The 71,894-nt window shown below is 39.0% G+C and overlaps 2 protein-coding genes, 1 long non-coding RNA gene and 1 pseudogene across 9 annotated transcripts; 2 read left to right on the forward strand and 2 right to left on the reverse strand.

Annotated features, from left to right (window-relative positions):
- Positions 1 to 2,166: 2,166 nt before the first annotated feature.
- LOC111345278 (uncharacterized) lies at positions 2,167 to 18,309 on the forward strand. Of its 5 annotated transcripts, none has more exons than XR_016001290.1 (14): positions 2,167 to 2,352; positions 2,560 to 2,686; positions 4,551 to 5,336; positions 9,304 to 9,439; positions 9,604 to 9,959; positions 10,371 to 10,600; positions 11,842 to 12,113; positions 12,420 to 12,737; positions 12,889 to 13,048; positions 13,773 to 13,835; positions 14,270 to 15,497; positions 16,160 to 16,262; positions 16,931 to 17,096; positions 17,446 to 18,309. XR_016001290.1 is itself a non-coding variant. In XM_088760296.1 (12 exons), the coding sequence occupies exons 3-12, from the start codon at positions 4,643 to 4,645 to the stop codon at positions 16,192 to 16,194; spliced, it is 3,492 nt and encodes a 1,163-aa protein (XP_088616422.1). In that variant the 5' UTR covers positions 2,167 to 2,352; positions 2,560 to 2,681; positions 4,551 to 4,642; the 3' UTR covers positions 16,195 to 16,263. The 5 variants fall into 5 exon arrangements, 1 of the variants encoding a protein (XP_088616422.1); XR_016001289.1 differs by having other exon boundaries at positions 2,560 to 2,681; XR_016001291.1 differs by having other exon boundaries at positions 2,560 to 2,660.
- Positions 18,310 to 29,098: 10,789 nt separating this feature from the next.
- On the forward strand, positions 29,099 to 39,327 carry LOC148731224 (uncharacterized). Of its 2 annotated transcripts, none has more exons than XR_016001383.1 (3): positions 29,099 to 29,235; positions 30,667 to 32,413; positions 36,411 to 39,327. It is a non-coding gene; the product is annotated as an uncharacterized LOC148731224 (long non-coding RNA). The 2 variants fall into 2 exon arrangements; XR_016001384.1 differs by having other exon boundaries at positions 29,122 to 29,235; positions 32,291 to 32,413.
- An 8,160-nt stretch (positions 39,328 to 47,487) lies between these two features.
- On the reverse strand, positions 47,488 to 56,280 carry LOC148731225 (target of rapamycin complex 2 subunit MAPKAP1-like; annotated as a pseudogene). The gene is made up of 11 exons (XR_016001983.1): positions 56,145 to 56,280; positions 55,923 to 55,999; positions 55,499 to 55,560; positions 54,537 to 54,595; positions 52,835 to 52,941; positions 52,046 to 52,152; positions 51,514 to 51,621; positions 51,032 to 51,108; positions 50,341 to 50,440; positions 49,847 to 49,926; positions 47,488 to 48,194 (listed from the first exon to the last, which is right to left on the reverse strand). The product of XR_016001983.1 is annotated as a target of rapamycin complex 2 subunit MAPKAP1-like (transcript).
- A 437-nt stretch (positions 56,281 to 56,717) lies between these two features.
- LOC148731226 (uncharacterized) lies at positions 56,718 to 60,017 on the reverse strand. Its single transcript, XM_088760310.1, has 3 exons — positions 59,214 to 60,017; positions 58,898 to 59,088; positions 56,718 to 58,722 (listed from the first exon to the last, which is right to left on the reverse strand). The coding sequence occupies exons 1-3, from the start codon at positions 59,401 to 59,403 to the stop codon at positions 57,856 to 57,858; spliced, it is 1,248 nt and encodes a 415-aa protein (XP_088616436.1). The 5' UTR covers positions 59,404 to 60,017; the 3' UTR covers positions 56,718 to 57,855.
- Between the last annotated feature and the right edge of the window lie 11,877 nt (positions 60,018 to 71,894).

Here is a 71,894-nt window from a genome sequence, read left to right on the forward strand (position 1 = left end):
TGTTTACTTGTTTGTCCTCTGGATGCATACAAAGCACTTGACCTGGGGCCCATTTCTTGAAAGTCCTGCCAACTGGTAACTTAATGGGCCCAAAGCTATGTTTTAAAATTAAAATTTGAAGGATGGGAAAGCAGGTTCTAGCTGGCACCCAAACCAGTCCTTTTAGTTTCTCTAGTTGATAGTTTTATTGTATCATTTTCAAAACTTTTGAAATCCCTATCCTGAAAGAAAACAGAACAGTTTTACAGGCCCATAAAGTTACCGGGACTTTGAGAAACAGGCCTGTAGTGTATGTGGTTGATTCTTGTAAGCATGCGCACGTATGTGCATTATTCATTCCATGTACTTTTGAAATAAAAACTGGATACATGACAAGGCCTCTCAGGTCTCTTAGAAAACAGTTCATTTTGTTTTCCCTGAACTCTCTTTTTCTTCCCCTTGACTTAATTCTTCTTGGGAGACATTGAGACTTGAAGGAAAATGTAAAACACCTTTTCTAACTGACAGTTTCCCTCTGAGCAGACATGAAGCTTAATTAATAGATATTTTCAAACCTTTTCTTCGTAATCCTCTCTTCCTGACCATTTTTTCATTTACTTGTTTTATCTTTGCATTCATACTGTCTACTTTGACTCTTGAAAAGCCATGCTGGGGTTCATTCCTGAAAAAGCAAATCAGAAGTTAATCATAATAGTTTAATATTTATGTAGTAATCTTCAAAGACTGATTCAGAAGTTAAAGTTTTGTACATAGAATAAGAAAGATGGTAAGTTTTAAGCTGGTTAAAGAAATAGAGTGAGAACCTTTTCATCTCGTCACAAGCGTGTGACAAAGGGAAATTCTGAGCAAGTCCCATTCAGAAGTAGTTTTGGTTTTCAATTGACTGTAATGCTTGTAGTGTGTAGTGGGAATTAAATAACAAAAGTGAAAATTATTATAATGGAATTTTAGCAGTGGTTATTCCACAAGGTGGCTCTTCTTGTTCAATGTTTCCAAGTTGAATTGGAATTTTGTAATGTTGGTTTTTTTGGAGGGAAGAAAACTGGAGGATCTGGAGAAAAACCACTGAACCAAGAAGGAGAACCACTGACAAAATGAACCTGCATTGGAATTAAACCCAAGCCACAGTGGTGGGAGGCCAGGACTTTCCCTATTGTGCCACCTCCATCATCCCCATGAGATTCTTTGTTAATTTTCACAAAATTGTCATGAGAGCCAATCCTTGACCAGCACACACACACACACACACACACACACACACACACACACACACACACACACACACACACACACACACACACACACACACACACACCACACACACACACCACACACACACACCACACACACACACCACACATACACACACACACACATACACACATACACACACACACACACACACATACATACACATGCACACACATACATACAGACACACACACTCGAATTTAGAGTTTAAAGATAAGCTAGTATCTTCGAGTTAGAAGTATAATTCTAAAATGTAAAATTGTAATATTCTAAAGTTTAACTACAAAAAGAGTCATATAGTGTAGAATCTGCCTGGTGCTGACCACTATTGTACAATCGAGATTCCCATATACTTACTTTTGTCGTTTTGAAATAATGCCTCTGTGAATTATCAACGGTGCACTCTCTTAAAAGGCAACATTTAACTGCTTGAATATATCTTCGGTACGGGTTGTACCACAGTAAAAGGAGTCATTGCACGCTCGCAAGCCAACAACTATCGGTTTGATCTATCGGTGCAGGTTGCACCACTGAGTGTCTAAAAGAGTTTGAAAGTTTCTGAAGCCACCTGAAAGTGCCATTAGTGAAATAATTTATATTGTTGTTGCATTCTCCTTGCACAAGCTGCACTAACAACACAAGCCGGGTCTGGGTGTGTTGACTTGTGTAAGAAGAACTAACTCGTGATACGACTACCTGAAAAAAATTGCTCAACACCATGCTTACTACGAAGATGGCTGACTCGTGATCAGGGAGCTCAAGTCTCCTGGACAAAAAAATAAACAAAATTAATGCAATCGTGCCATAATGTAGCTACATAGTTTGTGTAAGCCACACGAAAATGCAGCAATAACGCCTTTACTGGATGCAGTTACGTCAACTTACGTCAAAGATAACCATGGTTACTCTAGATCTAACCTTACTGTGGCACGCTATTCAACAAATCACGCGACCACAGCGTTTTGAAAACTATCATAAACAAAATTTCACAAAAAACTGCCAGAAGAGGAGAACGTGATCTGTGATTTATGTGTGTATTCGAAATAATCTCCATACAAGCCTTCAGATTCTACGGAAACTATCGATAGCGTAGAGCCAAAGGTAACTGTTTCGAAAATGAAAACGTGAGCTTCCTGAATGCCCCTCCTTGACAATAATTGTCTGCGTCCATTGGCGACGAAATCCGCTTGTATATGTGATTTCATTTTAGGACACGACTGAAAAAATCTTTATCTCAATTGATTTTCTTTCTATTTCGATGATTGACGCTACATTGAATTCTTACTGAGCTAAATACGCATGTTTCAGGCGGCTTAGAACTGGGTGAAAACGTTACGAGTTCCTGAGGAGCACGAAGCATTGTGCAGGTGGGCATGTGAGTGAGAGCCTCACTGAATCAGTCCTTGAAGGTAACCGAAGAGGATTTTACGGTACATTAAGTTGACTTTCAGTTTAAGCGAATTACATCTTGTATGAAACACGTTTTTACGACCCTAAGGGAATCTACGCCGCACAAACAAGCATTTCAGATAAGCATGCAATCGTTAAAATCAAACATGGCAGGCGTAATTTACACTAAGCATGAAACTGCAAAAAAATGTTTCTGAGGGTGAAGAAAATCACACACAAAAGTCCAACGATCGATTGAATTTTACCGAGTTAAATTTGTCGAAAACATTCGAACAAAACCGCGTCATGTTTTGTAACTAATCGAATCGAAGTGCTCAGATCAGATTAGATGCTGGCTTTGTGCGGCGGTACACAACTCGTGTAGGCCGCACAAAAAAGAGTAGTCGAGTAGAACTTGTCAGTAATGAAAATTAAACCACTAAGTTGTGTTTGGATGTTTATTTATGTCGTCGATAGGATTTTTTTTCGTGAAAAATCGGCTTCGCTAGGTCATTATGTCTCAATATATTAAGCGAGATTTCCATATAACCCCATACATTTATTATGCATAGCGTGTTGCAAAGAAACCTTTATATTTAGTCTTTGTGAAATGGAATGCATAATTAATGTATGGGGTTATATGGAACTCTTTCCTGTATCTGGCGGGTAGGTGATAGCTAAACGTACTTTGCTATCCACTGATGGAGTTTTATCCAGTAGATAGAGTTATCCAACCTTCGAACAACCGGGACCAGAAATATCATCGAAAGTCAAATGGGCATAGGGATAACACACGAATATAGGAGAAAAACAGAAAATATGATTAAATTGAATTTATTTCTAGAGTTTTGCCACGCTCAAACAACAAAGGAATGTGATCATATAGATTGTTTTGGTGGAATTCCGAATCGGAAAAAATTATTTTCCTTTTCTACGGATGCGATAAACCCTTATCTTGTCCCTTACATAATTTCACTATTTCAATACATTGTAAAACATGCTGTTGATAGGAATTAGAAAGCTATCAGTTAAAGGACTCAGAACACTTCCCTAAACTCTCCTATTTTATATTCATGGAAAAGTAAACCGGCTAGATGGGAGAAGATTTACTCTGAACTCAAAGAAAAGGCCAATTTGATTTTCACACTTCACGCCGGAGACGTATCTTCACGATCACAGTTGTATATGTCACGGTTTTTTAATGCCTTGAGAAGTACTAACGAGCAATTTTGAATGAGAAACCACTGTTTTCTAGATAAACAATAGCGATAAAAAAGCACGACGTTTCGACCTCGAATTGAATCGCACTGTTTGTTTAGTGTTGGTTTGCCTCCATTGCATAAAGTTTTAGAATCTTAAGAAAGTGTCAGAATAAATTTAACTGTTGAAATGTTTTTTATCAAAGAACTCAAACTGGCAACACTAAACAAACAATGCGATTTGATTCGCAACAAATTATTTGTTTAGCCGGGGTAGTTCTTGTTATTATTATTCCATTTTTTTGTCTCAAACATTTTTAGCACTTTGTTACATACTTTGTCACATATTAGCGTTCGTCACATTTTTACCCATTTGAACTTTTTCTGCATTTTAATGCTAGTTTAGAAAACTTTTACCCGCTTGAAAATGACCTCGGAGAGGTCGAAACGTTGTGCTTTTTTTTATCGCTAGTTTATATTTTGAAATCGATCTCTAAGAATATACTTATTGAAATCAGTGCTCGTAAAGTATTTTAAAATAGTTGAATGTAATACCCTTGCTTACCTTAAGATGTAATAGGAAATTTTGGAAGTGTAGATAGAAAGTCGAGATGTTAAAAATCGAACGGTAAACTAACTGAATACCACTCCTGAAGTATTTTTCTCTGGGTCAATCGCTTTTAAAATCCGATATCTTATTCATTCTGCCAGTGCTCGACTAAAGACTGACTTAAAAGCAGCAACCAAATTTATTGGTTAGAAAGTCATCGACCTCTGCTCAACGAACGATTCAGTATTTCTTCATGGCCACCGCTGCAGCACCTTCGTTTCATTCGACAAAAGAGACAACCAATTACGCCCGGTTATGCAGGCTTCTGGTGGATGTGGGATCAGATGTCCTGAGACAAACATTTGAAAAGAAGCGTCCCCCAGGAAACCTGGACACAGTCCTGTCAAGCCCTCCAGTTCGTACCGTGCTCCTGTCACTGAAGAAGAGCAAAGTGTTAAATCCTCAACAGTGGGGTAAACTTTATCCTGCTGTCAGCTCTTCAGTGTCATCGAAGAATTTCGACATCACTCTTCTAATGCTTCTGTTGAAGAGAATTTGTGGTCTTGTTGCTCCATCTACCGGCTGGAATACAGTTCCTACTGCAGCAGACATGTCCCTTGAGGCAGATATCGTTCGCATCAAGTGCTACAGAAACACAGTTTATGGTCATGCCAGCGAGGCTTCAGTTGATGATGCAACATTCAATCAATACTGGCAGGACATCCAAGGTCCATTGGTGAGACTGGGAGGAGCAGAGTACCAAAGTGCTATTGATGATCTGAAAAAGGAATGCATGGATCCCGGTTTCGAGGAATACTGTAAAGAGCTTCTTAGGCAGTTGGTGAAGGATGAGGTTAGCATGAAGGAACAACTCGATGAAATGGCTGAAAGTCTGAACGAATTAAAGGAAGCAATTGTCAATCCCACAAAGAAAGCAGGAGACAAAGGTATTTTGTATGAGGATAAAATTTTCGCAGAGGCCTTGAAGGGAAAGACTTCAGGGCTTCTCGTCAAAGGGTAATAAGCAGTTTAGCAAATTTCATTTCAGTAATGTAAAATGGCTGCCTTTAAAAAACTCCTAGCTTGGAGAAATATCTTCCACTAAAAAACTCATTCCTCTCTAAACCAAAATTGGAAAAATACCAGATGTTGTCTCTTCCATGCTTTTGCGGGTAATGAGGAAGTTATTAATTATTTTCTCTTTTCTTTATTTCTCGTGCGGAGAGTGAAGAAAACTCATAGTTTAAATAGATTTCCAACAAGAGTTACTTGCAGTAATTGTTACTAACCTGGTTGGGTTCGTCGAGAGAAAGAAATAGAAAAAGGTTAAAATTCTCAATCAGAGCTGGAGACGGCGGGACGCATTCTCTTCCCTAAGTTTACTTAGTCTCTACTCACTACTGTAAAAATGAAAATAAAAAATTATTACAGTTTTTTAATCGGAGTTTGGACCCCCCCATACCAAAAGTCTCTGGATCCGCCCACGAAATGGATTGGTTAGTACGGGTAATCATATGATTTCGAATGCAATTTGGGATACATCAGAAAGAGGAGTTTTTCCTATGCCAACCGTAGGGTTCGCACAATTTTTAGTTTTTGAAAAATTTAGAAGTACTGATTTATCCCGAACTGCAGGTAATACACAGCCAAAAAATATGACTGTTTTCCCCTTCAGTTGTTGTTTCTTTTTTTCTTTTTGGTGCCATGGCTTACTGGTTCGGCCATTTCCTTTTACCGTGTTGCCAGAGCAGTCGGGTTTTTCCACCAAGGATTTCGTTCGACCTTTTTAACTATCCGTCACGAATAATCGGTCGTTTTTACTCTTCTTTGGTCCGTTATCTACCACGTCTTTCTTACGAACTCAATTTGTAAAACTCCTCGAGAAGTTTTTTCCAGGGCCTCCGACTCTTCCTTTCCAATGCCCAAGACTTCCAAAAGTTTTAGTCAGAGTTTTAGCCGGACTCAGGACTAATTTGCAATTTTTGGAGAGCCTAATTTTAGAAAAACTCAGCTAGCGTTAAAACCGATTGCGTTACAAGTCAGGCAGTTCAATGAATCTTCCTCGAGCTTTTGAAAAAGATCATACATGAAGGGTTCATGAGATAGCTGCTGGTTACGGTTTTCTTTTCAGTTGTAACGCAATACTCCAATGCGTTGAAAGAGTCAATAACAGGCCAAACCAAGTACCTCGCTCAGGTCTCACCAACCTTGCCCCAAGTGAGAACAGATCACATATTCACCAACATTCTCATGCAACGTGGAAGAAAACCAGTCCAAAATCTTGATTTGGAAAGAAAAGAACGCCTTCGCCAGTATGGTCAAATGAGTGCTTATCCGTAAGACGAGATATGGCCTGCCTCGAGGCAGGACATCGGATTTTTTGATCTTTAGGTCCTTCGGACATAGTTATGTCTGGTTGCGACAAAAGGGTCGCACTTGTCGCAAGCACGCGATGACACATTTTATGTCCAATGTAAACACCAAAAGCGTAAGTGCGACCCCTGCCTGGCAGAGGTCGCACTTACTCGTCTTATCGCACTTACTCGTCTTATCGTCTTATCGCAGGGGTCGCATATCTCGTCTTATCGCCTCAAAATAACAACTTTTGTTTTTCTTCTGTCGCAACGTCGATCAAATCTGAAATACTACCAAAAATTTGGATTTTCGCAATTCTGCAAAGACAACACGTGTACACAGCTAGCTATCGGTTCAATATTTTAGTCACAGGTTTTCTCGACACACGTTTTATGTGGTCCCCATTGCGAATTTCAACCCATACCAATTTACAAATTTGCACTATTCACCTGATTATTTTCAGTATGGGAATGGCTTGTTTTCACCCTTTGGCTCGTAGATATTTTCCCATTTTTTCGCATCCGTTGCCGTTGGTGAGTGTTGTACAATGTGTACAAATCAATAAGGTTCTGTACATTGAACAAATTAAACAGAGAATGAAGAAATGTCGCTAATAAAACTAGCACCAGCCTCATGTCTACAAAGTTTTATTTGGTGCCCTTTTCACGAGTGAAATATTAGGAGTTGACAGTCTGGTTTCAAATATCATTTATGTCGCACAAGTGCGACCGCCATCACTCCCGTGGTGTAAATGTCGCGACATATTTGTAGGACAACTTATGACGCGACGTAAAAAAAATAAGGGCAAAGTGCGACCTCTGTCTATGACACAACTTTTTTTTTCCGCTGATTTTGGTCGTTGATAATGTTAGAAAAACGACTGTAACGTTCTTAGGTCTTGAGAATATTTTGAAATCCCTTTTTTCCGTGCAAAATGCGCGCTACTTTCATGTTGAGATTGTCCCAGAGATCGCGCGGCCAAAATGTCACATGATATACGTCTGGGACGTCGCTGTGTTTGTTAAACATACTTTCTGAAGAATCTGAAGTCTCACTACTTTCCAAATCGCTAGAGATCACCAAATTAAACATGGTGGCTCGAAAATTAGCGTTAATCACTCGCACATTCGAAGTCCCGAGCAAGAGAAATTTGGAGGCGCCTGCGCGCGATATCAATGTTATCAAACACTGTGACGTAACAAGCACAATTATCATCCCCAGTTTCCCGGAATGCTTTTATATGGAAATTGGCAGTATTTTGGCCGCAAAAAATCATGCAAATTAATTTTATTTCGTATTATCGAAACATTTTTCATCTATTACATGTATCAAAAAAGGAAAATACTTAAAAAAAACTGTGTCTAAGATTCAAACCCATAATTCGGGTACTTATCACAGAAAAGACGTTCCTGATTTTATTCACAATTCAGATGAACTGTGATGACTGGCTATTGTAAATACAAACCGCCACCATTCCTCTCCCTCTCCCAGCCTCAGCACAACAGAAAAAAAAAAGGAACAAAACTATACAAAATAACAACTACATTAAATTGCGGGGCTGGATCCTTTGTTTAATTGATCATTCATTTTCTTCTGGACTCCTCAGAGTAAATGGTTTATCCTTATCAAAAGAATTCATCAATGTCTCCCGAATTAGAAAAACCAAAAGAAAAACAATCAAACAAACCAACACACACAGAAATTGTTTTCGTACAAATTTAGCAATATAAAAGTATGAAATTTATGATTATTCGCAAATTACGACCATTATTATGAGAAAACTTACAAAATTCAGATGATAGCCGACAAAAATAAATAAAAGACAATTACATTTACTGGCTGTGCTAGTTAAGCTATGCACCACCCTCTTGATATCCTTTGCCAATTGTTTTCTTTACAGAATAAATATTGGTCAGGAACATTTTGATAAACACATCTGTAACAATTACTGCAATCATGTCTCCTTAATACAAAGTCAAATGAATATGCTCAGTTTAAGAGACCTAGACACGTTAATTTTATATGATTTTCAAGAGAGCGGTTATCCACTTGATATAGAGGGTCTGGATGGGGTTAACTGACAACTGACAAATGGCAAAATTTTAACTGACAACTGTCAAATCGCTGAAAAACTAACTGACAACTGACATTTGTAGTGGGCTTTCATTGACAACTGACAAAAGCCCGGGTCGCCCTAAATATCTTAAAGACTGGATGTAAAATAAGGACATTTGATTTATTTTGTTCAATGAAAGTATATTTTACTTTATATTCCAGTAGGAGTACGCCAGAGTGTCCTATTTCGTAAATAATTACCGCATGTGCCATCCACATCAAGGTCATGTGTCACATATCAGTTATATGATCTTTGATACCCAACTCGATCATCAACTTACGCGAAGACCGTAAATGGTGGTATTATTGCTCGTAAGCTTTTACCGAATTGAGTAGGAAACGGCATTTGAACGTCACAGAAGCCGCATTCCTATCAAAGATGTTAAAACCATTAAGGCTTTTGTTAAGGCTTTTTTTTTTTTGGATGAAAACAAACATTTTTAGCCTCTGAGGGGGAGAAATTGCATGATGCCAAATCAAAAGTTGGAGAAGGGGAGGAGGAAGAAATTGAAGTGGAGATATTAGATAAAGAAGATACTATGACAAACCCTGCAGATGCCAAAAAGACTGTGATCAGGAGGTAATTTGTTTTTCTGCCATGATTTTTATGTGGGATTTTTCTTGTCTTGTCTTGTTGGGCTCTCATGAACCTTTCAAAGGAGTGAGCGCAGAAAGGTGGGGCTGGGAACAAGGAACAGTGAAGACTAAGAAGACTTATGCACTAAATGCCTACTTGCTCCACAGAGATAGAATAACAGACAAGGGAGACACATGGAATCTTCCAGAAGCAGGTGCATTTATCACTTTTTGCCCAGGAATCATGAAAGAACCCTTGTGGGTCTGTTGTTCCATATGGAATCCTAGATTTCTCTCTCCTCCCATACACAGTAATGAGCTCTTAGTGTCCAATGTGATTGAACTATCTCCTGATGGCCCACCAACTCTGGATTCTATGGAAGACGCTACAGAAAGCATAACAGTGGGTTTGTTGCACAGTTCCTCTGATTTCAAGGGATATGAAGTGGTTATTAAGAAACTGCTCGACCCAGAAAACAACGAGTGGTATGATTTGGAAACTAGAATCGTTTGGGATACAGGAGGTATTGAAATAATATGAAATTATGTTTACTCTAGGGTGAATTACTTTGAGGCAGTTTCTTAACACTAGTACTTTTTATGTTCTCGGACTGGACATTTTGGTGACCTTCACAGAATCCTAGCCAGATCTTAAACATTTTCCTCAATAATCTGATCTATTTACTAAGCTCTTGAAAGTTCAAAACTTACACAATAACTAAAAAATCTATTGGTTGAAAGTTTTGAGAGTAATAAACCACTTCAGATAACCTTAACCTTAATATTTCCTGGTCTCTCTTTCCCATAAGCATAGAGTTATAAGTGTTTGTTTTAGAATTCCCTAGGTAACCACCGGTAACTTAAAGGGGATTCCTGTAGAAATGGTTAGGTCTACTACATGTACTTATGCTCTATTAAAAATCTCCACGTTGCAGAGATGCGGCCAGCCATTTCCAAGTGGAAGTGCCCTTACGCTGAAGCTAGCTCTACAATAACCCGTTTTTCCTCTTTCGCCGTGATTTGGCGCCTTAAGTCTTTTAGGTTTCCAAAGCCAAACTCCATGACCCCCGAGTTCATCTGTTCAGTGCCAGACTATCCAAATGTCAGTATTGTAATTCCTTGGAACTCTGTTCCTTACAGTCCAGACTTCTGCTTGACTCTGAAGGTAAGTAAACCATTTTTTACCACAGTTGGCAATAATGTCGCCATCTGATGGGCCATTAGAGTACAGACATCGGAGCTCGCGTCAACGTGTCACGATTTTGGTTACGCACTGACAGAATCGTTTTATTTGACGTCGATATTGTGGTCTCACTCGGCTTTCGTTGTCGATAAGAGTACAGACCACGCTAAACCACTATCGACTGACAGAGCTGAATATCGTACACGCATGCACTAGATTTTACCGCAGAAACACGGATTTTGAGTCACTCGCATGAATGATTTCCTATTCTGTTGCTTCGTGGTGTCGTTTTCCTTGCCGCTTTTCTTTCACAAAACTACCTCCAAAGACTTGGTACATCCCCTTAAAATTTTCAAAAATGAATTTCTCCCTAAAACCTTTGGAAATATGAAAATGCCTTCGACGAAAACAGAGTTCCTTGGTTTTTAAAAGTCAGCCCTTATTACTTTCCGCTAATTTCGCTAAATTTTAGACCTAGGACAATTGAGCCCGTGTTGTTGACCGCAACCTACTGACGTAGCATTTCATTATTCAGCTCTGTCCTACTGACTTGTTAAAACTTTTGATGTGTCAGGGGCAACGCGATACCTCTTGTAGACTGCGCACCGAAACACAGTGGTCAAACGTCTGCGTATGTGCAAACATTGTCATGGCTGTGGTTGGCTACGGCTGGCTAGGCATGATGGTTAAGTGGCGTGCTTTTAGGAAGTCACAATCAATTTGTATCATAGGAGTTACAAACAACCGCACAAGTCAGCAAGTCACAGTGTATGACAAAATAAACCTCGTGTTCGTAGTCTCGAGTTTTTTCTTTTCCCTACTTTTGTTTCATTTACAAATTTCTATGGACACTCCAATTTTTTCGCCCATAAATTGCATGACCGCTCTCGTTTCTTACTTTTTGCGCCAGGAATTGGCACGCGACTGGCCAAAAGTGAACAACTTGCACATGCTTCGCGTATGCCTTCTGTGTTGTGTGCTGGGGTATGATGAACGTTAATTGCATATTTTACTATAAGGAACTGATTTTTTAAAATAACGCTTTCCAATAATACTTACCGTAGTTTATCAACGTTTCTCAACTTCTAGGTGATGAGCAACACTTTATCATCAAAAAGTGCGCGGTTCGTCTTAATTTAGTATCGAACGTGCGAAAAGTATTTGTTGAACTGTCATAAGGGTCAATGTACATAATTCTTTTTTAATTTCGCTTTTGTTGTCAGATTCAAGAACCGCCAAGCATTGACCATAAAAGTGAGGAAATGTTAGTTGGTCCGATTCTCCACATATTGTGCTCGCATGAAGTGAATCTTTTGGCGCCAGCGAAAATAAAACTACCTCTTGAATTTTTCAAGGGGAAAAGAGAATTGCTGCACTCCGGTCAGTGGAGGGTATTTCACTTTCAGCAGGAATGGGTAGACATCACAGATCAGTTGGAGATGTCCGTCTCCCTTACAGGTGGAATAGCGACTTTCAAAGTGAAAGCTTTCTGCCGGTAAGTAAAGTCTGTGTATTTTTGTTTGATAAGCATATTTAGCTCGAAAGTAGCGAAGTGTACTAACTTAGAAATTCCTTAGACATAGCATGCTTTTGAATGCTATTAATGGTATGAGGCGTTTGAATGTGACGATCAATCTAGTCGTACTGAGTGTGGACTTGTCTCTCGCAAGGTGTAATTCCGATTTTCAAATCATAAAAGATAAACTTAAAAGATAGAAATTATGCAGTATGATATCGAAGCTATGCAGATTATAACGTTTTATAAAAGAAATTATAATTAATCATTACCATTTTCGCGCAGGTTTTTGCCTTTGATAGCGGATAATCCTGCCGTTGTTAACGCTGGTGATGTCTCTGATCTGGACAGGAGATCCATGAGACAACGAGCTGGGTTTTTAGCTTGCATTTGCCTTGACGACGAGAGGTTCTTGCTGAAATTATTCTGTTTTCCTTTGAATTGGAAATCCAAAGTGCATGAGTATATTTCAAGTTACAATGTGATTTATCAAGGTGATGGAAACTCGAAGAAACCGCTATTTAACGAGGACCAAACGTTTGTGTCTCTTTCGGAAGGACTGAAGGTGCTCGGTGAAAAAATCAGTGAAGACCTCTCCTTAACGTAAGAGTTTGTTACCTTCATCATTATTACTATCACTTGATGCGGATTCGTGTGATCTAAGTTTCATTTTGCATGTCCGTCCGGCCAAACTATATGGCGCTTCTAGCAAAGTACTACGACTAGAGACTTTCCTTTGTTCATTTTACGCCAGGTTTTTTGGGGATGGAGAAGACCAAGAAAATGTGTACGTTACTATCAAAGATAAAAGGAACATGTCAGTAAACTTCTTGGAATGGCTGAACGCTGAAGAGAGGAGACACCCTGAATCTATATGCAATTTTCCTATAATTCAAACAAAATTCACTACGCAGGTATTTCCTTACTGCTCATCAACTTCTAAGTAATTCTGAAATTGTGATTAAAAAGACACAGCAATGACTGTAAACTATGCTCAGGCTGGATCCATGACTAAGCTCGCCACCTTACGTAATTAGTGGAAAAGATATTTAGAAAAGTAATTTGTAAGTTTGGTTGTTTTTCTCACGCATCCCTAACGTGCCGAGCCGTTAGCGTTACATGCCCGCCATCGTTTATCAGGTTGGCCATGTTTGATTTAAAGTTAGAGTGGACAGTTGAAGAGGAGAGTTTTTTAACCGTCCCTCATTACCTCGTGAGATTTATCTTCAGTCTCCACCCAATTTTTCCCTGCTTTAAAAATAAAGGAGGGCAGGTAAAATGTTCACCAAAAAGACACTGAGCACAGATCTTACTCAAGTTCATCGTGAAAATCGCAGACTTGAATCATTGCACAGTTCAATGTTTAATTTATTAGCTGAGAAACTGTTGACTGGCTATTTTTTTATATTTATTTACACGACGTACGTCCGCCTCCTCGATGAACAAGTGTTGAGTTTGTGTCACCTTTTGGAGCTTAGATCGGATAAACCTAGAACACATCTTTTGACAAAAAAACTGCAAAATTAATGATGGCAACTTCCACCACTAAAAGAAGGGTTTTTCGGTTGTGCTAAAAGATTGATATTAATAACTTTAATGAAGCGAAATATAATGGATATTGTTTTCATTTTGTTAAAGGACTTGTCTCTATCCTCTCAGTCCTTTCCACAGACAACTTCACCCAGGCAACCAGAAACAATTGTAAGTTGGCGTAACAGTGATTTCTCAAGTACCCACGTATTTTAAGCCTAGCTACATGAAAACTGCTCTGTTATCGACATTCGGTTTGATTGACCACAACTAGATCGTGCAGATATACTACACAAACTGAAATTGCCAAGTAGCACACTAATTAATTGAAGCTTTGAGCACGCGCCGAATCTGAAGCATGGTTGTCCTTTTTTTTGCTACGTCAGTAGTCGCTCAGTTATGGAGTCATATAAGAATTGATGACACGACACCTTCTGAGGTTGTATTCCAAAGCTAAGGCAAAGAAAGCTTTAAACGGCATCTTTTTGGAGTGTACATTTACATGTATCTATCTCTCGGTATGTCTACATCTGTCTTTCTTTCTCAGTCATTTGGAAGTTCCGTAAGATACTTTTTCATCTAAAGATATGTTGCTCTTCCTGCAGGCGTCTTCAAATATTACTGGCAGGTCACAAAGCGAAGGAGGAACTCGAGTTAATCCAAGAGGGTCCCACTCAAAATTGAAGGTTTCTCTTTTGGCAAGTGAGTGGAATTCATTAATGGGAGGATTGTCCACAATTAACAGACACCTCGCCATTCAATTGGGAAGTCACAAGCAAGTGGAAGTCACTTTCCTTGTTCCTCCATCAAGCTGCTCTGAAGAAGAGAAAAGAACCGCAAAAAGTCACAATGTTAACATCAGGGAAGTACAGAGTCGTCCAGGTTACAACTCCCTTGACTGTCTGATCTCTCCACCGAAAGACCTGGCAATTGATATAGTAGTGGGTCATGGTCAGAAGCTTGGTAAACAAGCCCAATTCATCACAGAATCGCACGGTTGCAAGTGGATTCAGGTAGTACATACTTCACCTGAGGATCTAGGAATGCACAAAGATTATCCCTTGGCCATTCAAAAGGGTGAGGAGAAGAAAACAACCGAAGCAGAGTTATGTAAATTAGCAGATGCTGTTGTTGCAATTGGACCGAATTTGGGGGAGACTTTCTCGGCTTATCTTCGCTCATGTGGAAAACAGCAAGATATAATTGAGCTGACTCCAGGCATCTTCAGTGAATTTTCGACTATAAAACATGCTGCGGTGGACAATAAAAAGTTTAGGGTGTTGACCTTTGGTCGTGGTGATCAAGAGGACCTTAAACTGAAAGGATACGATATAGCTGCTGAGGCAATAGCTAAACTGAGCGACCCTTCTTACTGCCTAATTTTTGTGGGTGCACATGACGGAAAACAGGAGGATGTTAAAGAATTTTTGCATCAGAGTGGAATTCCTGATACTCAGCTGACTGTGCGAAAGTTTGTGCAAAGCAAGGAGAAATTGGATGGTCTGTTTTGTGAGGTGGATCTTTGCATTATGCCATCAAGAGCAGAGGGTTTTGGCTTAACGGCCCTGGAGGCTCTGTCAGCTGGTCTTCCCATTCTTGTCAGTGGCTATTCTGGATTTGGAGAAGCACTGTGCACTGTGCCATCAGGCGAAAAGGTTGTTGTCAGATCTAAGGATCCCGAGGTATGGGCAAGGGCAATTTCCGGTGTCCGCCAGAAGGAAAGATCACAGCGACTTGAAGAGGTTCAGCATTTACGGTCTGCTTATGAAGAGAAATATAGCTGGGGAAAGCAGTGTGAAAATCTCGTGGAGAAGATGTGGGACATAAGTTATGGTAAGAATATACTAAACTTTGTGAAAATACTAAGTTCTTTTGTACCGGTCGAGTCGATATCAAACGTGTTCCACTACTTCATTAATAATATCAAATCATACTGAACATACGAAAGATGGGAACGTTTGAGCTGTTCGTTGGAAGAGGGAAACTGGTAACTACCTTATCATGAGCATGGTACAAAGATAAATTACTAAATCTCAACGAGGAATGGATCCTTAAACCTTCGGGATCCTTGCTCTGATTCTCCACTAACCACTGAGCTTGAAAGAGCTTTTCGTTGAGCTCGGCTATTGTTAAGTTAGTAGGTGACAGCTTTTCCCATTCCACTTCCAAACTTAAAATATGTCATCTTTCTGATCCCGGTAACCAGTTAGTATCAATGTGGTTGTGGAATACATTTATTACCTCCTCAAATGCTGCCGATCCTAGCAGTACGCAGAGCGCCTGTCAAGTGGAAACAGAGTAACGGCTTAGCTCACAAGATTCCGCCGTTTCCATACAAGTTGCTTAGTAGTAGAGCATCGCAGCATGGAATCTCAAAGTCTGGGGCTCGATTCCTGGTCAGGGAATCATATTTCTTTTCTTTTTTCCACGTTCAGGCTTGTGTAAAGACGAATGACCCCTTTTCTAATAGGTACCTTTTTATTTGCCATCGCTAGGGGCAGCCGCAGAAGTCTCGGAACGTAAGAACTGATCGTGAATGCCGTCGAGGAAACACGGTTGGTCGTACGAAACATCATCCTTCACTCAGATATCTACTTGGTAGGAAAAATGGGTTGCATGGTTGTATACTGCAGAGAAAGTAGCTTGAGTTGTACCTCATATTTTTTTGTCACCAGCTTATCCATGATCTAGTCAATCAAACGGTTTTATTCTAGAGAAAGTTGAGTTTCTAACTTACGTGTACACATCTTTTGGCAACATTCACTGAGGTCACGACTTTCCTAGGAGATGTCCGCTTTTGTTCGATTGGCATAACAAGTGAGACATTCGTACCATGGGCTGTGGCGTGGGGCGCTTTTCAACTTAGCCCATTAATGACGGGGGGGCCAGTTTTGTTCCTCTTAACCTTGCTGGAGGGGGGGAGATAGGGAGTTCTGAGGAAATGGTGATAACTAACAACGAATCTGGTGCCAGCGTTGCTAGTAGAATCACTTGTCTCCTTGTTACAGTGGTTGTTTTTGGCGATGACTGTGAAGTGAATTTTGACGACAAGGTAATTGAGAATTCGATTCACAATTCTTCTTTGGCTTGGGAGTCAAAGCGTTTACCTAACAAAGTATTTTGTTTGAACGAAAAGGTGGCGACTTGAAGTGTTGGCTAGCTTCCAGCTCTGTGCTCAATGCAATTTTTCTCACAGTCCTCGACAGAAATCCGCTTCAAATGATGGTCAATTGACTAACAGGAATTCTATCTTGTCCTAATTGCAGGAAAATAAGTCAAGTACTTAAAAATAGAGAAAACATTGACGAGAAATGGCCACAACTCGCTCAAAAAAACCACTGGAATTCGACGTGGACGTTGTCTCAGTCGGAGTATTTAGCTAAGGACATAATCACATGCATCACCGTTTACCTTAGAGCAGTTCTTTCATAGGTGAGTTTTAGCGTGGGGCTCTCGCTCGTTCTCTTTCTCTCATTTTATTGTTGTCTATTACGTGAGTATCATATCTGGAATCTAGTAATTATTAAACCACGGCTATGTTATTCATCAGCATTTCCGATTTCACGACATACATCAGTCAAAAAGGAAATAAAAATGTCAAGGACGCACTGTAAACATACCTTTTTGGATTTGGTCCGGTCATCTAATTTGCCTGACCTATTGCAGGTTCTTTAGCGCTACTGTCATTGCCTGATAGCGAGAAGTAGGATAGACTTAATGTGTCAACCTAGGTTGTTCGAACTGCAGTTAATACCATTTCGTTGTCTTATTTTCGCTACAGAACCTTACCATGGCAGCAGAGCCGACCTTTAGCCTAACAATAAACAATTCAGGTCAAATTGATATGTTAACAACGTCTTTGGCACAAGATTCGCCGAGGCTTTACGGTGCTGTTTATTGCTTTGGCTGACATTCCTCGACCTCTGTATGGAAACTTCTGGAATAGCGAAGAGAGAGCTTAGAAAATTCCTTAAACTGTTTAACTCTTCATCCATAGTTTTTTCTATCTGTATGGATTTCTCGGAGCTCTTTTCAGTCATAGCCCATCTTTTTTTTGGCCTTGATTTAGCTTCAAATTAGGTTAGATGCCACTTTTTGAAATAAGAAATATCAAGAACATGAAATCGTGTTTTTGTGTCTTGCATGTTTCATTCATTTTGTTTCCACAGTATGCTTTCTCGTGCCCATTTCCGAATTACCTTTAGCCTCTTTTTTGAAGCAATTCCTGGTGCTCATCCTTTTATATCATAATACGCTTTCATTAATGTGCAAACTAAACTTTTTTTTTTCACAAGAATGGTTTATTACCAGGCTTGATTTTGAAAAAGAAGCCAACTGTAATTCGGAAATGGCCAATTTTTTGCCGGCTGCTTGTTTCGTGCCGTTCACATGTAACTTTATTAGTCGCCATCTCGAGGGTCGATCCCACCATCACTTGTGCTCGATCTATTCGATTCTGCGTCCAACCTCACTGAGCCTACGACCATCATCACTTGCGGTAAGCAGCTCATAGCCTCATCTTAACTGTAATGAATTTTTCACCCTTTACTCTAATCTTGACTACGCATATAAGCCTGATCGCATTCTTACATATACGGTGGTGATTAGTGGTCACTCAGCCTGACTTTTTCGCCCTCGTCTGCCTGATCGTACACTTTAATCGTCAAAATACCCCTCCCCTCCCCACTCCCCCCCTCCTCCCTCCAAAAACATCTGAAACTGAAGCGATTGAGGTAATCTTTAGGGATGGTTTGGACAATCGAAAATAATTCGTTCTTTAGGGAGAAAAGCGTCCAATCGAAGTGATCCGTTGTGACTGATCATCCAGACAGTCTCTCCACACAATCGTCTGAATTTTCTCGAAATTTGTTATGTTTATTCGCTAAGAGTACAACATATAAGCCAAAGAGCATTACAATAATACAAAACAGATTTTGAAAATTAAGGTGTTCATGCAGTCAGCATAGCACGACCCTTCTTAAAAGCGTGTTTGAAAACTTAACGTTATCTAAGGCCAAACCAGACCAAAGACTTTTTTTCCTGCCTCCCGGTTAGCTCAGATCCGGCTGCTGACGATGACAGCCCAATTAATTGACACTTCTGAAGATGTATGTCCAAATATGTGAAACGCCAAGTCAAGTCTACTAATCTTGTTTTCAAAGATGCGTTTTACTGTCACATTTTTAACTGCAGTTTTTGTGCTATTTCTTATCAATGACTATGTAGTTCAAGAGGGAAATAGAAATAGAAATAAATGAATAAATGGGTGAATGAATGAAGGGCTGAAAGAACAAAACGGACGGACCCTTCGAGACTAAAAAAATTGTAGTTACCTCCGGGTATGCGTGATGAGATGGCGTGACTTTTCGTACACGCGTGGGCCCGGTTACATGCAGAGCGGTCGGCAGTATCCAAAGTGAAATGTAATAAGAAAATTGCGGCAGTTGGCATCGAAACAGCGCCAGGTTTACAACAACTTTTCAAAAGCATCCCTCCTAAATTTAGCCCCGTTGAATCAGAAAGTGTGGTAAACGTTTTGAAGAAAAACTATAGAGGGAAATTTAATTTGTTGGCGCTGAAAAAGCAGCTTACTTCGTTCCTTAGTCTAAAGGAGCTGTCTAGTAAGTAGTAAGTATGGCCTCGGAGATTTTGATGTGAAGCTTTATAACGCTCTTGCCGCTCCAAAATCAGGTGGAAAGAGCGATAATTTTGCGTTAACTACGGCCGACCAATGGAATTTGGAGCTTCCTTTTTTGGCTGGAATAGGAAGCGAATTAAACAGTATGTATTGGAGTGGTTTCGTATTTGGTGTTGGTATAAATATATCAGTTAATAGCCTACTCTTTATTCAAAATGCCCATTAGATGCCTACTTAGAGGCGCCGTCAGAATTTTCTCATTCTTGAATTCGTGTAGACTATGTTTTATGTAGATTATAATGACATAGCTTAAGTGACCGTGAAAAAGTTAAATCTTAGAGTCGCAGTGATGCGACTGAATGGTTCTATTTTATAATGATTGTCTGCTGGGCATATTCTTGTTTCGTGTGATTTTAGAGAGGTTCTTAGCTGGCTCAAATTACATTGTGCAGCATTTGCTACGCACCTCATGGGTTCACAGTAATAATCGAAGAGATATACCATTTTGTTCTTATCGCCTCCTTGATATCTCAAGTAATGAATTCGGAAACTCGAAGCTTGTCCAGGTTCGCCCTTCTTTAGCAAACGTGCCAACTTCAATCTTTGCTGCAAGTGAAAACATTCTGTTGTGTGCAGACGATGCCCAGAGAGGAATTATACAAGTGACATTACACTACGATGGAGTTGGCATTGATGATACCGGAGTCAGACTCGTGACCTACCCGACTGGCATTTTGAATATCATGTCTATGGAAGTTCTCAAACAAAGAGCTTACTTTGTAGCAGTAGGTCCAGACGGTGGCCTTTACGTTTGCGACCGGCCTTTCAAGCTTTGAAGCTGACCAACTTCTAAAGAACAACTCGGAGTCTTGTAGAGAAATCAAAAGACAGTGAATTTGAAGACGGGATAGCGTTCACTGACTCGGGGGATCGAAATGTAAAGTTCTTCAGTTCTTTTGAGAAAAACGTTAAAACCTTGATGGGCTCTGGTCAGGAAGGAGCAAGTGAAGGAACTGATGAAACGTGTTTTTTTACGCAAGTTCATGGCATCTGTTCTATGGAGAAGACTCTATTTATATCAGATGTGGCTACAGGTTGCAGGGACTCAGTGGTACTGTACTGTGTCGTACTGTGTCGTGCTCAGTCGTGCTGTGTCGTTCTTAGAAGTCTGAGAACTGGAACTGCGTCGTTCTTGGAGGTCTCTAGGACAGTTTTGGTATCGGAGCCTAAAGCATTGAGAAAGCACAATTCTCTCTTCAAGATGCCGTAGAAAAAGTATCACAGGTAAATGACAACATGACAAAACCGTTTCTGAGTTGAAACAATGGCACATGTGAAGTATAAAGGGAACCACAGCAACCAACTGCGCCGAAGGAACTGTGTCTCATAAAACTCAAGTCTCACTTAAATTTCTCGAAGAAGAGAATGCGCCGCCTGCACAACAGCATAGCTTCAATTAACAACGATTATCTTCAAGATTTTGAATTGAGCACATTGCTCCCAACAGTTGTGGAGAATCTACATGCAGTTTCACATTTTAAGCACGAGACCTTCACGGCATTACAGTATTCCCAAGACGTTGGATTTATTACCAAGGAGTCTTTGAAGAGAGTAACGCCTGGGCAGCCAAGTATTTTACTCATCAAAAATTCTACTATCCTGTCTCTCAGACCAGCACGGAGTTTGCAAATGTAAACTTTATGCGACCTCTACCTTCAGTAGAGATCGACCCCGAGATTGAAAGTGCTATGAAAGAATATAGGCCATCTACACGAAGCAACATGATTCCACCGAAGTGGACTTGTTGGCGGGACTAGGTAACCATTTTAACTCGGGAGATCAGTCAGTAAGGTTCAGCAGCGACAAAGGAGCTTTTCATGCCACTTAGGAAGGTGGGAATGTGACAGATATCACATTTGTTGACAACTGTATCGCTGAAGTGGCAGTTGCTGTGGTGGGAACACATGCAGAAGAATATGACACGGACTCGGAAAACGACTTTTCTGACCAAGAGGATGAAGATACTGCCCCAATTACGGTTTCTAGATCTGGACGGCCGGTTCGCGCCTATTTTCTCCTGGATTTCTAAGGCACGCTTTCTCTAATAACCTAGTTGAAAAGTAAACAAGAGATCGTTCCTTGCCCGGCAATCATTTCATTGGAGCCAACCGCGATCGAGGCTTTTTAAAACAAAACATGAATCAAATATGTTGTGCTAGAAGACTTTTCGCAAGTTTGTTTTCTTTCTGGTGATCTTCTTTCTAACACTTTGACCCGTTAAGTTGTTGCAAAGGAATGTTGCACACGGGAAAACAGAAGTTTGTGTTCAGAAGAGTCGTAACTGAATGAAACAATGACTGAAAGTCATTTGAAAGATCTTGTTTCATTCCAGACGGAACTGAGAAAAAGCTGTTCTTTTTGTATCAGTTTTCGACTTGAATTTCAAGTTTACGTTACAAGTGCGCTACATATGCGCCGTATATGTTTGTGTTCAGAAGAGTCGTATCTGACTTAAAAATGACTGAAAGTCATTTGAGAGATCTTATTTCATCGCAGAATTAAGGAAAAGCAGTTCTTATTGTATCAGTTTTCGACTAAATTTCGAGTATAGGCTATATGTGCTTTTCAGCCAAAATTATAGGGTCGGAAAGTAATATCTAACTTGCCAAGTTAATCATCAACAGAAATTTAACTGACAACTGATAAATGGCCGAAATTTTAACAGAAAACTGACATTCCTACCCCCGCCATCCCCCATCCAGACCCTCGATATACATTTAAAGCAAGGTGTTTCTCCTCTTATTTCCTAATAAAGATATGCTTAGGTTCTTATTAACTTTGTGGCACTGCAGTGTGTGCCTGCAATACCTAGCGATATCAACTCCACCAAATTGAATCACATCATTGAAAAATTCTTGTATTCTGATTGGTTAATAAAGTAAGGTACTTAGCGTGGAATTGCGAGTTGAAGACGAGGCTAAGTGATATTGTTTCGCATCTATGTATACACAACAACTATAAGTAATGCTGTTTCCTTTTTTTGTCTCATTTTTATTCAATTATGCGATTCAAGGAAAATTTATTACTTGACTTGTGAATTCCGCGTTAAATTGTACTTGACAACCAATATCGCACTCATTGCTTCGCGGTTCATGCGATATTGGTTTTTGCGTGTAATTAAACGCGGAATTCCCTCATCGAGTAACGAATTTTCCTATAGAATAATGTAATTACATTTCATGCGTGGTCTAATTCATTTCCTAAATGTAATCCATGATGTTTCTTTCGAACAATTTGTTATTAAATTTAACAATAAGACCTTATTAATAGTTTTATCATTGGTCACATCACTTTTACACTACAAAAAGTACTGATAGTGAACCACTCCTAGGACCGAGAAAGACTACAAAAAAAGATGTCATCAACATTGTTGCTGAAAATGTTAACTCTATTTTTCAGTAATCTACCAAAGGGTAGAGCTTAGATTGATCCCTAACAGGGTTCCTATCGCAAAGTACAGAGCTCTCTTTATATAAGGGTTGGAGCTTTGCAAATCAAAATGATTCTTAAAACACCCTCCCTAAATCAGAAACAGCTCCTAACAGACAATTTCATCAAGAGAGGACACCCGATAAATCAAATTAAATCAAGCTTCAAACATGAATTCGATTTTCTAGCAAGTGTGGAAACCAGCGCAACATCAAAAGACATTCCTCCACGAAAAAAATCAAAATAAGATAAGTTGGTCGTTGAATTTTTTACTGTTGGGTTTTGTTCCTTCTGGTGGGGATACTTCGATCAAATCGTTACGAAACAAACTGTTACGGACAAGACATCAGTCATCAGCATCTTTGGCAGAAAATACCAGTAATTGAAGCTAGACATAATTCAAGAGTTAAAGAACAAAGCCCTGTGGTATAACATAAATTTTCCTTTCTTTGAGAAACTGCAAACTTAAAGAGAAGTTTCAACTTTTCTTGCTCTTGAGGGAGGCTCATCTCACTTGCCGGCAGATTTTTTCAGAGAGAAATACACCGGCTGCCAGCTTATTTTGACACCGTTGTGTCAACATGGTTAGATTACCTCTAGTTTGCAGGCAGTTGACGCTATATTTCTTGTAGGGTGTGGCATCTATGATCTATTCAATTACTCTCAAACAACCAACCAATCAATCAATTTATTATGTGGTCATACATAAAAGGAAACGTTCTCACTGTCGAGGACGCTCCCTACATAAAATATAAAATATACATACTACAGTGTGAAATTTAAGACTCAGTCAGAAATGGGTAAAAAAAAATTACAAAATGTTACAATACTTTTTAAGCTTACCACGAAAAATTTTGAAATGCTGTTCGTGCACTATCTCTTTAGGAGGAGCATTCCACTGATTTATAATTCTAACAAAGAATGAGTGTAAAAAACAATTTACTCTTACTAGCTAATGGCTTTCTTGTCCTCTAATATCAATCCCTGCATTATCCAGCAAACAGGTAATGAGAATACCCAAACCTATCAGGTAGAAGTTTTTATCTTCATCTAACACCAAATTCTCTTAACTAATTTACAAGGAAATGTCTGGCTGCTAGAGGGGAGAGTTAGCAATCAGATCTTGCGAGCCAAAGGGTTAACAGGCTAGGCTCTGCCACAAAATTTGCTAAGCATCTAAATCTGCTATTTGTGAGCAGGCAGCAAATATTAGCATTTTCTTTTGAGTCAAACTGCATTCTTTGAACATCCAATTTTGGAATTATTTTTTTCATATATGTTACCACTATTTGGGATGCACTCCCTGATAAAATCAAACAAAATGCAACTCTCATGATCAGTAAATTCATAAGTCGGCTAAAGGGCTCATCTTCGCCTAAGGATTGTTTTTAAACCCGGAAGCTCCATAACCCCAGGTGGGATCCCGCCTAGAATCCCACCAGGACAAACCTGGGATACTACACGGGATTGACAGAGTCCCATCTGGGATTCCACCTAGGAGGTTCCATAATCTCGGGCGGGATCCCACATGGGACTAACAGAATCCCATCCAGGATCCTACCTGGGATCCCACCCGAGACGTTCCATAATCCGGGGCGGGATCCCGGTTAGAATCCCACTGGAACAAACCAGTGATCCCACATGGGATTAAAAGAATCCCACTCGGGATTCCACCCGGGATCCCACCCGGGATCTCGTCTAGGATCCCGCCCGGGATTATTAGGCGGTATCCTGGCCGGTAGAAACCCGAGATCCTACCTCATGTTTTTTTCCTGGGAAGACAATAAAAGATCTTATAAAGTAATTGGTCCTAAATGCTAAATGGTTGGTCTCAACTTTGCACCCATGTTGATATCAGTTTTCTTGTTTGTTCGTTTGTTTTTTTGCTTTGCATCATGATTGTAATACACATTTTCATTTATTTTCAACTGTATATTTTGTAACGTGATCTTGGTATTGGGAATAGTCACAGTGGGTCGAGGCCTTGACCTTGTGAGGAACTTTGTGTCCTGTTGTATTATTTCCTCGTATTTTAATTGTGATAGTCTATTTTTTATTACTTTTATTGAACTACTATACGATTAGGCGCCCTGGACGCCTATTTAATTTTTGGACTCTCAGAGTGGGCGCTTGTTCTTGGTGGGCGCTTATTCGAGGCTGGGCGCTTATTAAATGTTCATCATTTTCAGTAAGTAAAAATAAAACAATAAAAACAGAGATTGTGAGCCATTCAAGAAATACCGTACCGTAATAATCAATACCCGTATTCCTCTTGTGTACTTAATTATTATTATTATTATTTTTAAAGGGGGGCGTGGGAGCTTATTCGAGGTTGGACGCTTAAAAAGTACCTTTTGGGGTTAGGGTGTTGGGGGTGGGCGCTTATTCGAGGCTGGGGGTTTATTAACTTTCTCTACCTTCAAGGTGGGCGCTTATTCGAGGTGGGCGTTTATTCGAGGTTGGGCGCTTAATCGAATAAATACGGTAATGACGTAACAAATTTTACGTTTAGATGTAAATTAATATCAGTGAGTTTTTAATTCTTTAAACAAATTTGGTGTCAAGAAATAATTGTCACCAGCATGGAACAAAGAAAAAACCCGGCTGCAAGATTAAACCGAAGACTTCTGGATTCCGCGCTTAGGTCCTCTGGCTGAGCTTTGAAGGCTCACCGATGGTGGGCTAATAGATAGCAATGCCTTAGTCAGTCTGCTATTTGCACAATTTCAATTCCGGGAAAGCACTGCTTAACGAAAGCGATAAGCTCTTCTGTTAGAGACAGGCCTCCCTCATTCCTCCTCAACAGACCTTGCAGGTTTTCCAGATTACCTTTCCGAAGAGCGTACGAGCTCCAAATATACTCGAAGATTAACCAAAGATTATCTGAAGGTTTTCGAAGTTACCCGAAGATCCCAGAATTTTTCAAGGCCTGTTTTTAATTTAAAAACAACTCCGAAGATTTTCCGAGTGGTGTACGAGCTGTGCATATAGTCCGAAGTTACTTGAGGATCCGGCCTGAGGAACAATCGAACCTCCATGAACATGGTCGAACATATGAGGAATTAAGAAAACGCTGAGGAATCTATTTTTATGTTAGTTACACGGAATTTTTAATGGTGAATTTTGTCTTAGCCAAGTGAAAAGTGCGTGGATATTGGGTAAATTCAAATCAGTTTGTTTCCGGTTGGACAATTAACCACCCCGATATCCTACTCCTTTTTCCTTGTCCGAAGAACAAAGAAAGATCAAAAACGCAGGCCTTGTGAAGACTTGACATGCAGTAAAATACGTTAGTGACGCCATTGTCTAAAAATTGACCGCAAAATTATTTTTTTGAGTTAAACTCTAATTGATAACTTAAATTTTGAATAAGAATATCAGATCTACAGCCACAGCATCACACTTTTGCCCTGACCAGCAAGGTGTCTCAAGTGGCCACAGCAATGGGAGGGCTGGCCAAAATCATCCTTTTGGATATCCAGGGCCGTTACATCAGTCATTTACGACATCTGTGTTTAGCCAAAGTCTGTCGCCGGCGATGTCTTCTACGCAGCAGCATTCGTTTAGCGGTATGCGTCTACTCCAACCATCCGTGCCCCAAGGTTTTTCTTTACCGCCGAAACCCATCATTCCTGAATCTTCTAATCCTTTCTTTTAAATGAAGCTAAAAGGAAACATCTCAAAATATATCGGATGTGAAGGAAGCTTTCAAAAAGACTCTCAACCTGTTGATAGCATGGCAGTCATTGACGTTTAGAGGTGGACTGGTATCCAAATCTGCACTTAGATGGCACAAAAGGTTGGAAGTTAGGAAGAGCACAAAGAGGATACTACCATATTAACACAGCATGTCTGTGCACACGTCGTCCCTGTTTCCATACAGGCCACTTTCAAGGTCTGTTTAGGAGAACTGAGGGAGGCCTGTCTCTAACAGAAGAGCTTATCGCTTTCGTTAAGCAGTGCTTTCCCGGAATTGAAATTGAATAAATAGCAGACTGACTAAGACATTGCTATATTTTCTTTGTTCCCTTTTAATAAATAATCGAGATCGATTTAAGGACGCTGACCATGTTAACCTATAATTTGACGAATGATTTGCTGTTTATTATTTAGTTTCACGGCCGTTAAAAAATAGATAAGTTGATAATTAAAAAAAAAAAAATAAAAAAAATAAAAAAAGTCGATAAAAAACAAATGAAGCCGGGGGTTCGGATGTTCCTCGAGGATCTCCGGGTACCCTCGGATAGTTTTCAAGTAATCATCGGAGTATATTCGGAGCTCGTACACTGCTCGGAAAATCATCGGAGTTGTTTTGAATTAAAAAAACAGACGTTGAAATATTCCGGCGGAATTCCGGATTCCGGCTTCTCCAGACTACCCAAAAAAGTCAGGAGGTTTTTCCGCTCTCACTCTTGTGAGTTTGCTCGAAAGCAAGTTCAAGTAACAGAGAGCATTTCCAGTGCACGTAAAGTTTTTCCCCGATTGAAATTTATGATGTTCGGCGATGAATTCCACAACTGAGTTTTCTTCTGTCAGAGAAGCTCAGATGTATTTTCCAACGCTACAAAAAAAAGTGCTGCCAATTTTTATTTACGTAAGATAAATCCATGATGATGGCGTACGAATCGGGCGGGTTTGGAATGAGTAATAACCACAGTGTCAGTCAGCAGAAGTGCAGAAGGCAACTTACATTGTATCATTTACGAGGCGAAAGAAACTAATTGCTTTCCTTTACGTTCTTCATGGTTGTTGGTTCATTGGAAGGGAAACAATTGCCAAGAGTGAGCTCTGCATAGTCCTGTCCGACATTTTAGCGTATAGCTTAAATGAAAACAAAGAATCACCGGCTCACAGATAAGACTTTGGAAGGTTGAATCATTAATGCTCTACGACATTTGAAGTTATCGGCCTTAAGAATTTTTTCGGTGTTTGTCTTTAAGAATTAAGTGGCGTGACAGAAAAAACAAACAATAATTTTGCTTAGTTCCCAACTTTTGTGATGTCTGAAGGATGAACTTCCATATCATCAAGTTCATTATCAGAAAGATTTTTTCTTCCGAAAGCTTACCTCGATCAGGAGATTTCGGTCAAGAACCTTTGCTTGTTTTAATCGGTGAGTTTATTCAGAGCTGATTTACTCAGTTTTATTTTCCTTAAAAATGCGTGAAATGCGTGACACCGTAACGAACGTCTTTTGAGAACGTTACAACTGTAACCTCCATGTGAAGAATTTTTTCATTTTTCACTACGGATCTGAGATCGGATTACTGATCTAGAATCACGAAGATTATTTGAGAAAAGAATGAAACCAGACCGAAAAAAAGAAAAAAAAAATCTGAGGGCGATGATAAGCAGTTACAAAGGAAAGGAGAGTCCATACCAAAGGAGCAGCATATCTCGATCATTTTCTGGTTGTTATTACAGTAACGACATCTGTGATGACAACTGAAAAAAATACACTCATAAATGAAAAGGAAATTGCTCACAACAAGATCTTTTGAAACATATTTAATTCGAGTAAAACGAAGGGCTGAATAAAATAAGTTATTTTCTATCACTGGAAGGAAGGCAAGAGACGATGTTAAAAAATTTAGCCAAATCTTTGGCTGCTCCGCATCTCACCAGATATTTCAGTTTTGAACGTCAAACTTTAGTTATTGATGATGGATCATCAATTAAAACCGAAACATTTCCTATCTTGTTTTACAGCAGTCGCTAGGCCTCAATATTTATTGCCTTCAGTTTGAACAGTTGGATTTTGATCTAAAGATCTTTACGAAGTTGTAATATTTTATACCTCCTTTTTATCATCTGTATTTTTAAATATTCCGTAATTCAGCCTATGGCTGCAAGGTGTTTATAATAAAGTATCTATCTAAGTATCTATCTATCTATCTAAGATAGTTGTGGGTAAAACCGAGGATTCTTTCTACGAAAGGTAAGCTTTTTGTGTGTAATGACTGACGCTTCACGAAACACTGTGAAATTTTCAGTTTCCAGTGTGTGTTTTCTGCATAGTATCAATCACATACAAATTAAGATCAAGGAATACCTTTGAACATAAACAACTTGTGGATTAAATAATCTAGACGGTAATATATTTGTGACTTGCAATTAGTAGTCTTGTAGCAAAACTTGCGTCGTAAAGATTAAAGTGAATGTAAGAACTTCAAAGAAGTCTCGAGGTTTTTCGGAAAGAAATTATTTTTACCACTGGAGGGAAGGTAAGAAAATATTTTAAGGTATTTACCCACATTCTTTCTGTATTTCGGTTTTGTGTGTCTAACTTTAGTTGTTGATGATAGATGTGAGCGTGAAAAACTGAAACCTTTTTTTAATCTTGTTTTACAGCGGACGTTAGGCCTCAATACTCATTGCCTTTCAACTGTTGGATTTTCATCTAAACACCGATCACTATAAAACTGAGACTTTTGTCTTTCCAAGGTAAGCTATCCGTGTGTAACAGCTGACGTTTTCTAAACTTTCCATTTTCCAGTGGATGTAATTTGCTTACTGTGATATTGATTGCGGACAAAATAAGAAAAACAAGATGCGGTTAAAACGCATCATGCTCTGATATAATGACATCTAAAGCCATTTGTTACATTAACATAAAGATTCTTTTTCTCCCATTGGTGGGGAAACTGACATCGATCAGAGATTTCAGTGAAGATCTTTTGTTTACCTTAATCGGTGAGTTTATTTAGAGCTGATATACTCAGTTTCATTTCCCTTGCATTAGTTACGTGACAGCGTTACGAGCCCCTTAGTGGACAAACAGTAACGTACATGCATGTCACGGAGAGTTTTTCAATTTTTATTTTTCTCGCTAAGGATCTAAAATTTAATTACTGATCTAGGATGATGAAGATAGCTTACGAAAAGACAGACAACCAGTCCAAAAAATTTACCTGAGGGCGATCAGGAGCGAATATGAAGGAAAGGAGAGTCCATACCAAACGAGCAGCATATTTTAATCATGCTATAGTCGTAATTACAGTTATGACATCTGTGATAAAAACTGAAAAAAATACATTCACAAATGAAAGAAAATCTCAAACAGCGCGGCCTAGTCAAACATTTTTAATTCCACTCAGAATCAGAAATACATTCCACCCGTTAAACTGCATACTATCAGCTCCCGTCAAAATGAATTCTTTCCTGCTACATGCTAATCCGACCTCTTCAAAGTCAGTCATTTCATGTTGCGCTTTAGAGCCAACCCCTGAATGAAAAAAATTCAGTTTCGGAAAAACTGAATTCATGTGAAACGGAGAAATAAATACAATTTTTTCATCCGTCACTTGAAGGAAGTTTAGAAAACAACGATGTAAAGGGATTTAGCCAAATTTTTCGTTGCTCCATATCGGCAGATGTATTTCGGTATTGACTGATTGTGATCAGAAAAGCTCAGAAGTATTTTCGAACGCCAGAGAAGTGCTGCCAGTTTTTATTTACATCGGCAGAAGTGCAAAAGGCAACTTACATTGTATCATTTAGGAGGCGAAAGAAGGGAATAATTATTTGTTTTCCTTTACGTTCTCTATGGTTGTCTTCCTTGGAAGGTAACAAATAGATATTGTATCAAGGGTGAGCTGTGCAAAGTTCTGTATTACATCTTAGCGCAAAAATTGGCGGGATACTTGACAGCAGAAAACCACTGGCTTAGAGATCAGATAAGATCTGGGAAGATTAATTCATCAATGTTCTACAACATTTGAAGCTATCGGCCTTAAGAAGTTTTCTGTTTTTTACTTTAAGAGTTTAAATAGCGTGACAAAAATTGATGAAATCCTAACCTTTGCGTTATTTGAAAGGTGAATATCCTTATCATCAAGTACATTATCATAAAGCTTCTTTTTCTCCTATTGCCAGGGAAAGCTGACCTCGATCTGAGGAGATTTGAGTCAAGAACCTTTGTTTACTTTAGTCCGTGGGTGTATTCAGAGCTGATATACTCAGTTTCATTTTCCTTGTGCGTGCTGCGTGACAGCGTTACTGTATGTCACGAAGAGTTTATTATTTTAGTTTATATCGCTAAGGATCTAGGATTGGATTACTGATCTAGGATCACGATGATTCCTTACGAAAAGATAGACAGCCAGATCAAAAATTCATCTTAGGGTGATCAGAAGTGGATCTAAAGGAAAAGAAGAGTCCATACTAAACGAGCACCATATTTCAATCATTTTCTGGTCGTAATTACAGCAACGGCATTTGTGATAAGAACTGGAAAATACCTTATATATGAAAAGAAAATCAGACAGCGTGGTCTTGTCAAACATTTTCAATTCAATTCAGAATCAGAAATTTTTTGGACCCGTTAAATTGCATACTATCAGCTCCCGTCAAAATGTGTTCTTTTCAGTATCATTCTAATCCAACCTCTTCAAAGTGAATCATTGCATACTGTGCTGTAGAGGCAACCCCTAAATGTGTCTTGAATTCTATATTTGGTGTCGCAAAAGAGGAATTCAAGTGAAACAAGGGAATGGATGTTTTTTAATTTTTATATTTCTGGAAGGAAGGTAAGCAAAGGTGTAAAGATATTTAGCCACATTCTTGGTTGGTCCATCTCAGTAGATGTATTTCGGTTTTGTACGTCTAAATTTGGTTGTTCATGACGGATCTGAGCGTGAAAACTGAAACCTATTTTTACCTTGTCACAACGCCATCTTACCAAACAAGCTTGGTCAAGAAAGGATTTATTATATAGCAAAAAGATTTCGCTTTAATGAGATTCAAGAATGACTTGTTGATTTAGAGAGCCGAAAAAGAAAGTCAACTGTGTTTGTAGCACAATAAACTTAAGAGCGTCGTTTATGTTTTCTTTATTTTGACTGTCTTATGGCGGTTTTTGCGAATTTATTGCCAACATTGTCCAAAGTTACGAATTTTGTGAGTCAGCTCGTCTTATTGCCCGAGCGGGCAATATGGGCCCATCTTTCCCGCTTGAGTAGCCAGTCAGAATACAGGATTCCCTTTATATATTTTCCATGGGCGCTGCCAGCCATGTTGTATAACATCTATAAAAAGAGCTGGAAAAGAAGATATATTTGTAAATGAAAATAAAACTGCATGCAACCAGGTCATTTTAAACATTTTTAATTTCGTTCATAATAAGAAATGAATTCAACCTGTTAAATTGCACACTATGAACTCCCGTTAAAATGAATTCTTTTCAGCTACCTTCTGTGCTCCGACCTTAACTCCTCAAAGTCAGCCATCACATGTTTTACTTTCGAGTCAACCCCTGAATGAGTCCTGAATTTGGTGTCGGAAAAATGAAACTCAAATAAAATGAAGGAATGAAGATATATATTTTTCTCTATCACCGGAAGGAAGGTTGGCAAAGATATGGATGTTTCAAAAATCTAGCTAATATTTTCTTGGCTCAATCTCAGTAGATGTATTTCGGTTTTGCATGTCTAACTTTAGTTATTGATGATGGATTTGAACGTGAAAAACTGAAACCTTTTTTTTATCTTGTTTTATACAGCAGACGCTAGACCTTACTACTCATTGTCTTTGAACAGTTGAACAGATTTTCTTCCTCCCATTGCCAGGGAAAACTGAGTTCGATCACGAGATTTGAGTCAAGAGCCTTTGCTTGTTTTAATCGGTGAGTTTATTTAGAGCTGTTATACTCAGTTTCATTTTGCTTGCAATGCGTGAAATGCGTGACACCGTAACAAACCCCCTCAGAAGACATTGCAGCTGTATCCTCCGTGTGAAGAACAGCATCATGCTCTAACATGACGACATTACAAGCCACTGGTTACTCATGTACCCTTTCACTACCAAAATCCTGTTAGCAATTCTTCCTACTGTTTGCCATACAATTCGTATGATGTCAGTTGGGAGAATTTTGCATTGGATCAACTAGTAATCTCCCAATGATATTTTTCTTTATCCTCATCACTTGTCTGCATTAAAGTGTGATGATGCTGTAAGGAGACATTTTTTTCTTGCTCACTCAAAGGAGTTAAAGGATTATGGTGTAAACAAATTATGGTCTGTTAGCTACGTGTCACTAGATATTTCACAGCTTATATGCTGTGTTAATTTACCATCAAGGACGTTGGCAGCATATTTCAAATAGACAGAGGGGAGAGTGTTACTACAGCCGTATCTTGTTAGAATTTATGAGCATACCAAGATGATTTCAAATCCTGAATAGCGGTGGAGCGAGAGACCCCCCTTAGATACAGTCCCCCCACCCCTCCCCCGGGCACCATATGAGAAACTGTTATTGCCAATTTGTGAATGACTTAAAGGGAAATGAAGACTGTCATCAAACGTATTTGGTAAAAACATCAAAAATCGGAACTGACTATAAATCATAATATGGGATCAAGAAGAAAAATACTAGAATATTTTATTTTCAACCTAAACAGGTGTTATGAACAGGACGTTTACCAATTCTTCAAAATCTAGAATGAATTGGAAAAATATGTCTGTCATGATTATAAAAAAAAGTGGAAGGCTTGAACTCCTTTGTTTAACGAGACATCAAAAAATTAAAAATTCAAAGCTAATTACATTTGTTCCAATATTCCCCTTCTTGTTTTAGTATTCTGGATTCTGCTAACAACTCAATTGATTTAAAACTCAAAGAAGCTTTTTATATAAATAAGATCAAATCTGAACTTAACAAACAATTACAACATTACCACACTTTTCTAGCGTTCTAGTTTACACCTTTGATGTTTTGGTGTCACGTTGTAATTAGTACCCGCTTTTGTATTACATCATATTGTAAATAATTTATTCATCTACTTGTATACTATATAATTGTTCACACTCAGTTACTCATTGACTGAAGATGGCATATGCATGCGGGAACATGTCTTTGAAACAAGTTGTATATTTCTTACAAAATCTATCATACTTGCTATTATTGCGATCTCACGGAAAAACTAGAATTATGCTACCGGAAACAGTTTTTTCCCTAAACCATCGAATACATCACTGATTTACGAGGCGAAAGAAGAGGGAAACTGTTTGCTTTTCCTTATAGCCATCATACTTCCTTGTAGCGTCCCCACACTGAGTAGGCCTTTATAGATTTTGCTGGTAAAAGTAGTATATTATGCTAGTAGCATTGCTATGCTAGTAAAAGTAGCATATTATGCTAGTAGCATTGGTTTTTTTTTTTGGCGATCTTATGCTTAAAATAATGCTCTTTTTCCAAATTATACCCCTTTTTTTAAGATTATGCTCTTTGGAAAAATTGCAAATAACTCCAAACAATACATTTTTTTAATTAGAAGCCGTTGGTCTACAAGAAAGAAACGCAAGAAATCCACGATGAAATTAAAATAAACATGTGGCTCATGTTAACATGAACACCAGTACTAGACTATACATGGCCAACAACGTGACCTCCGGTTTCGGTGCACCCCAGACCCGGGCTCAGACCGTTTTAGACGCCGCTCAGTGATTCACAGTGAACTACAAATGCTACTACTTAACTAAAACTTAAAACATCGAATAACGTAACCAAGTGCTTGGGAGTAGAGATGAAAAATGATCAAATTGTAGCATCAAAAATGATCTGATAATCATCAAAATATGCGAATTATGCTAGCATTGCTACTTGGCAGAAATTATGCCAGTTTGCTCAAATTATGCTAAAAATTATGCTAGCATAATCTATAAAGGTCTAACACTGAGCCCTGTAACGTCCTGTCCGACATTTTAGCGTATAACTTGACAGCAGAGAATCACTGGCTTAGAGATTACACTCGGGAAGGTTAAGCAATCAATGTTTAACAACATTTGAAGTTATCGGCCTCATTCATTCATTGGTTGTTTTGCTTTTGGAATTGGGATGACGTGGCAGAAAAATAAACCATAATTTTGATAAATTCCCGACTTCTTAGGGTGAAGTTTCCAATCATTAAGAACATTTAGAAATATTCTTACTCAATGTTTTTTTTCACTGAGGATCTGAAATCGGGTTTCGGAGCAAGGATCACGAGGATTCTTAACGAAAAGAGAGAAAACCACGATTTATCTTTGAGTGGTCAAGAGTGGAATAAGGGAAAAAAAATTACAAAAAGGTTGTGGGACCCCCTCTCTTTTATGCATTTTGTCTGGGTATATTTTTAATAAGATGCATTTTTCAGTAGTATTATATATACTTGCGCACTATCACGGTTTCACTTCATTACAGTTATATCATTTCATTTTTTCTTCGGGAGCATTTGCCGTTTCGAGACTTGTGGTTCGTTAAGCTGTTTCACGGCTGTAAAACGAGCTTGCAAGTTAACTAGCCAGACATTTATGACATCTCGAACACGATTGAAGAGCTCGTTGACTAGTGCACTCCTTCAGCAGCAATATACATGTATTTGAAAGGAAAATTTTGTTGTCAGCGAGTCAAACTTTATAGTGAACCATAGAAGTTCCCTTCGTAAACGTTCTAAAATTATCAACGGTGAAGTCTTTTATTTGAATTAAAGTGCGCTATACCGGAGTTATATCCTTCTTCAATTAAATTGAAACATCGCAGGTGAAGCTGCACATCCAGCGTCTCGAAAGGATTACTTTGGCTAGCTTCCTTTCCACAGTTTCTAATCAAATTAGCTTATGGAAGGCTTTACGGACATTTTGATAAGGAACTCTTTTGTTTTTATATCGACAGCGTAAATTAATTTCAAGAGATATAGCGTGACAAACTAAAAGGATATTGGAAAAAAACGAGACGAAAAAATTTAGGCATGGTTCGGCCGGAATTGGAAGATGTTGAATAGTACAGTTTAAAGAAACTCTTTTGCGATTAAGAAGGAACTAAACAAGTTATATTTTCAATCACTTAGCAATCGGTAATTCGTGGGAAAATAAAAATTCAATCCATTTCAAAATGATTATTTCAGTCAACGAATATGCTCTATTTAATACAGAAATTCGGAAACTCACTCTCTAGTACTGTGAAAATGAAGAATTAAATAATCGATTGATAATTAACACCGAGTCTCTGACAATGGCGAAGCAAACTAAACGTGAAGAATTTCGTAGACGTGAACATGACAGAAAACAAATTTGGCCGTCTCGGATAAAGTTTCGAGCCCATGACCTTCTTCATACCTCTGAGAGCCCCCCGATAGCTATTGATTAGCATGTAATCAGGCCCTCGTCATTAGCGATGCAGCACCAACGTTTTATTTGTACCCATTGACTGAATAATTACAAAAAAATTACAAAACAAAACATAAAAAGAATGGAGGAGGGTATTATGGGTCCATCATATAGCGAGCTAATCAGGTGCCCTGTATGTTAAATTACATTTTCTTTTTCAGATAGTAAACAAAAGCCATACTAATATAACGACGTTTCTTCGCCTGCGAGAGGATTGCAAGGCCTTGAATTGAGCAAATAGGGCAAGCGAGAGGTCTTCAAGAGATCTGACTGACCAACAACTGACCTCTCGCCAATTAAACTCGCTCAAGCCCTCAAACGTTTTAACGGGTATAAAACCGCGCGTACTAAGCGAGCTGAACCATGTATGTTAGAATGACAAATTTAATAACCTTCCCGATCTAGCAACTATCGATCAAAAATGGTTTGAATTACTCGCCTGAGTTGTCATTTCTTTGTTTTTTTCATTTTTGCAGCAGTAACGAAGAGGACCAAGATGGTAGTGGACCCGTTCAGTTACACAGTAGCTAACTTCCTTCTTAACACTTATGTTATGAAGGGAGTTATGCAAAGAATGTTTGATAGTACTACACAGTCAGGCGCAGACTATGGATCGTTCATTGGCCAACAACAGTTAGCTTCTTATCTACATCACAATTACAACCGCGTACAAAGTCATAAACAACTACGCAAGTGAGGCAAAATACCTCAGGGAACTCCTACACCTTTATAGAGACTCTAATGAGACTGTCGAAAAGGGAAGCCTCCATTTTAGACTTGCGAAAATACTTCACATTCAAAATAAGTTAGAGGAGGCCAAAGCATTTTATGGGCTAGCAGTCAACATCATGGAAACGAATGGCGACAAACAAGGAGAGGCTCTGTGTTACGAAAACTTGGGGGCACTATATCATTCTATTGGAGAATATGACAAGTGTAGAAAACATCTTAAGAAAGCACTTGCGCTCAGTATAAAGAATGGCTACAGACAGCTAGAAGCAACAAGCTACGGAAACCTAGGAGCGTTGTTCCAATCACTTGGTAAATATGACAAGGCCCGAGAGCGTCAGGAGAAAGCACTCACTATCACAAAAGAAATCGGCCATAAAGAAGGAGAAGCTGCAAGCTACGGAAAGCTAGGAACATTGTTCCAATCACTTGGTAAATGTGACAAGGCCTGAGAATGTCAGGAGAAAGCACTCACTATCAGAAAAGAAATAGGCGATAAAAAAGGAGAAGCTGCAAGCTACGGAAACCTAGGAACATTGTTCCGATCCCTCGGTAAATATGACAAAGCCCGAGAGTATCAGGAGAAAGCACTCACTATCACAAAAGAAATCGGCGATAAAGAAGGAGAAGCTGCAAGCTACAGAAACCTAGGCACATTGTTCCAATCACTTGGTAAATATGACAAGGCCCGAGAATATCAGGAGAAAGCACTCACTATCACAAAGAAACAGGCGATAAAAAAGGAGAAGCTGGAAGCTACGGAAACCTAGGAACATTGTTCCAATCACTTGGTAGATTTGAATAGGCCCGAGAGTATCAGGAGAAAGCACTAACTATCAGAAAAGAAATCGGCCATAAAGAGGGAGAAGCAGCAAGATACAGACACCTAGGAGCGACATTAACAGACCTTGTTGAATTTGGTGAGGCTGAAAGGTATTTTGAAGATGCACTTAAGAGGAAGTGAGCCTGGACAAAAACGTGTTTAACGGATTAGTACCTGACTTGGATGAGTTTTTCCGAAAAAGTTTCTCCGACCCTTCCAAAGACATCACTCAGACGAAACTTCTCTTGTGCTACAAGATTATCATTGCTCTCGTGGTCCATCTACTGAAGGAGCCCGAGATCATAATCGTCCCTGATCCTTGTATGTACCGCATCGTTCCCTCTTTGACAACTCTCAAGGTTATCCAAGACAGTCCTCCAGACTACCACAGCCAGACTGGGGCGCTGATATTGGGTGACCCTAAGGTTGGCGTTGTATTGAACAAAGATAAACGCAAGGAACCAAGTCTATTGGCATGCGCAGAAAGGGAAGCAGAGATGATTGGAGAACTCCTTGGCGTGACACCTTTGGTTGGAGAGCACGCAACAAAGCAGGCTGTTCTTCAAGCAATAAACTCTGTGAGCTTAATCATTTTGCTGCACATGGCTCTGACGAGCGAGGAGAGATTTTTCTTTCACCCGAGAGTGCAAACAGCTGTTTTCTTCCTCGAGAAGAAAGCTACCTTTTGACAATGAGGGAAATTTCACAAATTCAGCTGCGAGCAAAAATGGTGGTTCTTAACTGTTGTCACAGCGCTCGTGGAGAGATTAAAACCGAAGGAGTTATTGCAATCGCTCGAGCGTTTCTTGGATCCGGTGCTCGCTCAGTGCTAGCAGCACGGTGGGATCTTGAGGACGAAGCCACAGAGCAGTTCATGATCCGCTTCTACGAATATTTGTACCGCGGGAAAAGTGTCAGTAAATCGCTCCACAGGACCCGGAAGTGAATGAGAGGAACGGCTTTGTCAAAGTCACTCAATGGTCTCCGTTTCTACTGATTGGCGACAACGTGACATTTGACTTTAGAAATTGGCCTGTGTCGTCTACACAGCCTAAGAGCCAAGTGTAAAGTGGTACACTTCATCCGAATGCGTTGGATTTACAATGCCGGTAAATGCCAGTTGGTTTTATGTAGTAGGAGGACGCCGTCTGTAAACGATAAGACTGATACCCACAGAAAAACATTTCTAAGAAAAGGAATCATCGACATTTATGTCTAATGATCTAGAAAAGGACAGTTCATAATGAACTTTTAAAGAACCTTCAGTGACCTACTTTTTCGGCGAAAATTGTTAGTTAAGTAATTAAGCGAAGTAGATTTTCGATTTTTTTCGAAAGCGATTGGTCACTGAAGCCAAATTAATTTCAAGTAATTTTTATAATGAAGTTAAAGCAAGAAAATTTCAAATATTTTCCAGTTTTTCAAGCAACTCTCCATTTTTTCTTTTTTGTATATTCCGGAAGGTCTCTTTAGGCTAAGATTACGCGAGCTTCCTAGTAAAAGGACCACTTAGAACCTTAGTACTTAGCGAACTTCAGTGACCTTTTCCGGCGAAAGTTGTTTGGTTAAGTAGTCAAGCGAAGTAGATTTTGTTGAATTTTTTTACGAAAGTGATTGGCTACGGAAGCCAAATCAATTTCAAGTGATTTTGATAATGAAGTCAAACCAAGAAAATTTCAAATATTTTTCCACGTTTTTCAAGCAACTCTAATGTGTGTATATTTCGAAAGGTGTCTTCAGAATAAGATTACTCGAGCTTTCAAGCAAATAATATATAATCACTTGTGTGATGAAAATACATTTACTAGCCATGGGGTGTAGCTATAAAGGTTTTTATTGTGCTCTTTTTTTTATCTTTTTTCTGTAAGGAAATGATTAATAATCTTACAGAAGGTTTCAAAGTGCGCTAAGCACTTCCCATGTTAGGGGATGTTACTAAACTATGGATCAACAGATCGGAATCAGCGAGACTTGTGGAACCAGCGGAACCAAGGGAACCTGCGAAACCATTAATTTTTTCAAGGTAAAAATAATGAGATAAAGCTGAAAATACCTTAACGCTGTTCAAAATTTCGTTTTCGGGTATAAAAAAGATTACGCGCCAAAAGACAACTCAATTGGCAAAACAACCCCGCCTAAAACGATCCGACCAGCCATTTACCACTTCCTTCCCTCGATTTCCCTTGGTAACGAGATAAATTCGGCCTATCCACGAGGGCTAATTTATTACGCGTGAACCTTTTTAAAGTTTCAAAAGTTTTTTTTTTCAGGCTATTCACTTTCCATTAAAGAACTTTGACAAATACACTCAGTTCATGACAGTTTCGATTCTTTCACCGGATCATGCAGGTATAAAGTGGTAAATCATGTTATAGTTGTTATTTGAACAGATGGATGGGCCAAGTTGCCCACTCTGGACTACCCGCTTTGATTCCGCGCAAGGAAAAAAGTGCATTGAGGGGACTCACAAAGTTCGTAACTTTTGAGCAATGTCAGCGATTAAGTCACAAAAAGCAGCAGTCAGAGCAAAGAAAATATAAACGACCCTCGTGGGTTTATTGTGCTACAAACACAGTTGCCCTTCTTTCCCGGCTCTCGAAATGAAGAAGTTATTCTCGATTCTTATAAAGGCGAAAATTTTTCGCTATATAAGAAATCATTTAATTGAAAAAGCTTGTTCGCTCAAAATGCCTTGATACTCCTCTCGTCCTTTCTTTTATTGCGTTTTGATGGACCTCGACTTCGTCTTGGTCCATAAAAACGCAAGGAAAGAACTCGGGCATTATCTGGCCATCTTAACCTCACACTTGGTCAGTAATGCCCATATATTTGGCTCGCTCTCGCTGACTGATTTTCTAATATTTGTTCCGGGGTTACGCTTAGTTTTTTTGTTGTTTTTTTTTTATTGAAATTCACTTCTGGGATAACTGTTTTAAAGCAGTGGGCGCTAAGAGCTTCTCACTAACCGAGGACAAGGGGCGTATTGGAGAATATTGACCTGAGGTCGTAAAGGTAATCAAACTTGTTTCCAGGGTCCCTTTTCTCTCCCTCATGCTGAGCCAAGAGAGGGCCTGGGTGAAGAAGAGAAAAGGAAAAAAGAGAAGAGGAAAACTCTTGAAACGAATCGAATTGGTACTTCATTAGCATATAGAGCAACACTGGAAGCTTTGAAGGGAACGATCATGGTCTCAGTTTGGATTGAGTAGGATAAGGGTGTTTCCACTGAGTGAACCAGCGATAGAATTATGTATTCTTAATATTATTATTTATTTTACTGTCCTGGTAACACGCTAAATTGGACATTATGACAATGATTAATGTCTCTATGAGCTCTTGAAAGTTGGTTTAAATCAATTGATTCTCTACAGTGATTAACATTTTATGGATGATTTGCGGTACCTTACAAAGAAAAATTTGTTTTTGCTAAAGGAAACTTTGCCCATCCGTCAGTGCTCCTAGGCTATTTTTCTTTCATTTGTCTGTTTTGTTTTGATTTTTTGTCTCATATTCCTTTACATCTGAATTCTTTTTCGAACCCATCGCTAATCAATTTATTCTCTGACCACTTTAAATTTGAATTTCACTACTAATTTGGAATGTCGATTTTTTTAGGGGGGGTGGAGAGGAACGAAAATTTATCTAACCGCTGTTTTTCAATCAGTTTACCATAACTTAACCTTATTAACATAACCGCCCCCCGGTTAGCTCAATTGGTGAGAGCGCCGGATTGTGTTGAGCAGGAGGTCGAGGGTTCGAGCCTTGCACGAGATTACTGTGTGGTGGATGTCCTCCCCTCGGGTGGAATGGGTGGGTGTGACAGGGCTCCATTCAAACCAGCCTTAGCTGAACTGGGCTACCCTGTATAAATATTCACAAATACATACATACAATACAAATACATACAATACAATACATACAATTCATAACTCAGTTGGGTCGAAAAACCCTGGAGTGCAAGCTCAATTATCCATCAACGAAAATGCTGTTCACCGAGTGTTTTTGCCTTTTAAAGATCAAAAGTCAGCTGACGCAGTGAAAAGACAATTATCAGATCTAACCAACAAAATCGGTCACACCCTTCATCCCGTGTTCAAGAGTCGCAAAATCTGTGAAGATCTCAGAGTATGTGAGCCTAAACCACCTATAGTTAGCCAACAATGCGTTGTATATAATTATAAATGTGATCTGTGTGATGCAGAGGACGTCGGGTACACCAGCCGGCATATACATCAACGTATTAATGAGCACCGTAATTCGGCCATCGGCAAACATCTAAAGAACGACCATGGCCTACAAACCATCGGCGACCTGACCAAGCATTTCAACGTACTTAAAAAGTGCACCGGGAAACTGGACTGTTTAGTTCATGAAATGCTTTTCATAAAGAAGATGAAGCCCTCTTTGAACAAGCAATCGGATTCCATACGCGCGAAACTATTTATTTAATAGTTTGCATTTATGAACTCAACACGCGCAATTATTTATTTAATTTTTTAAAAAAAAGGTTTTTAACTTTTTACGTTTGTCCCCTTCGTACGGTATAAATTAACTATTCATTTTTATTCTCTTCTCACTTGAGAATGATGACATGGAGTCATCGAAACGTTGTCTGTTTTTCTCGCTAATATTTATTCTTAAATGTCTAACAAATACATACAAAAAAAAAAAAAACTTTCAAGGAAGCGAAATTCGTAACTTCTTGTTTTTTCCTAGAACCGGATGTAGATTTTAAAAGCGTTAAACATGCAATTCAGTTTTCCTAGCAAAGAACATCTAAAACAGAGATGCATGTAGTTAATGTGCATCGGAACAACCTTGTTCCCTCAGAATTCCCGAGGTCGCGTTGTCTTGACTCTCTTCCAAGTTTCGTCCGCCATCTTCCTACGTCAGACAATTGGATACGAATTCGGTTAATTCCAGCAGCGCTTGTCTTCGAGAGAGAGTCTACTGTACTTTAATTTGTCTTATCCCTTTGATGAACACAAAATGACCACCTGGATTGAAGCAAATTGCTTTTACTTTAGTCTTCTCGACTCCCCAGCGAGCAACTTCAATTTTCTGGAACAGTTGTGTCATGGCGATGAGGATTGTTACATTGCAATGGTAAATAAAATCTTTTGAATTTTGCTTAATATCTGGAGTCAGGAGGCGAGCAGCGCATATCAAATCTAATTTCAAGGTGATTCGCGTTAGAACCGTCTCTAACAACTTTTTTCGCAGTTTTTCAAGAAAAGGTAAGTTATTTCTCTTTGGAGCTGAATTAAGAATTGGAACAAAGGAACGGAGCAATTTACACAAATAAGGAATAAACAAACAACATAATTAAATGCACGAGGACCACGTATTTTTTAAACGCAAAAGGGTTGGTCGTTTAAACGAAATCTCCTGACAGTGGAAGAAAGGAGAGATTATAATGCAGCTTTTAGAGCGAATGAAAGGGGGCAATCTCAGAACTTTTTTGTGCAGTCGATACTCATAAGAAAAAATCCTCTGTTATATACAATATATACAGTAACTCATAGAGGTTAGTGATACAGTCACTCATTCAAGCGTTAAAAGTTCACTCCGGTCCTAGTCTTCTCTCGGTCAAAGAAGGGGGTGAAGAATTCAAGTCTAGAACTGATTAACGTTTTCATTTTTCGCTTCTTTGATTGTGACGAGTACACGCGTTACAAAAAGGGTTTGATAAGAAACTGACTGTCGTTGGGCAGTTAATGGTATAAGCACTTTATTTGGAAAAAAAAAGGAGTGAAAGAAAAAGGAATAAAGATAATGCAAAAGAAAATAGTCAAGATGTTCGTAGAAAGTTAGCTTTTTCAAACTCGCTGTGTAAAACCTGTTCTCTGTTTACGCGAGATAGCAGAACACATGACTGTGATGCACAAATTGAAGTGAATTCTTAAATCAGAGATGACATGCGTAGTTTGAAAACATTAGCAAATGTGAACCTTGCGTTCATAAAATGGGGAAAAAGTTTCATGCAAATAATACTTATTATTATATCGCTAGCAGTGAAGGTAGGAAGTGAGACGAGAAACCTGCGTTCCGGTTAGCTCTACGAGCGGGCAAGTTGGGCCCATCTTGCCCGCTTGGGACTGCTCGCTTTGATCCGCGGAAGAGAATAAATTGCTTGAAGTGGACTTACAACGCTATTATTTCTTAGATAATATCGGCGATGGAGACGCAAAAAGCGGCAGAATATATATAGTCAAAACATAGAAAACATAAACGACTCTTGTGGGTTTATTGTCCTACAAACACTGTCGGGTTTCTTTCCTAGCCCTCGAAATAAACAAGTTATTCCTGATTCCTTATGAAACGAGATATTTTTGCATAAATGAACAGTTAATCATTTGTCTCACGATATAAGAGTCTGGCTGAACCAATCGTGGGTTGACCACGACGTTTCGAATGCTATACAGCTAGTCTTCGTTAGGCGTGGAGGTAGAAAGTTTATGTGTCCCTATTTTATTGCCACTTGGTACGGCACTTTTCCGCGAGCCTCGGATTGGAGAAAATTTGAAAGGCTACAGGAAAGAGCTTTGAGGGCGGTATTTAATATCACATCGGATACACATGAAACATTACTTCAAAAAGCCAAAGTGACACCATTATCTAATAGAAGGCTACAAGGTGTACATGACATCATGGATACAGTTAAAGGTGGACTTACACCAGCGTACTTAACAGATATATTCCAATTAAACTGTGAACAAGTAAGAAAAATATATTTTAAGAAACTGTGACTTCAGGCGGGTACGTTATCGCACTGTCACTAATGGAAAGCATTCGATCAGCTATTTAGGGCCATCACTACGGGCAAAGCTAACCAAAAAGGAAAGGATAATCAGAGCGATGATACGAAAGAAAGATTTATCAGCTGAAGTCAATGGATGTGGAACGATTTATTATCTCTGCACAACTTAGAGTATAAATGTCTTAGAATAATGTCATATAGTTTTGATTGTAAAAAGTGTTGTAGCAAGCTTAAGAGATTTGTCAAGATCGAAATAGTAGTTATGAGTGCATCTTTTTTTAGGGATCATACTGGAATGAATTATTATTAATTAATTAATACTTTATCCAATATTTTAATCAGTATTAATTGCTAATCATTTTATCAATATTTTATTATTTAATCTATATTTTTACCAAATTTGCAACATACTGTATGTGTTAGTGTCCCCTATCAGTGCCTTGGCGTTGGAACCAGTAGACACAGAAATAAAGGCTATGTGTGTATGTATGTATTAACCTGGTTAAGTGTATTGAACTTGTATTTTTTTCTATGTTTTACAGAAGCGAAGGCGACTGAGATACATGACGAATACAAAGATTTTTATTTTCTGTGCACTGTTGGCTTTGGGAGCCAGCGCGGCATTTGGGAGACCAGTCGTGACTTCGGACGAAAGAGAGATTATCGTACATTTCTTAACATTGAGGGCGTGTCCATCTATCTCAGGAGAAGAATAAAAGAATTAGCAAGGAGGGGATTCAGAATTGGCTGAATTTGTCCAAAACTGTTTTACTTTGTTTTGCTTTGTTAAAAAAAAAAACTAAACAAACCTCGAAGTGGATGTATTTCAAGGCGCTGTGGAACTTTTGAAAATGCTGATGTCTTTGCTCTTTGCATCGTTGGCCGGGAAATAAGATACCAATAATGCACATGCTCAGTGAATGCACTATTTCTATTGGCGACCCGTGTCCACTTGTTTTCACTTTTATGATCAGTTACCAGAAGAAACGGGGACTCTAGGATCTAGGATCTGGAAGGGAAACTAAAATTCCCTCAGGGTATTGATAAAGAAGGATGGGGGTCTGAAAGGTTGTGTAACAGCTATTTTTACGTCTACTGAGTTAGCATCTATCAGCCGCCAGAAGGAGTTTCTAAAGCTGACCTTTGGAGCGTTTGCCCTTCGCCACTAGAGAATCAGAGCCAAGAGCCAAAGCTCAGAACCTCAGCTTTGAAAAGTCTTTACGGAAGCTGATTTACATGGGCAACTCACTTGGTAATTATAAACTATCGACCGAAGTAGGGGTGGGTACCAGTGGATATTTACAGATCTACAAATGTTTAGGCATCAATTAAACAGTAAGATAATACGACACTTAAAGATGATTATAACTCACTCATTCCTGCAACGAATGTAACATTTTTGGGCGCATATTCTGCGTGAGTTGCTGGAAGATAAGTAGCAAAGGATATTCAAATTAAGTTTGAGTAGCCAGTCAGAGCACATCCTCAATGCCATGCACTGTTTCAGAATATACCAAAACCAGCCTCCCACACCCCCTCCCCGACACAGTACCACATTTTTTTAGAAACTATACAAACTTTTAAATCTCTTCAGGATGGTACATTTGAAACTATTGACACAGTTGGAGATGGTGGTATTTCACCAGTTGAGTTGGCGGAAGGACTTGATATCTCTATACTGATTGCTAACCGATATGTGGTAGCTTTTGACGCGAATCGAGACGAAGAGCTTGATTCTAAGGGTACGACAGAAACTAAAATTCATATACGCTATAAGCAGTCCCTTTTCTCAGTGCGCATTCTTTCTTAAGCACTGCAGGTCCGTAAATATCAAAGAAAATGATGTCTCTGTTTTCTCGTTCTCAGAGCAACTCGGTTGCTCTGGTTTGGCGACCAAAAATAAAAAGGACTGGTAACGAGAATGAGGTCTCGGGTCTGCAATGGATGAAATTTAAGGAGCGCGCGAGTTTTCAGGTGCGCGAGATTATTTCCATGCATCTTATGTCCTTGCACCCACAAAACCATTTGTTTTTGTTCTTACTTTTACGATGCCATTCTCTATTATATCACACAACGGAATGCGCCAGTTAAAATTGTTTCATGGCCTTAAATTCTCCACAAATTGATTTGGCTCAGTAAAATTTCACAGCTTATCAGACCATGGAACTTATTTTGCAGAGTTTTCAAACTTACCACTACATGAACAGTAATGCCATAGTTAAACCTCAATAAATGGGTGCAGTTCACAAGAAAGTGCCAGGAAGCGCCCACAAAAGGATTTACATATTTTTGATTGCATGGTGTAAAACAACAAACTATATTTGGTTGTAATAAATGCAGCTATTTGGGAGATATTGTCTGAGCTTTGATGTTAATGTTTCTAACCCACAGACCCGTTAAACAACAATTAAAATATGGGGCGAGCGTGCTTCCTAATAAAGCTGCGTTCACACCTGCTGTCCGAGCATTAGTGATTGCGAACTTCCCGTTTAACTGGTCGCGAGTTTTGAGATTTTCCAGGGGTTTAATATTCCGCTCCGTCCCGATTGAGATAGACTTCAAGGTGCTTTAAATGAAGATTAGATCTACGAAAGGATACTTGATTTGGAAAGCGATGGTCTTAAACACCTTAAAGCGACGGAAGGAGATCTGGTGAACAGTGTGGTGAATGATACTGCGATTTGCACACGTGATCTGACTTAAGTGGAGCTTTTGCCAATTTTGGACCATTCTTTGGCGTGGTAAATATTTTTAAGTGGTAAAGGGTTAAGTCGCCCGAGAGTCATTTCGACTGATTTTTTTTTATTTTTTTTTCGGGTAACATGACTCAAATTTCGGGCGACATGACTCAGGCCTTGAACAAGCAGCCATTGTTATCATGACAGCAAGAGTGCTGCAACCTTAGAAATGGGCATTTTTGATGTTTGATTCTTGCAGAGACTTGTTGTTAACTACTGTTATTTAAACTTGAGGAGAATTTCTAAAATTAGGTACATACTTCCTCGAAAAATGTTGGGTAAAAGAGGGGGCATTTATTGTAGGAAGGGTGCTTAATCAAGGGGGGCACTTGTTATTCTCCTGTAATGACTCTGCTGCAGGTTTAAAATGATCCTAAGTGGCTATAATGGAAACAGGTTTCTCTTGTATCCCTACGATTTAAGTGAGTGAGGACAAGGGAGATTGCTTTATGAACTCTGTGGCTTAGGGGGGGGGGGGGTTCATTGGAGTGTGGCCATTTATTTGAGGAAATACAGTATAATTTTATTGATCGGTCATTTAATAGTGTGAGAAAGCTTTAGTAGTTCTTGTTACAATGGCTATGATCTTAAAGATCTTCTTTGTCAGATTTTCTTTCTTTTGAAGACAAGTATTCTGATCTTTTCCCACTCATGTTGGACTTGATAATGTGATTGACCTGTTCCACGATTTCTCCTGGCAAAACAAACGAACAAAGAAACATAAACAACAACAACAAAATTAATGTTGAAAAAACATTTTTTGGTACACCAGGGAAAATTGTTCCCCAATCATTGAAGCCTTTGATGCCTTAGGCTGACTAAAATCTATTTTCTCCTTACAATATCAACCCTGAATCAAACAGTAGGGTATTGAGAATAAAGGAAATGATCACCAATAATACAGAGGCTTTTGATTGTTAATATGGAGAATATAAATACTGATGTTGACAAAAATAAACTGGTAGGCCAGAGAATAATAATCAACTTACTTCCAAAAATAGAGTATCTCAAATGCTCTTTGCTGTGATAAATTACTGTATACAAAGAGAAAGACAGAAAATTTCTCACCTGCATCATTAGCATCAGTTTCAAAGTCGTAGTGTTTAAACTCCTTGGCATTTTGACTGAAGTAAACTACTCTGAACACAGATTTTCCATTGTTCTTCACTTCATTTAGGTCACAAGCAACCACATTTTCCGTATCTATTGAAGTCTTTAAAAAAAAGTGATTTTACAAGTTAGTATTAAAAGGAAGAGGTAAGAGGACAAATCACATAAAAAAAAGTTAACATTGTGCTGAGGGGGACATTGGGATTTGCAGTGTTGGGGCGCTGACTCTTCTTTTTTTTTAATGAAGCAATGTGGTGTAGAACAACTTGCATTCTGGTGTTGCAGTGAGCTCAAACTTTACGGTATATGATGTTTGTAATTTCAAATGAACAGTTTTTGGTGAAATAAACCATTCCCAGTGTTGCAGTTTATTCTTTAATAGATTTTGAAAACCTGGCCGCAAATAGTTTTTTAACAAAATTTGCGATACATTTGAGTTAAACTTTAATTAACATTAGCCAAGTAGCCCTAGGCCACGTTTGTTAATATTTCACTTGACTTATGGACCTCTACAACATGCACTATCAGCCAGCCAAAGACCGGCACATGGTAAAGATGAGTGAAACCAGACCAGACACATCCTGAGGTTTAAACTATATCATGGTGTTGGTGTGTGTTGATAATATTTCTTGCAGTGATGGGGTCTTTATTCTATTTTGCTTGCAATGTTGTGGTATTCAGAACACTCCATGTATAAGTATCCATTCACACTCTCTTCTCATCACTTGTCTGGGTTGGTCACTTATGGGTCAGGCAGAAAGTGTAGCTAAGGACCTGTCTACCTGTGGGGTGGTGCAGAAAGGGTAGCTAACGACCTGTCTACCTGTGGGGTGGGGCAGAAAGGGTACCTAAGGACCTGTCTAACTGGGGGGTGAGGCAGAAAGGGTAGCTAAGGACCTGTCAAACTGTGGGGTGAGGCAGAAAGGGTAGCTAAGGACCTGTCTACCCGTGGGGTGAGGCAGAAAGGGTAGCTAAGGACCTGTCAAATTGTGGGGTGAGGCAGAAAGGGTAGCTAAGGACCTGCCTACCTGTGGGGTGAGGCAGAAAGGGTAGCTAAGGACCTGCCTACCTGTGGGGTGAGGCAGAAAGGGTAGCTAAGGACCTGTCTACCTGTGGGGTGAGGCAGAAAGGGTAGCTAAGGACCTGTCTACCTGTGGGGTGAGGCAGAAAGGGTAGCTAAGGACCTGTCTACCTGTGGGGTGAGGCAGAAAGGGTAGCTAAGGACCTGTCTAACTGTGGGGTGAGGCAGAAAGGGTAGCTAAGGACCTGTCTACCTGTGGGGTGAGGCAGAAAGGGTAGCTAAGGACCTGTCTAAAGGTGGGTGAAAAAGAAAGGGTAGCTAAGGACCTGTCTAACTGTGGGGTGGGGCAGAAAGGGTACCTAAGGACCTGTCTAACTGGGGGGTGAGGCAGAAAGAGTAGCTAAGGACCTGTCTACCTGTGGGGTGGGGCAGAAAGGGTACCTAAGGACCTGTCTAACTGGGGGGTGAGGCAGAAAGGGTAGCTAAGGACCTGTCTACCTGTGGGGTGGGGCAGAAAGGGTACCTAAGGACCTGTCTAACTGGGGGGTGAGGCAGAAAGGGTAGCTAAGGACCTGTCTACCCGTGGGGTGAGGCAGAAAGGGTAGCTAAGGACCTGTCTAACTGGCAAAATGCATTCAAGTGGAAACCTGCATATTAAATTTTTTTGTTTTGCAGCCATGATCAAAATATTCTCTCCAAATTTGAACAGATGTACTGTCAGTGATAATACTTACAAATTTTTGTTTTCCCAAAAACTTTTTTGCTGACTTGAGTTGAAGTACTGGGTCAATTTCTATCTTCTCAAGAGAAACTCCTGAAGGGCAACAGAGAAAGTGATCAATAAAGAAGTTAAATGAAATACAAAAGGAAAAAAAAATTAAATAAAACAGGAAAAAATGAGATAAGGTGGTACCGGTGGGTAGAGCATTCCTCCCACCCTGTAGAGAGGGGAGAGGGAGTGCAACATTCAATACTTGTTTAAATATGTTTGAGTTTATATAAGGTTTAGAACTCTACACTGAGGAGGGGCTTGGAAATTAAGCAGACTTTGAACTTGACATGATCATTATGCAATAGTTGCTGCTGAGATTGCATTTATTTTGTCAACTTCACATGCTATTGAATATTGATTGAGTTCTCTTGACCAATCAGATTTTTTGTAGTAAGATGTATTGGCTGAAAGTCAGTGATGAAAAGGCAACAAAATAAATATCTGTGAATGACTTACCAAGCTGTATCTCTGTCACAGTCCTCAGCTTTTGCAGCATACTGACACTGCATGACTGAGGATTAAATAATATTTTTTTTTCTCTAAACAAGAGTGTATGTTAAGCAACAAACCAAGACAACATCTGCAATAATAAAAACTTTGGGCAGTCAGAAGAGCAATGCAAAGGAAAAGATTAAAAAAAATTTATACTTTTATTCAGAATTTTTCCCTTATGCCTGTATGTGGGTGTTGTCTGTAATGGTGTCACATATTAACTTCAGCATAATCTAATTTATGTGAGCAGCATTGAGTCCCAAATGAAAACTTAAAGAATTTGCCCTCAAGGTTATTCATGCACACTGAGACCAAGAAAAACAACGTTTTTAGATGTAATTGCAGGGCCATTGTCCTGCCCATAAGATTATTTTGTTTTGCCATTGTTCTCACTGCCATAACTGTTGTGGTTTGCTTAAACCTTTGACCCTAACTGTGACCAGCATCGAATTTCTCCTTACAATATCACCCCAGAATCACACAGTGAGGTCAGGAGAATAAAGCAAAATAATGATCACCAACTAAATAAACTCTGATTGTTTGACAAATTCTCTTTGTAAGCACTTTAGGAAATGTAGAGAGAACAGTATGGAGAATATGCATACTGATGTTAGGGTGTAAAGAGTTAAGGTCCCTAATTTTGTGTTACACTTACCCTGTATGTATGATAAGTGTAAGCTTGGAAATGAATATTAGGCTCTTCCCTTTCTTCCTCATGATTCCGTTTTCCTACTATTATATCAACCAAAAAGGCCAAATTCCTTCAATCTCCAATCAACATTATTGTATTTTTTATTTCAGACCGAATCATTTGACCCAACCTGGCTATATTTATTATTTAGTATTATTTTAACAATTTAATGTCAAAATAGGAACACTGTCTGTTCTATTTAATATTCATCTTTTTGGTCCAATCTCCCAGTTTGTTCAAAAGTGTTGGTATTAAATGAAAAAAACAATGTGACTCAGAAGCCTAAAAAAAGAGCAATTTGCAAACTGATTACAATCAGTCTGCTGTGAGCCAAGCAGACTGCAAGAACCAACAGTGATGCCAAAATGGATGTACAAAAAAAAGTTACTGCGAAAAGACAGCACTTATAAACTTAAGTTAATGTGGGCTAATTAAAATCTACTTACAGCCATATCTGACCAGACAAAATTCCATTGTTGCCATGCTTTCTAGGGTTGCATCAAAACTAATGGGAACCCCTGGCTCTGACTGTTTTTCCAAGACATATTCCTTGGCTATGAGTTAAAAAAGAAAGGATGTTAAATCAAACAACACTTATTGTAAAGAATCTGCCAAAGAGAGCCGTGAATCTTCTTGAAGATTGTTTCTCTATACAAGGTATTTCATGCTTCACTCTGTCTCTAAATTTAAACTTTGACTTCTTTTTCTCGAAAGGTTTAAAAAATTGCTTTTTCCACTCTGCCACAAAATTAAAGCTAGACTAGTTACAGGCATACATTTAGCTGATAAGATTCAAGGACTCATGCTTCCGACTCACTGACTTCCTCAGAAAAAATTAAAAATTTTGAAAAATCATCGTTGTACACCTGCAAATTTTCCTTACTCTAAAGACAATTGAGAAAACATAACATCTTCTTGAACGGACAGTTTCCCTTCGAGCAGACACAAAGCTTATAATATACATGTATATTTTCAAACCTGTTCTTCGTAATCCTCTCTTCTTAACCATTTTTTCATATACTTGTTTCATCTTTGCCCTCATACTGTCCACTTTGACTCTTGAAAAGCCATGCTGGGGCTCATTCCTGAAAAAGCAAATCAGAAATTAATTATTATAATAGTTTAATTAATATGTAATTTTCAAAGACTGACAGAAGCAATTTTGTAAATAGAATAAGAAAGATGGTAAGTTTTGAATAAAGGCTGATGGTTTCGAAAGAAACTGTTCGGGGCTGCGTGGGTGGGAGTAACGAAATAATTTGGATATATCAACAAAGTTGAAGTGGTAAATTGGCCACCGTAACGATTACAAAAGCTGACGTTTCGAGCGTTAGCCCTTCGTTGGAGCGAATGGTAAGTTTTGAGTTGGGTAAAGGAATAGAGTAAGAAGTTTTTCCTCTTTTCACAAGTGAGGAACAAAGGAAAAATTCTGATTTCCCATGAGGAATCGAACCTCAGACCTTAACCGGATTCCGTGCTCCAATGCTCTATCACTAAGCCACAGAAACTCCATACTGAGCAAGGCCCATTATGAAGTAGTTTTGGTTTTCAATTAGTTTTAATACTTGTAGTGCATGGTGGGAATTAAATAACAAAATAAAGCAACTATAATTATAACAATGGCATTTTAGCAGTGGTTATTCAATGTGGTGGCTCTTCTTCTCCACTGTTTCCTGGTCGAATTGGAATTTGTAATGTTGGTTTTTGTGGAAGGTAGGAAAACTGGGGACCTGGAGAAAAACCACTGAACCAAGGATGAGAACCAACAACAAACTGAACCCACAGGTGATGCCAGCTCCTGGAATTAAACCCAGGCCACAGCAGTGGGAGGCCAGGACTCTGCCTACTGTGCAATCCCCAGCATTCTCATGAGACTTTCAGCATCAAATTGACTTGGGCAACCTTAAGCACTACATATTTCTGAAATAATTGATTATTGAGAAAATGGTTTTTGATTCTTTGCTAAGTGAATAATTAACAACTATTCACCAAAGTGGAGGTGGTTAGTGGTGGATATTTACAGAGCCACGAGGCGGCTCGGTAAATATCCACCGCTAACCACCGACACTGAGGTGAATAGTTGTTTTAGTATATGCTAAAACACTGAGGTAATATAAACCACCATCGCTAATTTGAGTGATTTCTTTGCTTGTCACGGATGCAAACCGGGACGCCATTTTTTTCCGAGTTGCTCAGAGGTAAATAGCAAAGGATATTCAGAGTTTGACTAGCCAGTCAGAGCGTGCCTTAAACGCTATCCACTGTTTTAGTATAATGGATATCTGGAGTTTGAGTTGCCAATCAGAGTGCACCTTAAACACTATCCACTGTTTTAGTGTATTAAATAATAATAATAATACACACCATTGAGCAGAAACATGTATTGCAGAGATTACCCTCCTATCCATCAGTTTAGTTCTTGAAAAGGGGGCTGGGGGGACAAGTGGACTAACCATACCAATCTTGGAGGGGGGGAGAGATGATAAGGGGGAGGAGATACAGGGGGAAAATGGAGGGCCAGGGGGGGGGACTGACAGTCCCAAGAGAAGAGGGAGAAGGGGAAGGGGGGATGGGAAAGAGGATAGAGGGGGAAGGCCAGAACAAAACCCTTAGAGGGGTGGGGAGAGGAGAGAAAGGGGAAGACAATCCTAAACCTCTGCGTTTTGGCAAGGTACAGTGTATATATGCTAAGCTGGGAACAATCATGTGGCCATGGCGTTTTTCAACATCTAATCAGCAAAACCAGGAACAAAGGGGAAAGTTTATGGTTCGTGATAAAAGGAAAGGGACAATTGGAGGAAAGCTATCAAAATTTAGAACATAGCTAGCAGAGTCGCTCAATTAAATTCATTACACGTGAGCGTGCTCAAAATCCCGATAGTGCACGCTGATAGCGTCAGCAAATCCGACTTCGCCAGAACTTTTTTTTTTCGCGCAAGCGGCCATTGTTAGCGCGGGGAAAAATAATATATTTGGCGACAATAATGGATACAAACAGAAACTCGGCCTACTAGTCCGAAAACGAAGACAATGTTTCGACCTTTTCCCTTGGGCTAGAGCTCTTAAATGAGGCAGAATGAGAGAAAAACAAAGGAAAAGGAGACTCGGAAACAGCGCCGTCACGATTCGCTTCAACTGATATTGTTGTCCGTTTTTCGCGTTGGATTCGATGCACAATTCCACCAGCTATGTTCTAAAACAATTGGTTCATGCTTTCAGCTGTACACTATCGAGTTATGGAGCACGTGGGAAGTTTGGAGAGCACTCAAGAAGCTAGAGTTTCTCTCGGCTATCGCCTCGGGCAACTCTTACGCTTCTTTCATGCTCTCCAAACTTCCCGCGTGCTCCATAACTCGATAGTGCACGCTAAAGCATGAACCAATTGTTAAATAACACTTGTTTAGTAGAAGTAAAAAAAAAACAATTGGCTCAATTCTTCTAAAGAAAATGTCAATTTTTCCTGAGTTACCTGAACCAAAGCCAGACAATTGAAAAAAATTTTTGTAATTGGCTCCTTGTTCTCAAGCGCTACAATGCAAAAAAAATTGGAGAGAAATAATGATACACAAACACCTAAGAATAATTAAAAATAATAAAGGCTGAGAAACTTGATGCTTTATCAAAGAAGCAAATTAAAATGACTGGTGCAGATTCATGACTATATATCATACTGTACATAAATCTTATTCTTATTCTAGACATGTAAACCTTATTCCATGGTTTCACATACAATACTTACGGATATTTTTCAAGTTGTGTAGTGTTGTTCAGAGTCCCCAAGTGGCAAGGAAAAACACAAACAATAAGCAAAATGTCTACTTGTATCATTTGTGAAATTTGATTGAGTGAGGTACCAGTGTCTCTTACTCCACTGCTACATTAAAATTTTGAGTTTTTTGGCTTCTTAAGTGTTCAGATACATTCTATTATAATAGCCTTTCTGAGCATGGTATCAATCAAATGTGGCCTGTGTGAGAGATGAAAAACACGAGAAAAGCCATTGCTGGAAGTGCTTTTTATCTGATTTTAAATCTGGAGCACTTAAAAGTTTGTCGCATTACATGTCAAGCCTAAAAATCATGAATAAAACCTAAGTTTGGGCATTCAGCATCGTATGGCCATATTATTACTCTACTTTCTGTCCAAACGAATTTTTTGCCCTGTCCTAGAATCATGGTATAAATGACGTTAATGTAGCCCTGCAACTCCAAGATCTGTTGTTAATTCTCCCCTCTGGCTGCTACACATTTCCTTTTGAGTTAGCTACACGGAAGAATTTGGTCTTTGATCAAAACAACTACTTCTACCTCATAAGTTGGAGTATTCTTATTACTTGCTTGTTCGATGTTCCAAGGTTATTCTAGCGAGAAGTTACACTTTAATCACTTCTGAGAGTTAAGAAGTGGAATTAAATGTACTGTATGCGTATACCTGGAAATTTCCACTTCTCTATCATCCTCAGCCATATGCAAACAAAAAGATTTGACGTCATTCTGAAAACAATATAAGAAAGAAATCTTGAATTTCCTTTGGACAAAAACCAATAACTTGTCCTTTGCACTGACTGATATTTTAAGAAAAATTGATAAGGTTTAAAAGTTAACATACTTTAGTATATACTAAACCAGTGGATAGCATTGAAGGTGTGCTCTGATTGGCTAGTCAAACTCCGAATATCCTTTGCTATTTACCTCCGAGCAACTCGGGAAGAAATGGCGTCCCGATTTGCATCCGTGACAAGTGAAGAAATCATTCCAATTAATTTTTGGCGGTGTATATCATCTCACTGTTTTAGTATATACTAAAACAACTACACCAAAAGTCCCTCAAAATTAAGCTAATAACAATTTTGTACCTTGAGTGGAGGTTGTAATCCCTGGTTTGAATACTTGTACGAGATAAGTCCTATTAAATCCTGCACACAGGCTCTTCCTGTTTAAGTTGAGCAGGAAAAAAATATCAGCTCTATCATAATACATTTTGTGCAATATCACATATTATTAAAAACTAGATCATTGGATAATGCAATTCAAGACTTTTTATTGGCTTAGCCATCATGGTATATCAGCCAATATACCATAATCTACAGTGCAGGTCAGAATAAAGCGAACAACGCAGACGCAAACTTGACGCACGTCTAACGCGTCTACGCGTCTACTCTGACGCGTCAGATACGCGTCAGTGCTGCGTGCGTCTATTCTTTTGTTATTCATGGCCCTAAGTTTGCTTTGTGCGGCAGTGTTTTGCAAAATAAAGAAATATCCTTATTTGAAAATGCGGCCGCCAACAAGAAAAAAATTTGCATAGTATGAAAACGTCAGTGAAAGCTGTCATATTTCCAATCTTGCTCGCTTTGCAAATACCTCGTCACTAGTTTATATAGAAAAGAAAAAGGAATTGTTCGTTCTGAGAAAAGAAACCCACATTCAATACTAGATCAAATAGCGTTTAGAACGTCAAAGTATTCTTTAAATATTAGTTTGTATTTTATGAATCTCGCTTGCTCGTTCGCTTTTCAGTTATCGCCGATGTAAGCTATCATATTTCCAATCTTGCTCGCTTCACAAATGACTCGTCGCTTGTTTATAAGGAAAAAGGAATTGTCTGTTCTGGATAAAGAAACCCAGACTTAATACTGAACCAAACAGGGTTTCAAACGTCCAAGTATTCTTTAATATTACTTAGAATTTATGAATCTCGCTCGCTCTTTCGCTTAAGGCGCTCGTTTCTCAGTTACCTCCGATGTAAACAATGTGTGACTTCTCACGTGAAAACCTTCCGAACGGTTAGCCGTTTTTAAACGGATAGCCGTTCATAAGCCGTTCAAGTGGATTGACACGCCTCAAGCCTATCCGTTCTAAAATATTCATAATCCGTTCGAACGGCTCGAGCTATCCGTTCAAGAAAATTCATCATCCGTTCGAACGGCTAGTGCTTGCCGTTAATAAAAAAAATTCATCATCCGTTCGAACGCCTCGAGCTATCCGTCCTAAAAAATTCATCATCCGTTCGAGAAAATTAATCAGCCGTTCGAACGACTCGAGCTATATGCTCAAGAAAGAAACACTAACACCAGTTATTTTGACTGCCGTTCCAACAAGACAAGCCTTCCTAATAATTCGCCACGCTTCGTTAAATGAAGCATGCCGTCATGTTTACATTAAGTCGTCACGTTTTTGTTCTTCGTTTCCTTCGAAAGGTTCTCCGTTTGAACGACTCGACCTATCCGTTCAGAAAAGAAACAATCAGTTATTTTGGTGGCTGTTCCAAGGCAAGACAAGACTTCAAAACTTCATAAAATGAAGCATGCCGTAATGTTTACATTAGATAAACAGTCATCAGCAGTGGTCACGTTTTTGTTCTTCGTCAAAAGTGGGCGGGATTTTGCTAGAACGCTCATGACTTTAGAATGGTTTGTGGTTTGTAACAGAGTTCTTTCCCTCTTTATAATTATCGCGGCGCGCGCAAAAGATCGAGAATATAGACAAATTTAGTACCACAAAATCTATTTCGAAATCAATTTTTGCCGAAAAACCAAAGTGATTTGAGAGCGAGAGAGAAGAAAGAATTAATATTATTTATCGCCAAAAGTCTATATAGTCTCAGTAAATCTCACAAAATCGAATTAGATTAAAAAAAAAATAAATTAGCTTGAGTTTTTAAATTTGTCAACACAATAAATATAAATACACTTTTTTGATCCACTAAAAGTTTACATGCATTTTTTTTCGATTTATAAAAAAAACCAAACAATTCTTTACAAATTGAATTTTAAAACTTCTAAATATTTAAATACGCGTGTCTGATTTTCTGTTTCTTAAGTAACTGTCAATGGCCTTTCTGCAGTCCCGCCACAAAATTTCTTGCTGCGATACTGCAGTCGGATAATATTTGAACACAAGATCTCTTATTTCATTGATTTTTTCGGGATTTAGTGGAAGTTTCCCTGCGACTCCTCTGACATTCCTCCCGTCTAGCTCTGAAGGGTCGAAATACTTTCGGAGCAGCTTGACAGCAAAGTTTCCTATCGAAGATGCCTTCGAGCGTAGCTGAAATATCACTGTGTCATCTTCGGTCAAACTTGTTGCTTGCCCTGGGACGACAGGTGGAGTGAACGCCGGCGTTACCGGTTCAATTGGTATCTCTGCGATAGGGGTCGGAATGCTTTCTGCGGGGCCGCTGAGAACTGATATCAGAGCGTCGAGCCGATCTAATGTCAGTTTGTGGTATTCGATGCACTGTTTCTGCTGCTGTGAAATCGTTTCTAAATACCTCAAAACTTCTGGTTGGGTCTCCGACTGCCCGCCAGATGCAAACAGGCAACGGGGCACATTTCTTCTGATCGGTGACAGCACGGAAGCGAGCTGCAATATTCTCGGAGTACGTGTTTGTGGAATCGGAGGAGGCGGTCGTGGCTGTACTGGGGTTGGCGCTCGTGGCTGTACTGGGGTTAGCGCTCGTGGCTGTACTGGGGTTAGCGCTCGTGGCTGTACTGGGGTTGGCGCTCGTGGCTGTACTGGGGTTAGCGCTCGTGGCTGTTCTGGGGTTGACGGTTGTGGCTGTACTGGGGTTGGCGGTCGCGGCTGTACTGGGGTTGGTGCTTGTTGCTCTGGTGGAGTAGGTGTCGGTGGATGGTAAAGTGAAACAACTGTAGCCTAGAAGGAGAAAGAAATCATTGATGTCGAATGTTGACCCCCTTTCTAACAAAGATCCCGGTAAAACGAACAATATTTTTAAACCTACAATGTAGAGCACCGACATAATGAATCCCCTTTTTGTGCAATTGTTAACAACTGCAATCAGATTTGAATATGTAGAAGGTGTGCATACCAGCTCTGGCTCCTTCTTCTTTCGTTTGTACTGTGTCGTTGCCTCATTCTTGCTTTTTTTGGATGCTTTCTTGTTTGTTGGTAGTTTTCGTTTGCTTTGTACAGGCTCTGGTTCTGGCTCCCCAAACAGGTGTGCATTTGCGGGATCGTTAAGGAATTCCACTTCGAGTGTGCGCAATTTTGAAGAGTCATCTACAATAATAAAATAATAATCTAGGTTGACATCAGAAACGTTTTACGAACTGGTTCATCAATTTCCTACCATCTTTGAGTAAACAAGTCTGTAAACTTATTAAGAGGAAAGTAAACATACTTACCATTTACTCCGATGATTTCCGCCTCCAGTTGAAGACTGCCGTAGTTCAGCATAACCTGGCTTCCTCTGCTGACGTTATCTCCACTAATCACTTTAGCAATTTTTTTAAGCGGGACAACACTGATCGTGCAATCGGACTTAAAATAAAACAATCCATATCTTGGGACTTTAAGGGATGCGCGTAAAGACATAGTGACTTCTGTTAGTGTAGCTTTGATGAGTTTGCACTGGTACAAAATGTTTATCGCTTTGCACTAACACATTTTTATACTCGTCTTCGGATCCAACCGTTAAATTAACAGCCAATGAGAGCAGTTTTTTTTACAAACCATTGTTACAGTCAGCGCCAATGAAGACAGATTAAAGTAACTGAAGTCGACTTCATAAAACTAATTTGCATTATAATGAACAAAAGACGCTGTTCCAAAATCAAAGTCATTCTTGCATCTGCAACCATGGTAAAAACACCGCTTTACGTTAAGCTTAGAATTACATCACTTTCGTCAAAATCTAAAAGTATCAATGCTATCGTTCATCAACTTCAGAATGAAGGCATCAAAATAAGGCGCCAAACCGTAGCCCGAATTTTAAAACAGTTTAAGGGGAATGGAACCCTTGCCGATAAAACAGCAACGGGCCGGAGACCAACGCTAACAACAGAGCATATGAACTTTATCGATGCGAAGATGGAAGAAAATGATGAACTAACTGCCATTGGTAAGAACTCATTACTAGCAGTTACTGAAATAAAAGTGCTGTTTTATTCTGTTTTAGTCAAGCATGGTTTATAATAATTTCGATTTACAATTCTAGGTCTCCAGAAACTTATGTACAGCGAGATGGGACTACACTTGTCCACAAAGACCATCAAGCGAGCGAGGCGGAAACTGGGTTGGACGAAATGTGGGCCCCGCTATTGTCAAATGGTTCGGGAAACGAATCGAGTCGCCCGTCTCGCGTTTTCCTAAGAGTGTCTCGATAACAACGAAGATTTTGAAAACGTCATCTTCACAGATGAGAGCACGATCTGGTTAGAGCGGCATGGAAAAATCTGTTTCAGAAAAGAAGGCAGGCCAAGGAAGCTGAAACCCCGTAGTAAACACCCGTTTAAAGTTAACATTTGGGCGGGCATCTCCAAGCGAAGTGCTACGCCCATATTAATCTTTACTGGCATAATGAGAAAAGAATTTTACGTTGGCGAGATCTTGGAAAAAGTGCTGCTTCCATTTACGCAAACTAATTTTTCAGATGGCGACTATCGTTTTCAACAGGACAACGATCCTAAGCATAAAAGTAAGTCTACGTTAATTTAGTCGCCGCTAAGAGGCTTGAATCTCTACAGTGGATAAATTGGCCTCGTAGTTTCTTTAGAAACTAACCCCTTTATCCATAAGTTCACTTTGGAATCGTTCTCTAATAGTATTTGTTATTGTTTTATTAATTGTAGGTAAACTAGCAATGCAGTTCGTTCGAGATAATGGCATTAAGTACTGGCCGACCCCTGCAGAGAGCCCAGACATGAACCCGATAGAGAATCTATGGCATGAGCTAAAGCATTTCCTGCGGGTGATAGTGAAACCTATGAACAAAGAAGAACTAGTCGTAGGCATCCACAGGTTCTGGGACACCGTGACACCCGAAAAATGTCAGCGTTATATTGGACACCTACGTAAAGTGCTCCCAGCAGTGGTTGAGCGAGAGGGAAAAGCTTCAGGCTACTGAGGTCTACCCCGAACCAAACGGCTCCTTTAGGAGCCACAAAATGCAGTAAAAGTTATGACCAATACATATCCAACAAAGCCTAACCATTTCTACAGCCTTTGAGATAAGACATATATTTCATTCAAATCTCTAGCTTCATGGGGCGTAAAGAGGTGATTTAAATAGCAAACTACCATGTTTTGAATCGAAGTTTTAACGCTGCGTAAAAAAATTACTTTTCTTAGCAAGCGAATGTTCAGTATTGTAAAGGTAAACAATAGATTGATAAAATCACACCTCTTTTGACCTCTTTTGAATTTCCCGAACGGAATTCGGCAAATGGTTACTCCAAATCTAAGCCAGCCAAGGCACATTAGTTTGAGTAATTCAACGAGACTTTAAGCAGAAGTGGGTGAAGGAATAAGTCTGCTCACTTTTTGTGGCATGCTACCGCAGATACAATTTAACTTACAATTTAGAGTTACTTATTCCTCAAGTACTTGCTTTTTTCTTTTCGCAATCGCACATTCCCTAACAGAAAATTTAACTGAACCAAATAATACGACAGCCGCTAATGAACACTGATTACAGATGATCAGATATCTCCTGTAAGGTCAATAATTTTTACTAGTGCAGTTAGGTATAATTTCCGTCCGCCATCTCGTTCATATAATATTGGTAGGTTTACTTACAGGTCTTTTAATTTGGACAGGCCTTGGAACTGATCCGGTGACAGGGTTACGAGGCTGTTTTTCTCCATGTATCTACGCGATAAATGAAATGCATTAGACGCTCTGTATCACTATTTAACTGTAAAGATAGTTTTAAATAATTGCTTGGGGTAAGAAACGTTCATCGTCGGATCTGGCTAAGATCATTCGTATCATTTATTCAATTCATATAAACGTTCTCCTTTTAAATTATTCGTGCCTTGTTCTTCAGCAAACTGTCTTACTGTTCATCAAAGTTGTCCGAGACTTCATTAAGAGCATCGCTAGACTGCTTTCACCGAGACGAAAACATTTTGATCACACCGCACTGATTGTACTGACAGCCGGTTAAATAATGGCTTAACAACGGTATATACCCGGGCTGCAAATCGTCGTTAAGCCGATGTCAACTAGCTCTGATTAGTTAATTCTGCGATCGAGCAAAAGCTCGGATTTACATTTCTTATTGAAATACGGATTTCGAAGCTTTTGAACACCCCTTGTTCCTTGAAAAAACCTGAAAATTATAGACTTTGTGTCCTGATTAACATTCCACGTTAAGTTCAGATTTTGAGATGAATCCCTACTATCTGGTAGACGTTTTTTCGAAGAAAAAAACTTTAAATTACTTCAAAACGATCCAGAGACAAGCACTATCTTTTCGCAGCCTCCGCTCATTTCATTCAAACGCGCCAAAAACTTAGGCAATTTTTTGGTCAGAAGTTCTTTTCAGACTAATGAGCAACCAGGCACTTTTAAATGCGCTCGTGCACGATGCAAAACGTGTCCTCTCATTCACAACACTGATAAAATATCGGGACCTAAACGATCCATTAAGATCACTGATCACTTCACGTGCACCTCCGCTAATGTAATCTATTGCATAACTTGCACTTATTGCAAAAAGATATACATCGGCTAAACAGGCAGAAGACTAGGTGACCGATTCCGAGGACACCTTCGAGACGTGGAAAGGAATGACAAGGACACATCGAAACCAGTCGCTAGACATTTTAATTTACCTAATCATTCTAAGCAACATAAGGCAATCTGCGGTCTTTCCTTACACTTAGGTGGCACGGAAAGCCGTAAAAATCTTGAACAAAAGCTCATCTTTCAAACCGGCAGTCTAAATCCCACAGGGATCAATGAACGCTTTTCATTCCACTAATTTATTCATGTTTTTCTCGTTGCCATGCACCCACCAATAACGTAGCTCCATTTTCTGCCTTTAAAAGCACACGCAACCCACAATTCCTCTATTCGCTCCGACGAAGGGCTAACGCTCGAAACGTCAGCTTTTGTAATCATTACGGTGGCCAATTTACCATTTCAACTTTGTTGATATATCCAAATTATTTCGTTACTCCCATCGACGCAGCCCCAAACAGTTTCTTTCGAAACTATCAGCCTTTATTCATTTGTTTTTTCGAAGAGATTTTGAAAGCAATAAACTCAAATGTTTTGTGATAACTATTAACCCACTTGATTAACCGCGCTGTTTTTGCTTTGGTACGATTTTCAGCATCATTATCATTATCATATATCGCTTATAGCCTCATGGGGAGGCGTCAATAAAAAAGTGTGTGGTGTTATATTTTGGTGTAAAAACACTACTGAAATACCTTGCGAGCTTTCGCGCACAGTGAAAGTAACATGAAGGTATCTTTCCAAGAAAAAATATCGCCGTTGCTAAAGTTCCATAATAAATTGCACCTTTTTGCAGCCAAAGCGAAATGGTTAGGATTTTTTTTGGTGATTATATGATGAATAGCATATTACATGGCCGCTTAGAAATACGAAATTTATTGTCTCGTGCCGAAAAGTAGTTTCCAAAACTCCAAGGGAAATTTCGTATCTTCGCGCGGCCATGTAATATCCTCCTTATGATGCGTTATTTTAATTCAGAAAGATGATAGTTAATGATTCTTACTTTCTGCATCTATTTTAAAAAGTAATTTTTGCCATTAAAATCCTTAAACCGGCTGTTAATTAGGTCATGAGAATATCAAAGAAACAATGGATAGGCACACTGATCCTCTGTTTCTTGCCAAAAGCTCCCTTTTTAGTAATGCTCATTAGATAAGACACATACTGAAACAGTTTTCATTACGAACACGAATCACTTACAATGTTTCTATCTCGGAGAGGTTTTTGAACTTTGGCAAACGCTGAAGTTTGTTATTGGAGAGAAAGCTTAAAAAGAAAAAACAAATTGGAATAAAAAATTGAAAAGCAAGCTAACTGCGTTGGTATTTGATACTCTCGGAGAGTTTTTTTTTTTTTATCACAAAAGGGACCTCGTGAACTGACAATAAAACTTACCTGTTTATTTTCAAAGTAATACATCTTAGCTGAGTCGCTTAACCTTCTATTCCTGGACTTGAGAATGTGAAAAAAATAGTGCCATTTGTATTTCCGCTGTTTAAAGGGTCGTTTGCATATCATGACATGAATTCGCTTCTCTGTATTGGTACATTGAAACCATGAATTCGAAGAGTTGCTCATATCGCAAATCAGTTTTGTGGTAGTTAGGCTGTAATATATTAAACCTTGCCTGATCGCTTTGCAAAAAAAAATTAAGTCACAAGAGACAGTCAATCTCACTTTGTTAATCTATATTTCTTTTCACTGCTGATGGTGACCAAACTCACTAAAGTTAGCACTGTATACCAGAACGCGGAGAGGTTTCGACCTCTCTTCACTCTGTTATATACTGGAGCTAATTAAGCGCATGCAGCAGTTTACTTTGATATGTTTATTGTAATAGCATTTTATTTGGAATGGCCACAAAGCAAAGGTTTACTAAAATCTCTAAAATAAAATGTATGATTTCACTCGCTGTAAAGGTGTAAAAAATGCCACTTACAGCCTTTTTAACTGAGGAAGGTTGCCAAAAACATCTTCGGGAAGACGCTGAGTTTTGTTGTTTGACAAATCCCTTTGAGGCAAATAGTAAGCTAACATTTAAGAACCTAAATTCTACTTGGAAGATGGGAAATTCCCGCTACTTAACGTTTCTGTAATGCGAGCCAAATCAGCTAGCTAATAATGCAATAGTAGTAATTTTTTACCAAATCAGGAAATGAAAAGCTTTTTTGTGTGTTTCTAAATATATCAAATATGATCAAGAATCTCCAATATGCAGCAACTGTACCCAAAGAACATATTTATTCCACGCTTAAGGCTAAGAGACCTTCTGTTAAGACAATAATGGCAGGGAGACACTTCATTGTATTATGCCATCTATCTCTAAATAACACTCAATAATTTCCAAACGAACAAACTTAGTTCGAGAAAGGTAGAAATGAGCGATATTCTCAACTAGTTTGGACCACCATCTAAGAATGCTCACACTGACCTACATAAGTTTTTTTCTTTTTTTTCGTACAAAAAAAATCCTACTTACATTACTTTTAGTTTGGTATTACTGCTAAGTATTCCTCGAGGCAAACTCTGCAACTGAATTTAGGACAAGTCCCTAAAAAAAAGTGTTTGGAGAACGAGATGATTGCCAGTTAGGAAAAAAAAGTAAACAAACAAACGAAAATTCATTTAACTAACTATATTTCCAAGGGCGATGTGGATCTCTGTTGGATTAATTTTTTTTTGTGCCGAAGTTTTTATCTGATAGAACTTAGGTAGATGCAGTTCGTTAATCAGTTCCAGTAATCGTTGTATTGACAACAAAAATCACGGTCATTTATTAAAAAAAACTTAATTTAAGTGAGAGATATTGGGTTGAACTTGAAGAAAGGTTTTCACATCAGTTTCAAAATCTTACTACCAACTCATGATTTTATACTTGAAGCGTCCCTCCCTAGAAAAAGCTAAAATTTTTCCGTTCAATTTTGTTTTGGTTTTTGTTACGTTCAATAAATAAATGAACCTTATCCGATGGTTTAACAGCTCTATTAACTATGGTTTAACAGACTTGTAAGGTGGACGGGTGAATTGTGAGTTGCGTAGTAATTTTTTTTTTTTATATTAGCGAGGAAAGATGGAAGCATTAAACAAAATGTTTGCTGGTCAATAAGGGAGAAGATGGATTCAGTTGGCCATAACTCGAGGTTATCTTTTTGTTATTGGACTAGCTTTGGGCAATTGTTTAAGGAGTGAGCACAATCCCCTTGGTGAAGTCATCTGGACACGCCCAATATCATATGACCCATAACAAAGAAAAAACTGTTCTGTTAAAATTTGCGATTTGAATTTTTCAAGTCTCCTTTCAATATGCAAAAAAACAAAGTGCAAGTTTTTGTTTTCGAGACCGGTACGTTATTCGTCTCCAACGAAAGTAGAACTTCATCGTGCAGTCCTATGATTTTGGAACCTACGGTTTATTAACTACTCACACAAAACTGATCAAACTCCGTAACCGGCTGGTTAACTACTGGACTACTGCCGATCGATAAATCAGGAACGAGAGGTTTTTAAGCCATATTTAGAACGACTTGAGCGCGATCGATCACATAAAAATGCATTGCAGAGGAAGGGAATGTTTAACTTTGACGAAGAATTTTTAAAAAGAAATCACAAACGTATACTCTCACTTCCTCCAAGGCGTACATTTCTTGAAAAATGTTTCGAGGCAGCTTTTCTAGCCGATTACCACTCAACCGCCGACATATAGAAAACGATAAGAAAAGATCTAATTGGATGAAAGATGCTTCAAACTTAGCGGAGAGATTTTCCGGTTATCTTATTGTACTTAGAATATCCAATTCATAAACACTATCCCCATTTTCGGCGTGGTTTTTTAGTTTGAGTCTGTATTAGAGAGCAAAATGTCCATTACATCATTCGCTTTTAGTTCCGGGATATCGTTGCAGGAAAGAGCCCTGATTCCTTTGTTTATGTTCTGCGGGTCACTGTCAGCCTCGCTTTGGTGTCTATTTTCCAACACGTCACCTGGGATTTTAATACGGGTTTTTCAAAAGTTACCATTCGATTCTTACTTTTTAACTCGAGTCATCAAATATATTACAACTGATTTTCATCAAACAACACAGCGTTTCCAAAAACCTCTTGGTCCATCTGAAGTAATCTTGAGCATGCTTAGAAAGTAACGTGGTACAGCACACTAATCCCTCTAAATTAGCATGGATAGATAGATAGATATATAGATAGATGCTTTATTATAAACACCTTGCAGTCATAGGCTGAGTTAGGGAATATTTACAAATACAGATGATGAGAAAGGAGGTATAAAATATTACAACCTCGTCGTTTAGAAGGAAAATTATCTTCATCTTATAAATATGGGTAAAAATAAAACTGTTCTTCAAGCGCTCGGTTTTGCATATGGGGAGAGTGAAATCACTTTTGCGCCTCAGTGCATATCTACAACTCTTCCTTTGGGGAGGGAGGCTGAGGAGTCTATGGGTGGGGTTACGGAATATCTCGTCAAACAGATTGGTTGAAATATTTTCCCTCCTCTCGTGAGGTTTCGGTAGGCCAGCTGTTTCTAGTGCTACACTATATGACAGGTCAGGATAGATGATTCTGAGTGCTCTTCTTTGGATCCGTTCCAAATCTTCGCTGATGTAGTTTGGTAGAGAACGGTGGAATACAGCACTTGCGTATTCCAAGACGGGCCTAATACATGTCAGATAGAATTGCACAAGTTCGCTTGGTGCAACTCCGGATCTCCTCAGTTGTCTCAAAAAGTAGAGACGAGAGGAACATTTTCTACTTAGTTCAGAGGTGTGCATGTTCCACTTTAAATCGTGGTTAATTGTCACGCCTAGCACTTTGGCACTGGTGACTAACTCAAGGGGTTTGCCATTTAGGACCAGGGGTTCAAAATCGTAGTTACTGTTAGAGAATCCAATTCGTAGTTCTTTGCACTTGGCCTCATTCAGTTGGATTCCATCGATACTAGCTTGTCTTGAAAGGTCATCCACAGCTTCTTGGAGTTTGCTCTCACTGCCCTTAGTAACTATTTCGGAACAAGATGTGTCGCCCACGTATTTTCACAAGTCAGCTGGGGTGTCCAAATCGTTAATCATGATGAGAAATAACCAGGGACCTAATTTCGTTCCTTAGGGGACGCCGGATGGTACAGAGCACCATTCAGAGTGACAATCTTGAGCAAGTTTAACTCTTTGTTTCCGATTCATCAAAAAGTCAACAATCCAGCGTTTGGTTTGACTCGGAATATCATATGTTGCTAGTTTTTCGACGAGAACACTATGGTCGATAAGGTCAAAAGCCTTACGGAAGTCAAGTAGAGCTACTCTTGCCGTGGCAACATTTTCGTCGGTGTTAACAAGCCAATTATGCGTCATGTTGACCAGAACATGTGTGGTAGACGATTTGAGAATAGATCCGAATTGGCGAGGGTCGATACTTTGTAACACGGCTGGTTTAACATATTTCTCAACAATGTGGTGTTCAGCGAGTTTGGACAAGATAGGCGTGAGAGAAATGGGACGGAGGTGCTTGTTAATATCATGAATGGGCCTTTGTTTTGGGACCGGAACTACATCAGCCTCTTTCCAGGAAGGCGGAAGGCGAGATTCGTGGAACGAAGAGTTAAGGATCACAGAGACTGGTCCCGCCAAGAGATCAGCGTTTTCTTTTAATAACCATACCGGGATGCCGTCTGGCCCTTGTGCTTTGGAGGGGTTGAGTGCGGACAGTTGCATAAAGGTTGAAAACTCCGATATCGTATTTACGGCATGACTTTCGTCGTTGGTTTGTGGTGGATCAAAAGGATTATGGGTAAGAGGCTCAAAACTCTTCATTGGAGTCAGGAATGCTGAATTGATGTAATTCGCCAGATCACCAGGTGAAAAACCTAGGTGTTGCAGTAATTTGCTGGTGTTAACACGCGTTTCTGAGTCAGGTGACATGCTGCTGAGCTTTTTCACCTCTTTCCGCAGCACCGATGGCTTGCACTCCCTCAAATGGCTAACCTTTGCTTCGTAGTACTTTGCCCGGCAGATCTTACGCTCGCGATTCAAGCAATTTCTAAGCGTTCGAAAGGTGTCCAAATTTCCTTTTGCAAGGGTGTCCAAATTTCCTTTTTGCAATGGACAATTTATTGATAGAACCATTGTTTAACATCTTTGTTTGTCGTCTTCATCGACTCTTAATAAGATACTTGAGCCCGTAGGATACATCGGTGTTTTTTTTCTGTTTGCCTAAGGATTGTTCTCGATGGACAGAGGAACATGAACGGATTAAACCTGAGGCCGGTTAACATGGAATTGTTTTGGAATGAATTATCTCACGTCTAAATGATATGCCACTCAAAGTGATAGAAAGGATCTTTTTCCCCCTAATTATTAACTATGTTGTTAAAGAGGATTTATACAGGTACCCGATGTTTTTCAAATGCAGTCATTTGTTAGTATTTTATTCCGATTTTCAAAATTCATTAAAAAGCAAATAACTTACAAATCATTTAGCCTGTAGCCCTTGAAGAGATCACTTGGAAGAGTCTCCAGTTTGTTGAAGTCCAGAGTTCTGTTATAAAAAGATAAATTTATTTTCTCGACGTTCCTCGATTACTCAGTTGAGAGTGTACGATTCTCTTTTGATCTTGTCCACAGATGTAAAACAAAATAGAGACAAACTGTTAACATTGAAAGTTAACATTGAAGTTAAAGTTAACAAAGTTAACATTGAAAGTAACAAGAATAAAGATTTTTGAACAAAAGCTTAGACATTTCTCAGCAATGCAAGTGAAACGAACTCATTACAGCGTCCACTGATGATTTAAAAGAAGGAAGATTCAAGTGAATTTCAAATTAGTCTAACTATGTTACAGAGAACAGTTTGATGGTCAACAACACTCATTAACAATTATCAGTCATATATAAGTTGATCAATTCTGTCCTATTAAACTATGCTTATTGTTTTGGTATGATTCGTTTTCGGCCAATAGCCCTATTGTTCGTTATCCTCTGAGACTTATACCGGATGGTTTAGATCGCGCCTGGCAGGCATCGAGTTCGGGCAAGAATAAATTCGGCGCAACAATTTTTGCCTCGGGATAGTATCCTTGGGAATTTATGTAGCCCAAGAGATTTGAAGTAAGAAATATTGTGGGAGAAAGAAAAGTGATTGATTGCCACTAAGCAAAGGGCACCGCTGATCTTATAGTTTTTGTTGTTACGACCACTTTCTTTTTCGTCTTCTCTAACTTGCTCAGTTTAGGGCTCCAATTTGGATTTTTGGTATTTGAAGAAGGTTCAGAATGCATTACATTCCCTGGAAGTGAAAACCGCCAGTTAAACCACAAACTGAACATCCTCAATTAATACTGCGAGAAAACCGTGGTTACCTCCAGCTTAATATCATAAGTTGACTCAATAGCATTATGATGCGTTATAAACTTTGAGTTATTTTTTAAGAAAAGAAATCGAGAAAGAGAATCCTTTTGATTATTCCGAAGGCGCCAAACAGAGAAACCTAAGGAAATTATTGTTGCACTCACTTTCCTAATAGGACACTAAATCTTTCTTGAATTTTTAAAAGTTTTTTAAAAATTGTTTAAAAATTTCAATGAACTATTTGCAGTTCACTCTTCGGAAGAATTTTTGATCAGCTTAATACCATTATATTAACCAAGAGTTGATTACGTAAGTCTGAGAGCTGGGCTTTTCTCTTTATAAAGCGCAAGACTAACCAATCACAATTTACTTCCTAATGAGTGAAACTTCTTATCATGTTCAATGCTGATACATCGTGAAATTGCAGTTTTCAAATTACAAACGCGACCATCGTTTAGAAATCTGACCACACATATATTCAGAAAAAGATGCAAATGTAGAGTCATTATTTAAGTGCTGTGCTCGCTCTGCGAGTTCAATTTTAAAACTCGAGCAACAGGTACGTCACTGCGTAAGCGGCTTAGAGCAGAGCTACTCAAATAATTTACTCACAGCCAACTATAGAAATTGAACATCTAAGAGCCTTTTAAAGGAGCTACAGAAATCCAGTAGCGATGTAACCAGCATTAAACAAGTAGCCTATTCATTTTGTGGCGCACAAGGATGGAAACAACCCACTTTCACCTTGAAAATAGACAGTTTTCTTTCCAAAAGTTAGGACCACATCTTTCTCAACTTCATGTGTTACCAACTAAAACTCTTTAATTCGAGGAATGTAAGTCTACGCTGAGCACGCCTCGCCCGCTGCCAGTTCCAATTCATGAATCCTTCACGGTATGGCGACCACAAATTTACAAGTACAGTCATCGCCATTCCTTTTGAACAATTTTATAGTTCAAGAATCACCAACATATTTAAACTGAAATTACTCAAATTATCCTAGGATTGGCGGTGTAAAAGTGTTCATATTCTTACCAGTATCTCGGAGGAGGATATGTTGCTATATGTATTTCAGAGCTGTAGATTTGGTAGAACTACTGATCTAGAATGGAGTAAGAATCCAAAGCCACAGAACTTACAGGTTTTCAAGGTATTTCCTCCCCGAATATACAGGGGGTAGTTGGTCAGAGGAGAAGTTCTTTACGTTGTTGTTGTTCAGGAAACTGCGTCCATTTGGAAAGAAGGAAAAAACAACAGGTTAATTTCCTTGTATGCTGCTATTTCACTCTTACAAGATAACAACTGAGAAATGTGACAACATCAGACATCTTTCTGAACGCTTCGTACAACAGGAATTAACAACTGCTCTTGGAGAGATTTTCCTTAAACTAAGGCGTAAATGACTGGAACGCGAGCTCTGTCTGTTTTGGCTTTTCTCCTGCCAAAGAAAAGAGACTGATGGGAATCCATTTTCAGAATGTATCCTCGCGATGAAAATGTTGCCTCTCTTTTTTAACATGATAATATCTGCCGCACTCAGTTTCAATTTACTTTTATCACTACTTAATTTACTTCTGTGTTTTAAAAAGTTCACTCTTTATTGATGTTTTGCCACGTTATACAACACATGCCAATATAAAACTATTTCCTTTTCTTAATGTCTTTGAATCAGTTGGTAATTAGGAGGTTGAACAGATTAGTGATGGAAACAGACCAATCAAAATGGACTAGAATCCATTTACAAAAGAAGTTTACGGAAGAAATGTCTGAAGAATAGTATTTGGAAAAGCTGGAAATAAACTGCTAAGTGGTTTGAATTCTGTTATCTAACTGGGAAAAGAACGATCTCCAGGTATCCGTCTTCTTGAAATTTACAGAATTAATGTCAGGTAAAGACCTTTGCGATTTAAAAAGGATGATCCCCATAAAATCATTTATTATCTGTCGGACCTCGCCAAAAAATGCAAAAGGGGAGCCTAAACTTTCCTT

The sequence above is a fragment of the Stylophora pistillata genome, chromosome 5 (genome assembly GCF_964205215.1).
Source record: "Stylophora pistillata chromosome 5, jaStyPist1.2, whole genome shotgun sequence".
In the NCBI taxonomy this organism is placed as follows: Eukaryota; Metazoa; Cnidaria; class Anthozoa; order Scleractinia; family Pocilloporidae; genus Stylophora; species Stylophora pistillata.

What these genes read in the sequence shown, in the direction of transcription:
- LOC111345278 (XM_088760296.1), top strand. Translation starts at nt 4,643, where the DNA reads ATGGCCACCGCTGCAGCACCTTCGTTTCATTCGACAAAAGAGACAACC. An exon ending in AAAGTGAAAGCTTTCTGCCG is followed by an intron (nt 12,114 to 12,419) that starts GTAAGTAAAGTC and finishes ATTTTCGCGCAG; the next exon opens with GTTTTTGCCTTTGATAGCGG. An exon ending in CCAGGCAACCAGAAACAATT is followed by an intron (nt 13,836 to 14,269) that starts GTAAGTTGGCGT and finishes CTCTTCCTGCAG; the next exon opens with GCGTCTTCAAATATTACTGG.
- LOC148731226 (XM_088760310.1), bottom strand. Translation starts at nt 59,403, where the DNA reads ATGTCTTTACGCGCATCCCTTAAAGTCCCAAGATATGGATTGTTTTAT. An exon ending in GGAAATCATCGGAGTAAATG is followed by an intron (nt 59,089 to 59,213) that starts GTAAGTATGTTT and finishes TTATTATTGTAG; the next exon opens with ATGACTCTTCAAAATTGCGC. An exon ending in AGAAGAAGGAGCCAGAGCTG is followed by an intron (nt 58,723 to 58,897) that starts GTATGCACACCT and finishes TTCTCCTTCTAG; the next exon opens with GCTACAGTTGTTTCACTTTA.